At 38.2% G+C, this 72,089-nt stretch overlaps 1 protein-coding gene across 3 annotated transcripts; it reads right to left on the bottom strand.

Moving 5' to 3' along the window:
* Positions 1–26,510: 26,510 nt before the first annotated feature.
* Positions 26,511–52,077, bottom strand: CWC22 (CWC22 spliceosome associated protein homolog). 3 transcript variants are annotated; one of them, XM_035566930.2, is made up of 20 exons: positions 51,982–52,077; positions 51,469–51,562; positions 50,268–50,335; positions 49,296–49,415; positions 48,929–49,186; positions 48,226–48,354; positions 46,463–46,631; positions 46,026–46,079; positions 44,921–45,056; positions 44,625–44,831; positions 44,444–44,506; positions 43,979–44,074; positions 42,626–42,707; positions 42,223–42,283; positions 33,247–33,324; positions 32,008–32,160; positions 30,962–31,089; positions 30,049–30,150; positions 29,758–29,948; positions 26,511–27,347 (listed from the first exon to the last, which is right to left on the bottom strand). In XM_035566930.2, exons 2-20 carry the CDS (start codon positions 51,493–51,495, stop codon positions 26,761–26,763), a joined length of 2,709 nt encoding a protein of 902 aa, XP_035422823.1. In that variant the 5' UTR covers positions 51,496–51,562; positions 51,982–52,077; the 3' UTR covers positions 26,511–26,760. The 3 variants fall into 3 exon arrangements, with proteins under 3 accessions (XP_035422823.1, XP_035422828.1, XP_035422833.1); XM_035566935.1 differs by having other exon boundaries at positions 51,978–52,074; XM_035566940.1 differs by lacking the exon at positions 51,982–52,077 and adding an exon at positions 51,688–51,918.
* Between the last annotated feature and the right edge of the window lie 20,012 nt (positions 52,078–72,089).

Genomic DNA, 72,089 nt, shown 5'->3' with positions numbered 1-72,089 from the left:
GCAAATCTGCCAAGACCCCCAATGCTCAGCATGAAACAAGCTGTTGACTCCAAATTCCCCATTACAGTTCCCACAGTTATCATAACCACATGGTAAAATAAGCCTCTGATTAACTGTGTACAGCACATGGAGCAGGAAGCGGCCGCAGTGCTGCATGCAGAGATTACAAACCCCACATGTTCCTTTCGGCCACAGACTTCTGTGTCATGTCATCTAGTGCTTAAGACCAGCATGCAGGTTTTTGTGCTTGCCTTTTTTTTTTTTTTTTTTTTTTTTTTTTAAGTTCTCTAAATCAGATTAGGATAAAGCTTTCCTCTTAACAAGGTCAAAGTTTTCCTGTCCCTATCCATACCTAGATGCCCATTTTAAACATGGAGAAAAAAAAATCAATTCCTTTCTACAAAACTACTATACAGAAACTTGATCAATATTCTAATTTACAGTTAGGGAAGAAAAATGAAAAGCTTTTGAGAGCTACAGACAACACAAAATAAAGATCCTCCAAGGGCAGAGGCTTTTCAGGCTTTTAAACTGCAACAAACCACCACTAGGTTATATGAACAAATACTGGCTGATGTAACCTCAAAGAGTTAAAAATAATCATTACAGCATTCCTGTTTTGTCTCACTCTTCTTCCCCATCGTATTTGTGTAACACAATAAACTGTAATTATGAGGGGACAATTGGCACTCATCACATTTACAGAGTTAAAACACAGCATTATAAGTGTTGAAAATATAACCAAATTATGAAGTTAACTATATAATCAAATTATGATATTCATTCTGTCAACATTTATTACTGATCAGTGCAACTTTCTTTGATGTTTGCCAAAGTTCATGAAGCTTTATTTTCTGGTTTCTTAAGCTATTTTTGTACTACTCTTGACTTGTAAACTAACCCACATGCTGAGGAGAGACAGCAGAATTTGATTTGAAATGTTTTCTCAAATCTGGTTGAAAGAGAAAGAAAATGGTAGTGTGGGCGGCTGTTGTCTAGCCTTTCAAGAATATCGCTGCTCAAGAGCGTCTGCCACCTGCCTGCAGTGAAGAGGCTCCACATACAGTGGTATTAGACTTGCTCAAACTAGATCAGTAAAACTACAGCAGGCTCAAATACTTCTATGAGAAGAGCAATTTCTATAAAAAAAATAAAATGTTACTCGTTTGCAGAAAACATTAACTTTGAGCAGTTTAATACAATATAATAAGACAACAGCACCAAATGTCACTACCCATATTGTTAAAGCATTCCATGTTCTTCTATATTACCTATGGGACTGGGAGTGTCATCATCCCACTTTGACTGCCCCAAACTTTTTATCTCTAATAAGATTCTGCTGCTTCTGAAAAGAACATTCTGTCTAAAAGAACATGCTGAAGTTTTCCATGCTGGGATCTAATGAAATAAGAGCAAATACCAGCAAACAGACAAAGCATGTCAAGCCTAGCCTCTAATGCTTCTCCATACAGTAGTATGAAGTTGATTTCTCCACTGCTTCAGTCATTCCATAACATCCAGAAGCTACACCCTCTACCTAAACATTTGAAAAGCACTGATGAACAATGAAAGACTTCCCAAGATTCCTTAGGACTGAATTTAGGGATTGTCTAATTTGCTTTAAAAAAAAAAAAAAAGCATCAAATAGGCTTTTTAAATTACAAGACCACATTTCCCCTCCTCTCACAGACCAGAGATCAATCAAGACAATTGACATAAGTCATGAGAACAGCTACCTACTGGGGAAAAAAAAAAAAAACAGACAACAACAAAAAAAAACCTGCCTCATTTGGTGTAAACTGCCTCATTTTGGTGGTGGAAGCAGGGGACCACAAGAGAAGAGGTTCTCCCAAGGTTAAGGCACCTGAACGCTGCAGTGCAGAATCTGTCTGTAGCCTGGCCTCTACCACAGAGCTGCTAGCAATGCTAAGAAAGTCATTTAAATCAAGCCCTCCACCAACACTAATTGCGCACCGCTTTCCTAGGAGCAAAACTTCCTGAGAGCTCTAGTTTACAAAAGTGCCGAATGTTTGTGCTTCAATGCAAGGCAACAGAAGCACTTTCGTGAACACGCGCTACATCACTCCAAGCATTGACATACCAGCTTCCACGACTCTCCAACAGAGCATCTAACACTGCCTCAAGACCTCTCTGTGCCAAAATTCCCTGTCCATACAGGGGGAAGGCCACCCATTTACATCACGGAAGTGTTGCAAAGATTATTTATTTAATTTTACTCTTTGCAAAGCACACAACTACTACAGGCCATGCATCAGTGAAAAAAAAAAAACATCTTAAGAATAATGTTTGATTGACAAGCCACACACCAAAAGACCCAGGGAAAGCCATTTGTCAGTAATCCAGCATTGGCTATCCTGCTCACAATGCCTGGTGAGAGCCCCACAGAAAAAAGTAAAAATGATTCATGACTATACGCACCAACAGGCTCAGTTAAGGTTGTACAGACATTTCTGGTGTTTCCTTATTTTCAAATAGCTAACTTAGCAACTTCTAAGTTCTGTTAATGCTGTTTGACGTCTAAAATACAGGTATGCTCATTTCACTGATTAACAGGGGAGTGGTTCTGACTATGCAGAAGCCCCCCAGTCTACCCAGCATGAAGTTCTGGTGCACAGTGCACTAGCACTGCTGAAAAGACTGCAGAAATGGACAGAGGTAGCATCTTCTTACATAAAGCTTCGACATTGATTTATAAGGGATTTTCTTAATTAGTAACATGCATTAAAAAATCTCATTTTAAAAGAAAAATGAAGTGCATCTAGGCACTTACATGCACCTGCGATTCCAAGTCAAAGATTCACCATCCAATTATTAGCAGGTGGCCAAAGGAAGAAAAATTAAGCAATTTTTTTCTTTGTCATATGCAGTCATGCAAATATAGAGACTAGGTGGCTTATATTCTTCTGCTGTCTTATATTAGCATTTCCATTATAAAATCCCATTAGGAGGTTCCTATACGTTCTTTGGAAGTCTTGCTGACCAGGGCAGAGTACAGGCACTTTAAGAGTGTTTACTTAATATCCTCCCCAAACTCATCTTCTCTGTAATAAGTCCTGGTAATGAGTCTCTATGCTCAAAATTATTGTTTTTCCCCTGACTTTGGAAAACAAGCTCATTTTCAAAGCTCATAATTGTGGTAGAAACAAATGAACACTGCAAAAAAGTAAGCCAAGTTACATAAAAATCACATTATAGTATTTTTCTTTCTTCCCATTTTGAAGCATACCGTGGTAATGCTGCCTGTCACATCATTTGTCCTTGAACTAATTAATGTTTGAAATTGTATCAGATTGTAGGACTAAAGAGACCTGATAGTCTACAGTATTCAAATAAGATGTACTGAGAAGTGTCAAATTAAAACTCAACACCATGAACTGTTAAGCAAAGCCTCCAACCATACGCTGAACTTCTCGGTATCTGTGCAAGTACATACAGAAAGAACAACGTGGCCTACAGCCATAATCACACATGCTGTAAACTCATGAGATCATACAAGCTTGGTAATGGTGAGCAGTGTTAAAGATTCAGTAGGTGGCATCCTTTGCTGGGAGTAAGCACACCACCAGCCACCATTAAGTAAAACAACTATAAAGCACTCAGCATTACAAGACACTGGCTCTACGGTGTCAGCATTTTGGCTGCCATGCCACACCAAAGACCTCACAAATAAGAAAAATACCACGGTGCCTTAAAAAAAAAAAAAAAAAAGAAAAGTTTTAATGTTATATTACAATTCAGGCTTTACTTAATTAATTTTACCTTGCTTTCCTGACCTTCCCCTATCCTTTCCATCAGGTAGAAGATTGTTCCTTGGTACCTGCCCTAAGCAGTTACGTTGTCTTCCTTTACACACAAGGCTTACCTTAGCCTTATCAGGATCACCTTCCCTGCCACACAGCTGCAAGTGAAGGGGTGAACGTCATCATCGTATTATCACAGAGTGGGCTGGCTTTGGGATTTGTGGTTTATTTGCAAGAGGATACTCTGTGAGATGTCTCAGTATGATTCACCCAGCTGTAGGAGATGCAATCACCCTGCTTCACGTGCAGAACGAATGACTTAGTTGCAGATACGCCTCAAGTCCCTCCATTTTCAGCACTGGCATCTCTGCACCAAACAGTTCTCCAATAGAAAGCCATGAGTAATGAAACACTGTCCAACATATTCTAGAACCAGAGCATTTTACCAAAAACACAACCTATCATCCTGTCATGAGGTAAAGTAACCTGGAAGAAGGTCTCAAAAATCATGAACCAAGATGGGTATTTATGCAGATCCTGAATTTCATATCTGAATTTGCATTGCACTTGTTTGAAAATTGAAACCTGTTTACTCCCTGCTCAAGACAGAACTGCAACATTTTAAAACCTACAAAAGGTAGTTTAATGAAAAGACTTCAGGTCGTAACGTAAGGTGAAAAGGACTTTGTGTGTCTAACATTAGTACAAGCAAAGGCAAAAAAAATATTTTTTTGCTAACCTCCTCCCCTTACATTCCCATATTATAAACATTTAACACCAAAAAAATTTTGTTGCCAATAAAGAAAGCATTATAGGGTAATTTGACTGAGGAATGAAGCATTATCAATGTTTCCATAACAGCCTAACTTACTCATACCCAAATAATCATCAATAAAGTAAACAGTGCAGTTTAACTAGATGTGCGTTAGCACCACCTGTCCTTACAAGATCTGCTTGGCAGTCCCACAGCAGCAAAATAGGAAGGTGCCAATATCGATAAGCAAAGGATTGGAACTGCACTGATAGAGTTAGATTGGTTTACAAGTCTTCTATATTTACAAGCCTTGGCAGCTCAGGTTCTCTAATGAATTTTTAACATGTCAATTAATATGTTTATACAAAGCAATGTCAGCTTTAACTCATACACAAGAAAAATCACAGTTGCATGCAGAATGTACAACATACGTGTTAAGAGGCTACATTTCACTATATAGAGATATTGAAAAGAATTATTGCAGACAATCTGATGAGAATGCATCTAGAAAAGAAACAATAAAGTTGTGGAAGTTAATGGGCATGATTCATCACTCTTGGAAATATGTCAGCATCAAGAAATGTGATGTGTTGCAGGGCATTAAAAAAAGCTTTTTTTTTTTTTTTTGGGGGGGGGGGGGGGGGGAGGGCTGGTGGGTTTCTCTTTTGGGAGAGGGGAAGGCACAACCCCCCCCCAACCTCCTGTCATTAAAAAAACAACACATTATACTGAAACAAAACACCAAGTGTTTTGTTATCCCATAGTTTATAAACTTACTGTTGATGCCAAGAATTAAGCACTATTTACTTAATAACATTGACTTCCACTGTGTGCAACAGTATTAGTGCTGCAAAACAGTAGCTGGCGTTCTTTCTCCAACAACGTGGAATGCAGTCAAATGACTGCACTGTGAGACATGATTTTTGCCTTAATTCCCTGGTTTACTCTGTACATTACATAAAATCAGAAAACATGACTTAAAAATCCTTACAACACAATTTTTCAAGGTGTTTTAAATGTGTTTTTTTTTCCAAAGATTTTTCTTTAAAAACATTTTCATGTGTTAAGTAAATACAAAAGCAAACTTCCCATAGAAAGATTAAGCATGGTCTCTGGAGCTGCAGTACAAAGAGAAATTTCACCTCTGAGGAGAATCAGGGCATTTTACACTTACACAGAAAATAAAAATAGAAAATCGCCCTTCAACTAATACCCAAATTGCTTCTGTAAAGCTAGGCAAGCAGAGCTTCTGGTGAAAATCCACCAAGCAGCTAGTGGGACGTTGCGATCACACTGGAGAGTGAAGTTCCTGCAATTCCTTCAGCTCACTGTACAAATTCCCCTTTCAGTAGCTGGAATATGGTAGCACTTAGCATCTGCCTCTGCCTTCATTGCATCAGAGGCAATATAGGCTCACATCTGATAAGATATTCCCATTTGTGTCATGATGGATGACATACATTAAGTACTGACTTTCTAAAGCAAATACAAAAGTTACAGAACTATTTATCTGCTACAAGTTCATATTCAACGAATGTTATCAGGTTTAAAGCATGTAACAAAAGTGATAACAGGATTTCAGAATGCAAGCTATTCAGATTGCAAAGTCATCTCTTCTTTGTATTAACTACAGATGACTTAAGCTTCGCAATGTATTTCAGCACACTAGAGCCAAGCTTGCACTTAACTTTTGTCTCTGTTACATCCCAGCACAGACTGTCAGATGTTTCAGGATTTGAGGCTACCACAGCTGTTCCATATGTTCATTTTTAAAATAACACTAATGTCTCATTTCATAGGTTCTCAAACTCTTTCAGCAAATATTCTCAAGCCACAGTCCCTTGTGATAACCTGAAGAGCAAAGACTGCAGTGACGCTTAAGCATCTGTTATGTTTTATGCAGCAATCCTCACTGCTGTTCGAAAACTAAGGACTTCCAAGCTAATTAGCTAAGAAACCTACACTCCCCCAGAAGATTATCTTCCACAAGGCTTTTTCCTGCTTTTATACCATCTTATCCCCGAGCAAATGTAGTCAAGTAGGAAGACATCCTCTCAATTAAAACTTCATTGAAGAAATTCAAGAGAGGAAAAAGATGGGAACAGCTAAGAGCAGTTGCTCAGGAGAGGCTCCCGTTGGGGCGATCACAGCCATCGCCACCGGCACAGAGCCCAGCGCAGACAGAACAGAGCAGCAAGGGACAGCTCCCGCCACAGTGTAAGCAGGCAGGACGACAAAGTCTTCTGACACTGTCTGGTTTTTGCTAATACTTTAAAGTTTAACCAAGCATCCACTATATTATTCATCAGGGAAAAAAAAAAAAAAAAAAAAAAGAAAAAAAAAAAGCACAGGACCTAGATGACTTAATGAAGATATGTAAGAAGATTGTTTCTTTTCTGATTCCTTACCACTTTATGGATTATTTAACAAAACAACAGAAAGAAAAAGTTAGCGTCGCCAATTTCACGATTCCCAATTTCACTTCTGCCTGCCTGACAAGAATCACACCAAACCCCACTCACTGGAGAAGGTGCGAGATACAGAAAAGCCATTCAAAGAGACCGAACACCAGAAGGGTTAGGAACAAGTCCGTGGCCATGGAAGGACACCCTACCACCCAAAAAGCAAAAAAAGGAAAAAACACCTCCCTCGCCCCTCTCTCTAAGCAGTCTACCGACCTGGTGAGCTGGAAAGAGCAGCAAGATGACTTATTTGGGAAAGGAGAAGCAGCATAACCCATTCACACCCGCCTAGTGCCAGCTCCGAACTGCACAGAGAGGCAGCTCGTTCTCCTCCTCAGCAGTCCCCGTTTGGGAAGGGGAGGCCAGCAGGGCTGGGGGCTGCCACTGCCCTGAGAGCAGCAACGAGCACACCCTGCCTGCCCTCAGCTGCCCACGCTCCCCACAGGCTCTGGCCACAGCACCCAGCGTGGGCCTTAAGCTGCAGCCCAGCGACACGTCCCACCTGTCTGCTGTGAGGACGTTGCACCGCATCCAGTTACGTTTCATTCAGGCACAAAAACGTGCAGGTTCTTGACAGTAACAGAGGGCTCGTTTTGCACCTCATTTTTATACTCTGTGAAGGACATCACTGACATAGCAGCAAAGGGATGGAAACAAAACTATTTGCTATCTTCTCCCTGCATATTCAGTGGTTTGCTGCCCCTAAACTTTTGCTTTGAAGATTTAAACTTGAGTGCTCACAGCTTTAGAAGTGCCAGACTTTCCTAGCATCCAAACTTTTCTATTTACACTTCCCTTCTCAAGCTCAGCAGCAAGATTTACCCTTAAACGCCAGCAGCAGAGCTCGTTTCTTTAGGGGCCAGCACCCAACAGCAGGCACACGGGAGCGTTCACCGCGACCCGACACCGGGCACAGCCCCGCGCCCACCTCGTGCCTCGGGACGGAGCGTTCGTGCCTCGGGACGGAGCGTGCAGGACCCCGGGCTTCGCGCTGCAAGCAAACCACCGCCCCACAGGGGCTTGCGGCGAAGACACCTGGAAACTGACCACGGGCAGCGAACTCATCCAGGGCGACTCCTGGATGCAGGTTAATTCCGCCTTCACTGAAGAAATGCCCCGGTCCCAAAGGCGAAAATACTCGCCCTGCTCGAACCCCGACCCGTTTAGCGGCGCGCCCGGCATTTGCTAGCGGCGGGTTTGGGGCTGCGGGGAGCCGCGGCCACCGCCCCTCACCTGCGGCTCCGCCCGCCCCAGCCCCAGCGGTGACATTGAGCAAGGTCCCTGCCCCGCCGCGCCCGGCCCTTACCTCCGCCGCCGGCGAGAGAGATGCGGCGGGGCAGCCCCGCTCCGCCCGGGCTGAGGCGAGCTCGTCCCAACTCCACCGGACCCCGGCGGCTCGCCCGCTGCCGCCGCCCCGGCGCATGCGTCCGGCTGCCCGGCCCGGCCCCGCCGCCCCGCCTCAGCGGGCTCAGGTGCGGAGCGCCCGCGGGCGGCCGGTGGGCGGTGAGGGGAAGGGCTGGCCCCGGCCCGCGCTGAGGGAGGAGACCTGGCCCCGCGGCTCCGCTGAGGGGCGAAGCGCCCCGAGTCGGGGCTTCTCCTGTCAGAAGGGCCACGGCTGTGCCCCGGCAGCATCAGCTTTCCATAAAACCCGCGGAAACACCATGCCGCCCGCTCCTCCTGCCGCCCCTCGGCTCCTGCCCGTCAGGGCTGTGTGTTTGCTTCCTAAATTATGACAGATCTTGGGCGCCGAAAGCCCACCTGTGAGCTGTGCAAAGCGGCTAGCATGAGCAGTAACTTGTGGTTTGTAAACCGTGCAAAGCCGTGTCTTAAATACAAACATTACCTTAGAAAACATCTCTTTTACAAGTACCTAACACAAATCACAACAAATGACAGACACATGAAAATAAATACAAACTTAAGTATAAGTACTTCTATAATATCGCCTTTTATATATCCCTTCAGGAGAACGTGATCCAAGTGGCGAGGGAAATCCTCAATACTTAATGTGTTTGTTTCTCTTCAGAAAGGAAAACAAAAACATTTAACATTGATTAGAGAAAACTTGCTTGCTGTATCTTAATTTCAGCCTTTGGAGAACAGCAGTGCCACTTGATACTGTTAAGAATTGCATCATACCTTGTTTACGGTTCCATGTTCAATAAATTACTTCATAATTCAGGAAATGTTCAGAGTTTGAATTAATCATCCTGTTAAAACATGAAATCTAAGGTAAATACCCCTTCTTCTGCTCTGTTACCTACCACAAACTTCTTGCTTAGAAGAGATCTGAACACTAAGCATCACTAGGTGTTTTTGAAACGTTTGCTGGTATCTCCTACAGAGAGAAAGAGAAGCTGAGAACAGGACACATACTTTTTTCTTCTCTTTTTTTTTTTTTTTTTTTTCCTCCAGAAATTCTGAGTTTGTCTGAATCTCTAATGGCAGAACAGATGACACAGTGGGAAGAACCCAGTTCTGAAACTGGGAACACTAGACTGCTTAGAGAGGAACTGCCGGTGTACACAACCCCTTCAGTAACTCAGCTCACAAACAAAAAGATCCAGGCTTGCAGGATTTGAGGTAAATCAAACTCTAAACTGATTATCCAGCACGGATGATCCATGAAAGGAACATCCACATATGATTGTGCACCAGCAATATCCAACATTTTAATATTTGTTTATCTTTTATCTATCTTTTTGCCCTTTTCAAGACAAATTTGCTGTAATATAAAGCAAGAGTCTCCAAAATGTTTTCAGAAAGCTCCAAATATCTATCAAACTGGAAAAATCAGAAAATTTCCCTTCATATCCAACTGTTAAATCCTATTGTAAAGAACAAGGAATATTATGTTCAAGAAATATTATTTTTCTATGTAAGCAGCTGTTGTGGTTGCCATAGAGATGTTATTCAATCTGAAATTGGAAGGTGGTCTACAATGGCCATGCATCACATTTCCTGTTAAGATGAAAATGTTTAAGAACCTGTGTGAATTCTGTAACATTCTTCAGAACAAACGTACTTCCATTTAGTAGCGCTGTGATTTTTTATTTTTATTTTTTTAAATGACATTTCAGTGAATGCTAGCCATCAGCCACCTACAGAGAGATGTAATGGCAGATAGATAATTGTATATAGCTTTGAACAGTTTATGTGAAAGTGTATCTTGGATCTCTTTGAATGAACTGGTCTCTTCAGAAACACCATCATTTAACCCATAATTGTAAGGCCCTTTATAAAGCATTTTGTTTAAGCCTTTCTCCATTGCTCTGGAGTAGACTCCAGCTCCCTATCAAATGCTCTACTTTAGAAGATGGCAAAATGGTAAGGATGGAAAATTTTGAACTCCATGTGATCTGTAGTATCTAAGTGTCATGTCTAATTTTTGTCAAATGCTGAAATCATGCTGGAAGTTATGAAATGACAGAACTGTTGTACAATTAGTATTTCTTAGGAGTTGAAGAACACCAACCAGTTGTAAAAGTGTTGCGAGCAGCAAAAAGACTTTTAACACAGGAGAGCTGGTGAGAAGGTACCTGGCCTGAACCCAGAGGAGCCCCCCCAGAAGGGGGAGGCAGGTGTTTGCTCCATTCCCACTGAAGAGCTGCGTGACCCAACTGCAGAAGGAGGCCAGGGAGAAAAGGAGGGTGGGCTCCTATCTTGAGTAGCGTAAGAATGTGCAGAGAAGGAAGAGGACATGCATGAATGGAATTAGAATTGCATTTTATCATTTCAATTTATTCAGAACTTAAAATTTCTGTTCTACCAAAGCAAACTGAAAATCTGCTGTTTTTTAAAAACATTTATCATTCAGAATAGATCTGATATGACGTGAGTGTGTCACTTAAGGGACTGAATCCATACAGAATGGTGCATGCAAACAAACCCCTTAGGGATGCCTGCAACACAAATTTGGTTAGGGAACTCCCAAGAGCTGGAAAATATTTCCTGCCAAACCAAACAGCAATATTAAAGGCCAACACCAATCTGTATCAGATTAAGGGGAGAGGTCACCACCGGAAAGTTTAGAGCAACCCTTACAGGCATGACATACCCTGCAAGAGCTATAGTGCAAGAAATCCAAGTAACATTTTCTCTTTTCTCCGGAAAACAAAAAAACAACCAAAACAAAAAAACCCACCAAGACAATTGCTGAGCTCTCTACCCTAAGCCATTTTACATATATCAAAGGCCTGCTAATTATTATGAGAAAACCTTCCTTACTTGACCATTGTACTTTTTGTGAGAATTAAGGTTCAGTAAGTTTTTATTCTCATCCATTTTGCAAATAAGCTGTGCATCTAAGTATCACAGGGCATTGAAGTATGAATGTAGGCTTTATGTTATTGGTGGTCTATGCCAAATATGAAATTAGTGTCCTAATGCTCCAGATGGGGATTTGCCTCTTTGGTCATCTTATAAGACCAATGAAAGGAAGAAGAATAAACTTTTCCAAGGAACATTCCACAAGTTTCCCTCTGCAGAAATACACCCAAGTGTTTCCAATTCACCTTTTCAAGGGCCCTTTCCAATAACCTAACCAATGTTAGCCTTCGTGGGAATTGTTTCAGTAACAGAGATTTCAGAAACAGGGAGACCAGTTGTAGAAACAAAGAACACAGGTAGAGTCAGTTTGGTATTTCTTCTCTGTCAAGTACTAACTTTTCATATAATGGGAAAAGTTTCTAAGTGTTTACTTCAACATCTTCTTTTCCAGGCTAATTGGCCTAAGCTCTCCAAAGTCATTTTCTCTTGACTGTAACTGATGATGAACAGCCTTCAGTGTTTGCTTTGCACTCTCCAGTTCCAAGGCACGAGCCTTGTTGCCACATAGAGGTGAAGAAAAACTTAATGGAGAGTTTGCTCTTCACTTTCAGATTGTTGTGCTTAGCCCTGCTTATTGCTTGGTTTTGCGTGTGTTTGCCATATTAATGGTCTCAACAGCATATTCAAAATCAAGATACTGGATTGTTATTCTTATTTTTAAAACTTATTTCTTCACCAAGTTCTTCAAGATGGTGGATGGTATGTGTGCCTATGTTAAGCAACATACATGCCATTTATTGGTGTGTATGTATACTTTCCTAGGAAATAACATGATGCAAATTTGAAATAAGCATTGTCTTCCCTTATTTACTTTAGTTTTACACTTTTTAACGGTGTGAATGTTAATTACTTGTCTTTGAGCATTTAATCCAGATTTTTTACTTGTTGGAATGCAACAAATATGTTAATTTTTGTATGGTTATCATATGTCTTTAGTCATTATTTTAAAACATCTACCGCAATACTCTAGAATTTGGCAAAACCAGAAAATAAGTGCAATGATATTCTAAAGCTTCTTATTTAGACTCATCTTTAATTTAAAAAATATATATATTTTTTCCTGAAGATTTCCACCTCATTCCCGTGATCTTCAAAATTAACATTTGTTGGAGTTTTATGAAAACACAGCGAAAAACATGACCACCATCTTCCCGGCTTGGAAAAGTATGGTGAAGAAAGCCCCTCTGTTGACTGTAGCATGAACTGCTGTGCCTGAATCCATGCCTCTGTCCCTAATCACATTGAGGTCTTTCTGGTGTTTTCTCACAATGTTGCTTCAAAAGACTAAGATTTTTCCCTACTGGCATGCAGTTCCTTGTTTGTCTCCTGATTATTTGTTTTTCATTTAAGTTTTTTTTTTTGAGTTGGTTCTGGATCAAGCATTTTTTTTTTTTAAGACTTTTGGAACTTCCTTGATTTTCTTACTCACTTTAAAAAGCACAGCTCTATGCACGTCTTGAGGTAGGTTCCTCTAAGCGAAGCTGACATTTTATAACCAGATATCTTATATGGCTATTCTCTAGCTTCCCTGTTACTGCCTCTGGGGATACAATCCCAGATTTAGTCAGATCTCCATCTGCTTCTCCTGCAAAACAGACAAAGCAACTACTTAGCCACCTTGCTACTTCCTCACCAGTCTATCTTTGTTTTTTAAGTAGGGCAATGATTTAGTTTGTTGTTCTTTTCTACCATATTGATATTCATCCATATTTGATGCAGTCCTTGTTACTTGATTCTTTCTGCAACTTGCTATTAACTCTTTACTGCTCTGTCTTCTTTATTTTCCTCACAGAATTCCAAATTCCCGGTGTCTTAAAAGTATGTTTAAAGCTCCCAATTGTCCTCTTAGCTTCTCAAAGATACCCCTTTTTTCAACTTGTGTTTGCTAGCTCTAGGGACTTCAGTATCTGATGAATTTAGTTTGGTGAGGGTGCTTGCAAATTATCTGCGTTATTCAAAACTACGTGATAAATTGTTTATATGATTATACTTTAGTCCATGAATTACCTGCAAATTATTCAATCATACATAACTATGCTTTTCATACTGTGTGACAGGTCAGTTAGTTCCCATGATACTGTTTCTATTTCCTTGTTGCATGTTGAGTAAAGTTACATGGATTTAGACTGTAAGGTGTTTGGCACAAGGAATCATTTATTATCTGTCTACACAGTGCTTAGAAAATCACATTTATGAGCTATTTTTAGGGTTGTCTGCACACATTCAATATCAATAATAAATAACACACACTTCTCAGGACAGTTGTAAATGATCCTACACAGAACTTTCTGGCTTTATTTATATATTCACAATTCTTTTCAAAATCACTTGTGAACAAACATTCATGTTTTGTACTAAGTCAAAACAGTATAAAAGTTACAAATCAGCAATAAATATTTTGTTTTACTGAAATAGTCGCATCTGTACTTCATTACTTTTCCAGTTATGTGAAATGTTTTTATCTTTTTGCAGTACATTCTTTCTTTGAGAAACTGAAGTAGAAAAAAAGTGATCTAAACAAAAACGTATGACATCTTACCAAGCACTTGGAAAGCAACTAAACCCTTCCTTTCAGTCACAATCTGTTCTAAGAATGAGGGCTCACTGATACATATTAAGACTATTCAATGTTATCCTGTCCCCAGAGAATATCAGCTTCACAGATAACATGGAAACTTATTCCTCTGAATAAGTGACTTACTGTGAATGCTGGAAACCTAGAGAGTTCATAATTTAGAGAATAATTCCAATAATACACAGGAAAAATATTTGCAAAAGAGTTTCACATGCTTTAAATTCTAATTCAGTTCAGGGAATAAGATAACTCCTAGACAGGGAAGAACAATTGGGTAAAGAAAGTACACTAGTAATATAGGACTTAAGAAGTTGAAAACCAGCAGAGGGAACATCTGAAAACCTCCTGGTGAAGTATCCAGGTAGGCTAGCCAGATGGCATATTATTTGTTTTCACTACTTCATTTAACATGGAGACAAACTGTTCTTCAGCTGAAAAACAAAACCAATTAGAATATTTCTTTCCCTCAGTGTTCCTAAAGCAGCCTCCATTAAAAATCACCAGGGATTTACAGATAAGAGCTATGCAGTTTCTCTTTTAAAGTACAGGTGAAAGATCAGAGTCACCTCCTGAGCTCCCATCTGTTTTTAAAAATAATACTACCTGCACAGCATACAAGAGATTAGAAACTGTGAGAAAGACAGCAGAAGAAACTTGAGTTAGTTTGTTTTTTCTTCTGTCACAAAAAAAAAAAAAAAGATATATCATGCATGCTCATGTATTGGAAATTTTTTATTAATATAAAAATAGTGCAACGAACTATGATTCCAAGAAAATCTGAATTGAAAAAGATCATTCTTCAGCTAAAGGGCAGTCTCCTCTCTAAGAGATCTGCCACTTTACAGACAGGCAATAAGCCAAGCATATATAGCATAGCTTTGCCTCTTGTCCCCTGATGAAAAAGTACATGATACAAAATCCAGTGTAAATGCTAGTGGTTTAGATCACATGGGAAACTAGTCATCTTCTATCTTGTGCTGTGGACTGAAAAAAGTACCAAGGATAAGAGTAATCTTTTATTCTTTACATAGCCAAAGCTTTCATTGGAAGAGTTAGTCTGGCATAAAACAAGAAGAGTGATGGTGAACAACAGGCTCCTTTCTTTACAACAGCCTCAGGACCTTCTCTGAAAGATGAGAATAAAAGAAAGCAATATGAAAATGTATTACAATCCCTGATTGCAAATACCTGAATTAGTACTACTCAATATGAAATCTCAGTGCACCATCCAGAATCACAAAGTAAATAACAGTCCTTCTAATTAATCTCTGGAGAAAACTTCTCTAGTGACTTCAACATTAATAATAGGATTTGGCTCTAACTATAGGTCTGTCGGCATCTTCTACAAGCCTACCAGTGCACCCTTGGCAGCACAGGTGATACTAAACTAAACTGGTATAGCATGCCATAAAAGGTCCACACTGGAAGTTTGTGCCAGCTGTGTCTCTTATGACATACTGACACTGTCTCTGATGACATACTCTTTTAGACATACTCTTCTGTCTGAAAAATTGTGAGTATTTGACTGCTGGTTTGTTGGTTGTTTCCCCCCACACCAACAAAGGATTGCATATTGAGACTTCTTTCTCATGTAGAAACTCCTCTGTTTCCGTATTAAACCTTTTTTTAAATACAGGACAAAACCTGAACTTAACTTAAATAGCTTCCTCCACACAAAATCTGAATGCAAACCAGGCCTAAGAATATTTAAAGGACAAGCTGCAGCTGTGCTCCTCTAATTTCAGCAAAGATGTGACAAATTGTATCAATGGGGTGGATGCCTCGTAGAGCCTCTGCATGATTCATATGGTTCAGTCTGCAGGGCACAGTACTTGGACACCTGCAAGGGAATGCTTGTGCCATAAGAATGGCATGGGATGAGAAATGAGGGTGACCAAGAACAAGACTTTGATTATTTGGATTTACCATTTTCATAGATTATTTTTTTTTTGGCCTGCACATATGTATTCAGTTGAGTCCCAGAAAGTTACTTCTGCTTAACGAGTAGGAGGAATGGATATATTATGTGGACAAACAATTTTTGAAATACACAGGGATTTCATGAAGCATTGAGTCTGGGTTATGTTATTGGTTATGTTATTGGTTAAAGACTAATATTACAATTACTGAATTTTACTTGGCAGATAATACAGCAAAATAAGTTTGGGAAACCTGAATGAGTTCAGCATTTTAAGGATTAATTGTAATACACAGACTTGTAATTACATTGTATATTTAAAAGAAAAAAAAAAAGAAAGAAAAAAGCAATGCAATGTATAATTAAATAATTACCTATTAAATGCACAGCCCCACAGATTTACAAAATTATACCCTTATAACTACCTTATTTGCCACTAAGTCCCACAATAATTTTTAAATAATGAGTCTTTCCTCAGGATGTCTGTATGGGTCCTGTGCATTAAGATGTTAGGAGGAGATTAATTCTGACTAGAAATCAGAGCAATACTTCAATTCTGCATCTGATTTTCCCAGGGTTTCTAACCCAGCTGGAAAAAAAAAAAAAAAAAAAAGGTTGATAGTTTTACTTTTCTTTTTTCCCAGCACATTTTCTTTCATTCACTTACTCACTCATTCTGTAGAAAAAGACAGCAATAGATACAGCTTAATTATATGTTTAACAGATCAAAAGCTGCCTCTGTATGATTACACAGTTCAAAAAAAGAACAGTCACCAAAATAGTAGCCACCAAATCAAACTACATCAGCTGTAACCACAGAGGAGCACATCAAACCTCATGTGTATGGTACAATCTGCACTACCACGAGATCTTCCTTCTCTTTAAGAGGGAGGCTTAACATGCCCCCAAAAAAGCGCAGCTTCAGCACAGTCAGAAGAAAACACAGAATGGGCACTCTCAGCTCTCAGAAGGGAAGTGCTTGGACTACAGCTGCAAAAAAAGTCGTACCTCATTTTGTTCTGGCGAACTTCTGAGCACCGAGCTCCTCGAATAGCAGTGCCACGGCTGGAGCAGGGAGGACTCTGTGACATCCTTCCCATCCCTGCCACAGCCATTCCTGGGGTCAAGGCTTGCTACAGGGCACAGGGGCCTTAGGCACTTGTATATGACATGTGCCAGATACTGTTTCGCCTTGCAGCTAGTAAAAAGTATATCGTAGTGTTTCTATCTCATGAAGCCTCTGTGGGCTGTAGAGTAAATCTCTCTCCTGGGTGCTGTGTGAGCCAGTGTCAGGCTATAAGGAAACACAGCAGTAGTCCCAGGGATAATGATGGGGCACGGGGATCTCTGGTGGCTTTTCAAGACCTATTACAGGATTCAGAGATTTTGGTAACAGACTTACTGCTTGTGCTAGAAAGGGGGGGGAATAAATTCTCTCTGAGCTCTTGCCATGCCCATTTCATGGAAACTCTGAGGGGACACGAACTAATATTCTGCTTTCCACATAGGTAAAACTACAAAACTATAAATACAGTTTACATAATAAGGAGGTTTTATCAAAGTTGGTCATTATCTTAAGAAATAAATTGAATGGAATGTGAATGACTTCAGGGAAATGAGCTATTAACTTACAGGCTATTTTATCAGATGATTCACATGCACTCACTCTTTCCCTCTCCCCTTCATTGTAAAGGTGAAACGAATGACTAAGTTGATCAGGATACCAGCAACTGCGGCTGCGGCAGTGCTCAGCAGAAATGAAAAACAACCTTTCTTGCACAAACAGTCCAAATATATTATGAGTAGGGTTTCTGACATTTGTACAGCACAGACAACTAGGAAAGAAGCAAAATACTGTGTAGTCCCATTTCCTAGTAACAAGAAATCCGTATTTGAAACGAATGCAGAGAAGAATGAATGAATTTTTCAGCTCAGACTGAGAGGAAGACAACGTGATGCTCTACTTTGAGCTACACCTACAAAGTCCCTCTCACACAATTTTAGATCATTAGGGACAACTTTCCATACTTCTTTTCCCAACAGTCACAGGAAATAGGCTGTTTTGGAAATACATGGCAATCTAGCAACTGCACGGCACAGACAGGCTGTTTTGTCTCAGCAAATGAAATGATGTATGACACGGCTGTCTCAACTGACAGCTATCATGCCACAAAACTGCAAAACCCTCACTCATTCCTTTTGAAACTTTAAATCTAGTCAGCAGACTCAGTGTGGAGAGTGGCTTGCCACAAGAGCCTGCCTTTAGTCCGCCTCTACAGTAGAATGAGGAACACTAAATGAGCAAGTAAAAAGCAATTTTATCAAGAGCCCTTTGTGGTTGCCCACTGGCAGCTCTTGCTGCATGGGCTGGTGGCTATGGAAGTGAGGGGTGTCTGTGTGTGAACCTAACAGCATGTGCTCCCTTCCCATTGAATAATATATGTCCTTAACAAAAATACCCCCCACCCTAATCTCTTTGGAACTTTGCAACGGCAAAGCTTATAATCATTGTTCTGCCTCCTTCTATAAGAGAAAACTGTTCCCTACTGGGGGCCATGCCCCCCTCTCCGCGTGAAATCAGGCTGTATTTTGAGGAGGCTCCATACCTCTCTCTTGCAATTATGAACGTGTGTTTCCTCACACCACGTGCCATCATTCAGATTACTGACAACAAGAGAAAGTGATAGGAAACTAAAGAACCTGAATTAGTTGAAAGGAGACCACAGTGACAGCTGAAAGTCTTTGTTGACAACAGCATAATAATGAACATTAGAAGCAATTTAGTGAATTAGTCATACACATTTTTGGGTAGCAACTGTGGAAGAAAGACCAGAGTTTCACTGTGGACAGCTCAGTGAATGTCCCCGGCCAACACTCAGTGACTAGCAGCAGGCAAATACACAGACTGCCACAAAGTCAAAAAAAAAAAAAAAAAAAAAAAAAAAAAAAAAAAGGACACTGAAAATACAATGTCATTTTGAAAATTAGTGGTATGGTCCCATCAACTGGAATGCCATGTTTGATGATCCCAGAGTATGCAGCAGAATCACAAAGGCCAGAGTGAAAGAAAGGAGAAGAAATAAAACTGATAATAGGCTGTGGAATAGGCTTCCCTCTGAAGGGAAGCTGTGAAGAAGTGTTTACAGAACAGATGAATAGAAATGCACTTAGCACTGGACATCTGCAATAATGAACATTATACGGAAGAGAAAATGAGCAGTTCTTACCCTATTTCATAACAGGAGAGACACTCAATGAAAATGAAAACAACACATTTAAAACAGATTACAGCTTTTTTTTTCTCTTAATGTTGTGGATGATCCCATAATAATAGTCTGAGAGATTTGTGGCATCTTTTTCTGAAACACTGGCCGATAATGAACTAAATATTTCAGATGTAATTCAAAACAGGGTGGAGCAGAAAGTGCGTTAATATAAATAAAAGGGGCCGGCTAGTAATGGGAGATATTCTTCCTTCCCCCTTTAATTTCTTTTCATAGAAAAAGATTATAACGGTCTTAAAAGAACAAGGAGAGACTGGAGTCATTAGGAACAAGGAAGAAGATGGAGTAAAAGCCAATGCTAGGGTTCAAGTGCAAATTAAATTTGCCATTCAAAATGAGAATTTCAGACTGATGACAGCTGCCATGCAAGTAACCTTGAAAAGCTCTCCTTCAACTGATATATGGATCGTTAAAATGATTGGTCTTCACTCTATTTTGTTCATAAACTACAGTAAAACTGTAATTTTGGAAATAAAGCCTTCCTATAAATACTGTGAAATGAAGAAAGTGTTTGATTATATATGCGCCCAAAATGAGGCAGACCTCGAGCCATAGGTTTCTGCCCTGTGCACTAAAATCAGGCAGTGCTGCTTACCACATCTGCGGTCCCAGCCATGCAGACCACAGGATGCACCACCCGTCAGCCACTGCCGCTCCCCAGCAGCCTTGTCTTCACAAGCATGCTGTTCTGGTTAAGCTTAAACTTAAATAACTCCTGGAAAAGAAAGTATAATTGCATATATATATATATATATATATATATATATATACACACACACACACACACATACATATAACATCAGAATGTGACACCAAAACATACACTAACATTGCTGGTATCTGTAATCCCACCTGTTGAAATGTCTGTCATTAAGTGCCATAAAAATAAACAACTTTCCAATTTAGCAGCATTATGCTATATCATACACCACAGCAAAACCATAGCTAATGTACCACATGCACTTTGTTTTCCCCAGGTGGACTTTGCAATATTAAAAATATGAATATTTGGCACTGTTTAACACAGTATAGATGAAAAATACCATTTGGGATCTATTCAGATAGTATGGCGATTAAGCTCTTTATAAATAGCTGAAATTTATTGCAATGAACTGTCTTAATTGACACATACAACTGATCTTAAGCTCTTATGTAAAAAGAGAATGAAAACAGAAGACTTGGTATGCACCCGTGTGTATTTATGCATAGGTACAAAACTAAAAACTAAAACACATTTTTCCAGTATGTCTGCCTCTCTGTAAATAGAGCACTAAAAATGAAATGAGAGGAAAGAATCACTTTGCTAAAATGAAACAAACTGACTTGGTGTAAGCAGGGATGAATTTAGCCAGAGGAACACTGCGGCTGGGTCCTTCCCTGCAATGGGCATAGCAGCTGACTGATCCTCCTGCTTTGTCCACATAGCAATAATCATATAAACAGGCTCAGCAAGAGAGGAGGAAACGATGGGCTGTGAAGCACTTCTGGATGGCATCTCAAAGAATTGCTGTTTCAAACAGGTACAGTGATCAAAACAGGCTGATGCACCACCTTTCCTCTACAAAGAGTTATAATGAGTTTTTTTTTTTTTTTTTTCCTGTGAGGGGAAGAGAGGACAGGAAGGAGCAGAGCTGCAAAGGGGCATTTTTTTTTTTCTTTTCCAAATGCACCTTTTCAGTTTCTCATTTCAATTACTGATCAAGTAAGTCATTTGGCTCCAATTTTTTCTTAAGCACTTTTGTGTTTCACCTCTGGTGACTCACAATAGAGTGTGCAGCACCAGAAGAAGGTGCCCTGTGAACCTCAAAGAGCGGCAGTCTGCAGACCAGACGCCCAACCTCAACACCTGAACAAAGGAAGCATATTCATTAAAAGTATGTGTCCCCTTTGAGGTAGTCCTCACTTCAGTATTCTTTCCTCCCATGGAGCCACAAAAGCTGCCTGCACCCCTGCATAATGAGATATAAAATATTTAGACATCTTTCAACTGGCTATTTCTTCCCTGAGATTAATGCAACTTTCTGCCCACCATCCAAGTCCCCCGATGCTGACATGCATTCACACAGGCTAGCAGAGGAGAGCAGGGTGGAGGGACAGATAGAGCCATAGAATGGTTTGGGTTGGAAGGGACCTTAAAGTTCCAACTCCCCTGGCCACCTCCCACTAGACCACACTGCTCAAAGCCCTGTCCAACCTGGCCTTGAACACTTCCAGGAATGGGACATCCACAGCTTCTCTGGGCAACCTGTTCTAGTGCCTTACCATCCACATAGTAAAGAATATCTTCCCATTATCTAGTCTAAATCCACCCTCTTTCAGTTTAAAGCCATTCCCCCTTGCCCTATCACTACACTCCATGTCAGAGTCCCTGCCCAGCTTTCCTGTAGGCCCCCTTTAGGTACTGGAAGGCCGCAATATGGTCCCCACAGAGCCTTCTGTTCTCCAGGCTGGACAACCCCAGCTCCTTCAGCCTGCCTTCATAGGAGAGGGTGCTCCAGGCCTCTGATCATCCTTGGGGCCCTCCTCTGGACTGGTTTAACAGGTCCATGTCCTTGGCACAGTGCATCTCACTCTATGCCACACAAAAAGTTAGCCATGCCACTTGGCCAACCATAGGCCTTTTCAGCCAGCCATTGTACTTCCCTAAGGACCTCTCTTGGGTTGAACACAGATCCATCCCTGCCAAGATAAGGCAGACTGTCTTTAGAAGCTGAAACATGAGGCAGCATAGCCTCTGTCCGACCTGAGGTGGTTACGGGTGTGCTTACAGACTCTTAGCAGACCTCTGAGGTGCTGCTGTCAGAAGGCCCCATAGGAAGATCAGTTCTGGTGCCCAGAACCACACAGAAGACAACCTTACAGCTTGTTCCTTTGGGGCCACCCAAGAACCAACAAGCCAAGGCCCATCAGCATTGCGCCCACTCCCCTTTGGCAGCAGCAACCCCAGTGAGCACAGCACAGGCCTCACTCTGCCACCAGCACCCTGCCGTTGACCACCACTTCTCTAGGGAACTGGAGCCTTCCCTTCCAGCCCCTACTTCATAGAAATGGTGCAGCTTATTTTCCTCTTGAGGAAAAGTTACAGTCCCCACTTTATTTTATAAAATAGTGGAAAAAAGAGAACATACAAAGGATAGAGTTTAAAAGTAGAGTCAACATATGGCAGGTTATTTTTCTTTTTCTTAATGGACTTGTCTGTTTACAGTTTAACAAACCGGTTTGCCAACACAGTGCAAGGTTTTAATTTGTCATCCTCCTCCCCCCCTTTTTTTTTGTTAAATGAAGTTAGAAGAAAATGCTTAATGATAGTCATAAGGAGTAGAAAAGAAAAGAAAATTTCTAACTCCAGTCACAGCCAAATTATAGACTTGCTTGAGGAAAATACAGAAAACTAAATATAAAAAGCAAAGCATCTCCAAGTGACCTTGTTTTTCCAATGTATAAAGCAATATTTTGCTTATGCCACTTTTAACTTTGTAATGCATGTGTTATGTGGTTTTAATTAAAATGGTCCCTTGTTTTGCATTTTGACTCCATTCCTTAGAAAAACATTTTGACTAATAAAAAGTTTTTCAAAGAAATACTAGTTTCTCTAATTGAAAATATATTGAAGGACAAGCTTCCCTGTTCGCTGCACATTATTAGAGTAACTGGAGTCAATTGTCTCTGTTGACATAATGGATTCCTGCTTTTTTAAATTCTCCAAGAAAATTAGCCTTCTGGTTAGGCACATTTCCTTAATATTGAACTATAATTCAAAGTAGTTTAAGAATAGTCAACGAAGATGAAATAGCGTCTTTATTTTCATAAAACTGTAAAAATATAATGATAGGGAGGCTCTTAAATTGCTCCCAGAGCTTAAAAAAAACAGTCCACCCTAGCTTGCTTATTTATTAGGTGGTTGATATGTGCTAAGCTATTTTAGACTATTCCTTGCATTAAAACATTGAGAAAAGTTATGTTATTGCAGCCTTAAGTAAATTAAATAAACGCCATACTCTTAGGTTAAAAGAACGCACTTTATCTAATTAGCATTATGAGTAATTTTAAAAAATGAATGTAACTTTCAATATGTATGTGATCTGTTTGCAAACTTCAGTTAACAGGAGCAAAGCAAAAAGAAAAACATCTTTGTAGTCAAGTTCACATTCTCATGCAGTACTTTGGAGATGAACTAGGTACAATTTAAGATGGCAATACTGCTTTAAATATCAACTAAAACCACTTTAGAAACCATGACATGTTAATGACTCCTCTAAAATATTTTTAATAAGCAGTAGATATTTTTGTCACAAAAATTTATCTAACTGCTCTTATACTATTAGAATGCATTTTGCTGATTTGTGTAACAAGACTATGTAAACAGTCTGGCATAACATTTTCACTCTTCTCTGGGTGAAGAGCACTTGCAACTGAACCTTGCGGCTCGCTAAGACTGAAGTAGCTCAGCATTCAGTTTACCTGTGAGGCAGTCAGGTAGTTATCAGAACATGGCCCAGATGTACCTGAATTAGGTGACTGCTGATAGCAGAGGTCTCTATACAAAGTCATAACCAGATCCACCTGCACAAAGCCACAGCTAAACTAATTCAATCCCACATTTAAGTAACACGGAATAGAACAGTTGAGCACAACAGTTAAGAATACAACACAATCTGTACTTCTTGAAGTCTTTTGGCCAAAACTGCTGTTGAAAATACAATGTTGAACTCTAATATAGACTAGAGGCATGAGTCACTTCATCACTGTGCATGGCCTAGTTAACTAAAGAAAGAAATCCCAGAATCACTGTGGATCATTCAGCTTTGCAACAGTTGAAAGGATAAACCGAAAACAAGCAAACCCACTGGCAACTTCCCCCCAAAAAACAAAACTCTTACATCACTATGCACTTCCTGGAACACCTCATTTTGAATATTATAGAGCATATTGAGTTCTTTACCTTTGTAAAGAATGTAGTAGAATAATACCAATAATAATAACAATAAAAAGGCAGGAAGAATGATCAGGCCTATGAAGCAGTCCCACATGAGAGATTAATCAGATTAATTTTAACTTCTGGAAAAGAAATGGCAGAGAATAAAGAGCTTTAGGTCTACAAAATCACAAGTGAGATGGCAAGCAGGAAACAATTACACACTTACTCACAAAACAAATCAGAAGGAACCAAACAAAAGTGATCAGACGGAAGCAATGAGACCTACTTTTACCTGTACTGTACAGGTAAATACTGGAGGTCCTGTCACAGGATGCTGCAGAATCCTCCCTGCAAAAGCATTGTTAAGCCACTTTATGGATGAGGTTTTATTCACAGATGGACATAGAGCCTCTGGCTCAGGAAGCAGCAGCCCGCTACTAACTGGGAATGCCTTCTGTATACTGACCCGCGTCAGGACCATGGCGGGGCTGGGGACACGTGCAGCCTTGCCACAGCACGGCCATTCTTCTGAGCACCCACCTGTCACCAGGCACGTGTTGGAAACACTGCTGTGTTACTGCTTTTAGGTAACTTTAAACCACTGATAGTAGGAATGGTAAAAACAACAGCTATTGTTAATAGCTCATTCTATTAAATATCTATTAATATTTCTGGGAATTAAAACAAAAACACAATAAATTGTGTATGCAGCAAAGACCCCAGCTCAAGTCCTATCATCACTCTGTCCCTTTTTTCTCCCTTAGAGAGCCTAGTATCTTTATTAGCTATACGAAACAAAAAAAATGGAAATGTTGTTTAAGCTGTCATTTCCTGATCAGCATACCAGAAATAAAATTAATATATATTTTTAAGCAAATGAGGTTTTGTATTTTCACACTTACTGTTTTAATGCATTTCCATTTATTACAGATGTAATTAACAAGCTTTTGTAACTTGTACAGAGTATCTGAAAAAGCTATGGCTTCATAAAGATTATGCTATTAAACCCATAATATAGTAAAGGAAGTATTTGTCTAGATAAATTAAGAGTCTACAATTATTAAACCATTATGAAATACAGAATTTTGAACAACATTACTGGACAACTATCAAAGAAACAATTATCAGCATAATTGTTTTAGAAAGCATTCTCTCATGTTAACTTTCCTTGGAATTAGCACACATTTACAAAAATGCACAAGTCATTTTAAAAATGAGAAGCACAACAGGAAAAAAATAACGAAAAAACACACTACAGTTTAACTAAGAGGTACCTCTGATGCCACTAAAGCATTTATAGCTATGTGATTCAACATGATGGAAACTTTGATTTTTCTCCGCAGCATGAATTTATTTTCCATGCTAATCTTTTTGACTGGAAATGTTTTACTACATGAAAACTGGCAGAAATAAATTCTGTTAAATACAGAATAAAATAAAAAGTGTCATTTTTCTTAGAAAAAATGTTGTGACAAGCTTTACTCCAAACCAATCTATTTCCTTAGGAATTGTTCTGATTTCTGTTATTAAACAGCTCAAATGTATTTCTATGATGTTACAGATGATGAAATGATTTAGACATGAAATGTGCAAATTTTCATATACCCAGCAATTGTGTTCATTTTGCTGAGTGAAAAAATGCCGTCTTATGGCACCAGTTGTATAATATACGACTATCACTTCTGTCTTTCCTACTAACCATGTCTACACTATTTTCTATTTCAATCCAAAAGTCTTTCTGAATTTTCCTTAGCTAGTGATGAAATTTAGTCTTAATTGGATGATTTTGATTCTTTACTCAAACAATGAATGTTAGTTGCTTCAAGTGACTCCAGATAGAACAATTTTGTTATAAACTGCTGCAACTGATTTTTTTGGGCAAACTTTGCTTCCAATAAAATTTTGCACTTCAAGCCACACAGTTCAAAGTGAAAATAAGATTTGAAACACCTTTTTCTTTCTTTTTTTTTTTTTTTTTAAATATATACACTGGGAATTACTTTCCTTAAACACTTCCCTTGTAGAGCTAGAGTTGAAGTCTATATAACTTTAAATCAAATTCATAGTTGAAATCCCCCCCCCATAAGATCACAAGTATAACTAGCTCAGGATGTTACAGTATTAAAAAACACTGTGAAAAGTAACACCGAACAAGTTGACACACTTTCAAATGTGACATTTAAAACAACAATATTGGTTTTCCAATTTTTAACTCTTCAAGAAAAAAAACAATTGAAGTTCTTCATGAAAATTTTGGCCAAACTTGCTTCCTCGTTTACGAAGATGAAAGAATATATAACCCTAGAAAGCATGAAGTGTTCATGCTGATGTTTCTAATTTTTTTAAAAAATCCTCCTCATATAACATTCATATTGTAACCTTAGATTTTTACGTTCATCACACTAGCCTCAGTATTTCTGGTGTTTATTTAACCAAGGTTAAAACCCAGTATTTTTATACTATAAAAGTTAAAGTCCAAATACTTGAAACTAAGTGACAAAAACACCCATTTCACTGAGATCTTAACTGTTTTATTCACAAAATAAACAACTTCATCTTTCCAAAGGAGAAATTTAACAGAAAGACTCAATGCAATAGCTATAAAAAAGCAGTATGGAAAATTTGAAAAAGTCTGATAAAATTTACAAATGCAAACTATCACTTTGTACAGTCTTCTTTTTAAGAAAGTTCAGTCATACTTCTTAAAATACAGTTTTTAACAGCCCACAAATGCACGTTTATTTCAAATTGGTTAGGTATTATTTTCGTCTGTGTGGGGAATTCTCTCTACGTCTGTCCTCATTTTTTCTTGATTCTCTGTACTGGTCAGAATAACGGTTGTGCTTCTCTCTGTGTTTCTCTGAACCATTCCTGTATCTGTCATCTTGTTCTTCCTCTCTTGGACTTGCATTATTATAGGGTCTCTCTACAGATTTAGATCTTTCTCTTTTTCTACTCCGATGTCCATTATCTTTGCTCCAGTGTCTATAACTTTCATCATCAGATAAAGAAGCTCTTCTCTCTGCTTTCTTCAGTTTTGAATCACTGTGTTTATTTTCTAGATCCTTACTTCTTTCATGGTTCCTATCCTTTCCACTATGGTAACTGTCTCTGCCATTGGACTCATCTCTGTGATAGTATTTTGATACATCATCCCTCCTATGTGCTTCTCTTGGATTTCGGTGATTTCTTTCTGACTTGCTCTCAGTATCACTTCTATCCTCATGCTGTCTCCTTCCCATTTTCTTCTCAATGGATTTCCTCTTCCTTCCTTGTTTTTTCCTGGAAGCTTTATCAGATTCTCTATTTTTCTTTTGTGTTCTCTTTCTTTTAGCTTTGGGAGCATCTGAAATTATAACAAATCATGTGAATAAAGTTGTATTTTAATTAACTGCAATTTGTTGAACTACATAAAGAACGTTGTACACATTGTAAACTTAACAAGTTTAAAACATTAAGAGAACATGCTTAGCTAAAAACTTTAATAGTCCTAAATATATATATCTGTTACAATTTGAGTGAAATCAAAGTGTGCAACTGCTTTAAACTAGCAAAGAATACTTGATTTGCTTTCAATTAGAAGTTATATTTGTCTAATACTTTCTTTTCAAAAGCCGAGTTTTAGAATTACCTCTGAAACCACCTAGATTATGAACTAACTTCTATATTTCTGAATATACAGTAGTGCTTATCTCTGTGGAAGAGATTTTACTCCTCCTGCTTGCTCTTTATAAAGAACCACTAGATTTCACTCAACAGATGTGACAAGCCTTGTAAGTAAATAATGAACACCAAAGTTACAGCCATTTAGAGAATAACCATTACTATGGCTTATTGTATGAACTACGGTATCGTATCATTTAACTGTTCCTAATTGCCTTTTGAAAATACTGTAGCCATAAATTGATTTAATAGTACATCAAATATCTGAGTTTTAGAGCAGCTGGATAATCTGTTTGAACTAAGGCTTACTGGCACTCTGATAATGTGCAAAGATGGATCGCTTCAGTTAGATTTTGGAAGATAAAGTTTTTCTTTTCCAACAGTGTTTTTCCTATCATTTTACGTCCACCAGAATGCAGAAAAAGACTCCAGAAAATAAGTAAAAACAAATAAGCATCTTTCACTACAAATTTCATCCTCTGGTAGCCCAGTTTTGGTTGTAACGGCCTGTCCAGAGCAGTGGAAAGCCAGCCAGTGAAGTTCTACACTAAGTGTCAGTAAGGAGCAATCTCCAGTTTAGTTGCATGCTCAATTTCTAGTCAGCAGTTCTTCTGTTTTCTCATACACTGTACTGCTGAAAAACTTAAATACTGTGTAACACTTATGAAAAATTCCTTTGTATCTCTACCAAGTTATTTTAGATTTAAAAAGCTGCAAACACAGTTATAACCAGTAATGGACCTTCACTTTATAGCAAGCCTGAATGAAGCTTACCATTACAGAATACAGTTACCTCACATTATTGTTCCAACCACTGTATTTAAGTACACAAGAACGAGAAAAAAGGTGAAACCAGGCTGCTAAGGTATCAAAAGTCTTAATGAATGTGTGTTCCTGCATGGAGGAAGGACAAGTAGTAAAAGAGAAGGTCCTAAGATTACAAAAATTAAGTGTTCGTACTAGCAGACTGCAGACTCAGTTGGTTTGTCACTAAGGACTTACCTCTCTGGTTCCTATCAAGCAGCTCAGCAGAGCTGCAGCTGTCTTTGCAGGAACCATCTGGCTCTTTGCTGAACTAACGCCTTCTCTGACCCTGTTTAACTGTGCCCTCCTCTAGTGCTTTATTGTCATTAATGTGATAGCTTCATAATGACACCCAAATCAGATTTTGTACAGTAACATTGCAACAGAGGAAAGAAATGCATTTCCAAAGCACAAGCAGTTCACACTGCTTTTATTTTATTAATCTATATTTTTGTTTCTGAGGCACACAATAAATCAAATTAACTTTGAATCACCAAGCTTCTGAACTATAGAAAGTCATGCTGTGTTATCACCTGCTCATGCTACACAGGAGAGACTGTACACACTAATTCGTACTAGCATGTACTTCGCAGATTAAGCAACATTTTTGATACTTCATGTCAGACAGAACACTACACATGAGCAGGATGATACAAGATGCTAAATAGTGATTATGACACAAAACTATAAAATACTAAGTTGTAAGCAAAAGCTGATTCTTCCTTAGAGATTTCTCTCAAGACTAGAACCTTCACTGTATCAACACACAAACTCTTTTTGAGGAAGGCTAATTAGGAAATGGAGACTAAGAAGGAGAATAAAATTAAACACACTGCTAGAACTGAGCAATGGCTTGTCTGATCCATGAAGAGACACATATTTACAGAGAAGGACACAGTTCACCAGTAGGCATCCCACAGAGATATTAACAGGGAACAGTTCTAACCCCTCCTTCCTCCACTGAACTGAAATGATAGCTCTGTGTAACAGGTATCAACTGTGTAAGAAAGTCTTCAATAACACAGTGTTCCTCAAGTACTTAAGTGTCTAAAAATAGAGCATAGTTTTTCTGATTTCTAAAGTAAGTTTCCATGAGCAAAAGGTAGTATTTTGAAACACATAAATTAAAGAAATTTTACATATATTCATTTTTATTCCTACATACATTTTAAACAAAATACAGTGACACCTTCTATAGCTAGTTTATCAAAACAAGCATATGTAGCAAGAGCAGTAAATAGAAGTATAGCAACAAATAAAAGGGAAATGAATAGTTAGTGTTTAAATACCTGAGTCGCTACTGTTGCTACTGCTAGATGAGGAGTCACTGCTGCTGGATGACTCTGAGCTACTGCTGTCAGAATCAGAATCTGAAGAAGAGTCTGTTTCTGAAGATGATGAGGAATCTGATGACTCAACATCTTGTTTTTGTGTCATTATCATCTTTGGTGCATTTTTCAGATGTTCTCTTAATTCATCCCTAATTTACAAAAGAAAAAAATTAACTTTTTCCCCCTTCTCAGGGGGAGGCACAGGGAAAGAAATCAAGAATCAAATAGAAACAGAAAAACGATCCTCACGTTAGTCCTCCGAGGCCAATAGAAGTGAAGAAGTTGATAGCAAAGCGAGTGTTTCTTGGGTTATCCCGAGGCAGTAATCCTTCAAAGAAAGGCTGCAATGTTCTGTTGAAAACAAACATCTAAATCAAGCGCTATGCCAGTTTAGCACTAATTCTCATTGACATTAATAAACTGAAAAAGGAACTGCACACAACTTCATAGCACGGCAAAAGTTTTCTCTTCGTGCATTTTTCAGCACTTCCGTTATATCTGTGGCATATATTAACAAAATTCTTCTATTGGTCTAATAAAAAAATACTGTCAGGTTTTGACAACATCAAGAGCCTAATTTTGTGAAGCCCTGAAGAGACCTCTGAAATCTAGCTTGTGATAGCAATGGATATTACTTAATGACCAAGAAGGTCAAAGATCTAGGTACCTATGACAAAGTTCCATCAAACAGGGCCCTAAGTATAAACCATCTACTAAATTCTGTTAATACATAGCGGTACTTCCTGTAAGTTGGGGTTTCTTCTAGTAACGAAGATTAGCGTTCCCAGAATACAGTGTATTAAAACGTACATACTTAAAATAATGTGTTATTTATATCATATTGAAGGACAAGCAACTAATCCTCAAAAAACTAGAATTAGGTGCTTTTTTCTAAGTTTTGCCAGAAAGAGAAGTCACAGCAACTTTTATTACACTGCCATATAGCTGGCAATATGTATAAATGCACATACTTGAACCCAAGTCAATGGTAGGTAGCACTCAATTTAACAGGACTCTTGAAATGAATGAAGTTATACATGTACTTACTCTTCAATACTACAGCTACAAAACTATGGTCTTGTTTGAATTTGAAAATAGAGTTATTTTTACTTTTTCAAATTAATTAATTCAATGTGCAGTTTTGAAATAGATTTCAACTTACTCATCTTTTAATCTTGCATTTAGATTTGGAAGTCCCATATATTCACTAAGTTCCTGAAAGAATATTTTGACAAAAATCCTACTGGAGGATGTGGTGGTTTCTTCACTCAGTATTATACATTCAAGGACCTGAAAATGTTCAGAGGGAAAAAAAAAAACACGTTTTTTCTTTCATTTCTCTTAAAACCCATTGACCTCCTGAAATAACTAACAGTCTGATTTTTATTTATTTATTTTTGTTCACAAATATAAATGCTAAATTTTGGTCAAGACTTTTTCATCCCTGAAAATTCTGTTCTACAACCTGCAGAAAGTTTCTGATCACTTTTATGCTAGTAACTGTTTTAGGATTTATTTTTAGATAATTCCATGAAAGAAAAAAAGTCAAGATGTGTGAACTTCCGGAAAGTTAAAGATTTGAAACTTCAGTTCTAAACAGATGAAATATTTGAACTGACTTGTGTGTGACAACTCACAACTGACTTGTGAATGACAATTAGATTAGGTTGTGTAACAAGAATAAAAGTGCATGAAAAGACAAGTTACCTTGCAATTATTTTTTTAATGCTGTATTGTTATATAGCAGAATGTAAGATTGCCTTTATTCTTTCTAAAAGAAATCTTAAATAACAAATATGCAGCATTTTAAAATTTATTATACATTAAAACGAAAAGCTTTATATAATTATAAGGATAATTTTTATTTTTTTAGACTTATTTTCAAGAGACAGTTCTACTATTTACACTGCTGATTAGCTAAAAAAAAGTACATTTTAATCAACCAATTCCAGCTGAGCTCTGTAAAATAATAGCACGAATCAACTAATTAAGAACTGCAGGGGACAGGGATAGGTCAGGAAGAAGAGATGATCAACACAATTGTTCAACAGTATGCCTAAGAATATATTTAAATTAATTATATTATTTAAAATAGCAATAGCTCCAAAGTGCAGAAAAATAGTAAAACTGACGTTTTACCTACCATTTCAAAATACTAGGCATTAATAATTAAATAAAAAGGATATGACAATAGACTGTTCTACTTACACTCCAGGGAATTGAATCAGTGTACAGTAGATGAGCAAACATCTTGGCAACATTCCTCAACTTGTTTGTTTCCAAACGATGAATAGTATCATACTGTTCTTTGAAAATAGCTTCAAAGGATTCCATATATTCTTTTTTTAACATGCAGAAACGCTGAAACAGTATTTTACAATTTAAACAGATTAAACAAAATATTAAACATGCAAATAACCTACATATAAATTACCTGTGCAATGTAAATGTAATGGCGCTAACATTTACTGCAAGGTTTTCCTTTAAACTAATACTTAAAGGAGAAGAAAATACCTTCAAATTGATATATTTTATTGCTTTTGGCAGTTTGTCAGAGCAAGAAACTCATCTGCATTGCAGAAGTAGTAATTGATTTTGACCTGCAGCAAATTATCCAGCAATTTATTTTACTTCCATACATCCAGTATTCTCACTGGATGTAACCCCTCAAATATAACTTTTTCATGACATCATTGAATGGGTATTCAAAATTAGAGAGGCAGCAGGGAACACAGCCAGAGGTAAGACATTTTGGACATAAACATTTCAAGGAAGATGGAAACTGACAATTATATTCTACTGCTTTTGAATATGCAGATTCATATGGTTAATGCTTCGTAACAGAATGTCAGCAGAAATATTGGATAAAAAGTAGAAATGGAAAAAAACAATCCCTTTCAGCATAACTGCTTGCTCCCTTAGGACAACTATTTGAACTTAACTAGTCAGCTCTGTCAATACAAGACAGGGAAAGCTTAAACTAAGAAATAACTGCAACTATTAATTACTTACACACACACAAAAAAAAAAGCCAATGAGGAGCTAGCAGTTTACTGAAAAACAAAAACAAAAAACAGGACTGAAATTACTGTTTTGTCCTCTAAAGACAACCTGAAGCCTCTGGAAAAGAAGAGTCTCCAAAGTCAATCTTTAGCACCATGAAAAGAATTTTTCTAGTAACTCATAGTACCTTGAACTTTTAGTACCGTGCCTTGGCCTACAATTTACCTTTCTACAGTAATGAAAAAAGGCAGGCAAAAAAGCAATAACCTAAGGAGAGAATGAGTTCTTATTCTGCATTCACTATGCTTATTACAATCAAAATGTTAATTCAATCAATTAGCATAACCATTTTCAGAATAAAGACTTAGTTTTACTTATCTATTAAAATTTAAGTTTGACACAAGAACTAAAGCATACAGTATAAAATCTGAAATTAGAACTCACCCCTGCCAGTAACCCAAAGAACTTCTCATACGTTCTTTGCTGAGCACAGCAGTCAAGTATCATATTGCAGAGTTCTTTCTGATTTAAAATAAAATTTTCACTAGATAAATTCACTGTAGCAGTAAAAATATCATTACAAAGTACCAAAATATTGAAGAAATCCATACATGGATGCCAGCTTTAAAACAAGACTATCTACATAAAACTCATTGGAAACATCAGCACTTTTCTGAATTTCTTGTTTCTGAGGTTATTGGGGGCCTAAACGTGAACTTTTTGCCATTCATATTTCCTCTTCTGCTTAAGCTAAATTTTTGAGCTAACACACTGTACAATGCAATAACAAAGTCAAATCTAATTTGCAAACTGCCTTTACCACAGTGAGGAAAAGGAGTTATCACAAAAACTTTTTTTTATAAATAGCACCAATCCCCTGCATCTATAGAAAATGAAGGTAAGAAAATCCATACTGAAGTATATCACAGGAAACCCCAGAAAAAATAATACTTAAGTATGGTTAGTACGTTTGTTATCTTAATTTCAGAACTCTAGGCTTTGAAACTAGAAAGTTGCATGTATACATTCATCTTTATGAGTAGGAACTGGCAGCTCATGAATGGGAGGAGAGTTAAGCATATATACATTTATACACATCTTAAAACAACTATTTCAATTTTAAACCACAACATTTCTGTATGTAATCAGTATAATTATTCATACATATATATTTTTTTAATCACAAAGTAACCATCTGGTAGTTCAAGCAAAAGTCAGGTTTTTAAATCCTACTGCTGGCAAGAATGAGAAAAAAGCTGTAATTCTGTGAGGGGTCGGAGGAACAGACAAACAAATGAAAAAAAAAATTAAATCCAACAAGAGCGCTTTTACCATTCTGGATTTTTATTTATTTTTAAATAAGCTTTGGGGTATTTCAGGTACATTAGAAATTCAGGAAGCCTAAATTTAAGCCTCGTGAGGCTGATTTGCCTAGACTTCCTCCTTTATACGGAAGGAATGGAGAGAAGCTCTTCTAAAGGAAACTGCTTTAGGCTCCTGGTTGGAATCACCCTCTAGACGAGCATCTCCCATTCATGGCTAGGGAGGAGCAGGGGAAGCAGAGACAGATTAGCCTCTCAAAGCTTTTACATACATTCCATCTAACAGACTAACAGTCTACCTTCCATTTCCCTCCTGTCCGAGGGCACGTGGATATAAGTATCAATTACAGCAATCCACAGAAGATGCTCTCCTTCCACTGTTACCAACTATCTAAAACGACCAGCTCTGACCCCAATCTCCTCTCCCCAAAAAAAGGGCTGCCTTTTTGGAAGAAAGGTTGCCTGGCCACATTTCTCCTCTTTACCCGATATCATCACCCCAAGATTATTATCTTGGCACCCCCTGGCAGCTACCACCTCATATTCTTTTGTGTGCACCAACACCAGTAGGGAATCTGGATCAAAATCCAGAGGGAAATGTGATCGTCACCTCCAGGATCAGAGCACTTCACCAGCTGAGAACCAGTGGTCTAGGCAATAAACATACATGATTTTATTTTTATATATATATATATATATATATATATATATATACACACACACACACACATATATACACACACACACACACATAAATAGAAAACTTATTTTCCTGGCTATGTGAACTGAGCAGATTCTGATACAGCTATGAACTGGCTCAGGGCACAATTTGAAACGGTAATTAAGACAACTGAAGCAAACATTTTTTTATATAAATTAAGAGCCATGAAATATATGGCACAAACAGGACTGCAGTATCTCCCCCATTAAAACTTTATTTTAGTATTTTCTCATATGACCTACTTCATACTATAAACTAGTTTATGGCATTCCCAAACAGGTTTTAGGCTATCAGTCATTTATTTTTCATTATTAGTTCAGATAAATTTCTTTCAACTAACACTTCCATAAAAATATTACTTAACTGAGGAAAAAATAAAATGAAGTTTTGCCTGAGCTATCATAATTTCAATCATGTTATTTATTCTCTTTATATCTGAAAGCAGTTTAGTGTAACATCTACCAGACTCGATATTCTCCCACTTGTGCCATTCTTCCAAGCACACATGCTGAAAAGAAACACTTTGCCCATCACACACTGTACTCAGAACAAACAAAAAGCCAACTATGTTTAACAAGAAATAATCCCTTCTAAATACTGAGGCAGTAATGTATCAAATAGAAGCTTGCAAGTGTGTTTAAAGGCATTCCTATCAACACTGTTGCATTGCGTTAGCTTGGTATATTAAAATGCATATTAACTTTTTATATTATCCTGTTTTACAGTAATGCTGCAGTTAATCAGTTTTTAAACAATAAGCAGGGGTAAAGTGCTGATGACATTGCTAATAAAGTCAGCAAGACCTGAAAAAATAAATTACTTCTCTTCCTCATCTTAAAATGCAATTACAACGTTGGTATCCCCTGTGGTTTACAGTAATTAAATATTTTAACATTTTAATTAAATATTACAATGATTTCTAGGAGGGTATCTCGAATAACCACATGCATGAAAAATAGACTTGCCCACAGATATTCTTGCTAGTGTTATCAAAACAACTCGAGGTTAGGTCTAGAGTTACCATCTTCCAGATTAAAAATTAATAAACTTTAAAATGATTTAATTGTTTTTTGAGAGATGTGAGAAGTTCACATAGCAATTCTAGCTTCATTTATAGCTTTAAAAGGTTAGTTAACTCATTTCTTTGCTTCCAATGATAACACTTCTGATGATGTTTATGGCAAGGAGAGTCTGTGGATCTTAGCCCATCATTTGCTTTAGAGAATAGAATGAACTTGTTTCTCAGTTTTAATTTCGATATTGTGCTGTTTAAAGACTTTCATACAATGCTGAACAAATGACTATCAAGCTTAGCTCTGAAAGCAGAGCTATCCAATCACAAAGTAAATAAATACTTCAAAAATATCTAATGTTCCATACAGATGAAGTGAATGATCTTTTGTAAATATCTTCAATTCAATATTATACCATGGAAAAAAATAGCACTTCCCAAAACTGCTGAGACAGAAGATAAGGGGAAAGATCCCTCTAAATACATGGCATTTCTTTCAGTTCTCCCTAAAGAACTCCTAGTTCTTATCCAAACTGGATTATGGGTTGGATGGACCTTGGTGCAACCTAGCAGGGAAAGTATCATAATAAATTTAAAGATACTAAAGTGTAAACCAGGAAAAGACAAAAACCAGACTTGTTTTCAGTTTTACCATTTTACAGAACAAGAATAACCTGCCCAACTCTACATTCAACCAGTATCACAAAGGCTACATTCACTGTAAATAGAGCCTATGATCACACAAGGAACTTACAGAATCGCTGTAAACAAACCTAGTAAAGGATATAGGTTGGTTTACATCACCGTGAAACTGGAAGTATGTGAAATTCATGCCTTGCACTTTACACATACTTGCACTGCTTTCACTGATGCTGTTTCTCTTTTCCTATTTTAATTTCAGCTGAAGTTTATTTGACTTCTGCTTCCTACCTTCAAAGCTTTCTCTACAGTTGCATATTTTAGTATATGTAACTTACATATGCTTACTTTCTCCCCAGCATCTCTTTCCTTTCTCAGAATTAGAGGCAAGACTAGCTGCTTAGAGGCAAGACTAGCAAAGCAATGAAAGGTGTTTCAGTAGCAGGTGGTTTCTTGGCAAACAACACAGTGCTTTTGGCAGCTACTATATGGCCTCCAGGTCTGTCCTGTGTTTGGTCAGCTGACAGTCTTTCTCAAGTTTTATTGTCCCTTTATCTACCATTTTTTACCTCAGCTTGCTTCATATTTAGGGCACTCTATGATTAAAGCCGAATACAGTTATCAGAAGCCTTGCAACAAATTAGACCCACAAGATTTTATGTATGAATCACTAACCAGATTTAAGGATATATGTATATTTGTGTTACTCTAAATACGTTTCCTGCTACAAATCTGCAACACACACGAAAGGTTCTGGTCAAATACATTAAAGCCACACAGCAAGAGGTACACACGCAAAATTTAATTTTAAGTGATGCCACTGAGGAAATCTGAGCAATTCCATCTCCTTAGGTTAAATGCATGCATACATGTCTGAAAGATCCATGTCTAGTCAGAGTTCTAGCTAACGCCTGTTATAAGCAACATAAAAAAATATCAATTCCTTCTGTCTTATATACGCTCACTTTGTAGACACCAACATACACTACTATGCATACAAAGAGCAATGAGCTTCTCAGGTACTTAACGAAACTGGCTATTTTTACATCATTAGCATTTTTATTACTGCCAAAGATATGCAATTATAGAGAACTTTGTTTATTGGAAATATTTTATCAGAAGTATCACCTACCACATTTACGAAGTGCATACAGCCTATATCCAAAAAATCACAATTAAGAGATAGTTGAAAATTAGTCTTTGATTTATTTTTTTTAAATCTATTTTCTGGTTGAAGAGATCAGTAAGAGCTGAAAAAATTAAACTTATTGAGAGTTATAGACCTTAAAATAATCTCATCTTCTAATAGATTGCATGTATTCCAAAAAAGTATATTTTAAATTTTAAGTTGGGTTTCTGGGACTTCATCCCATACAGGTATGGTTTAAAAAAAGTATCTCAAGTCTGTTACTAGTTATTTCCAAGTGGTATTTTCAATAATCCATCTACATAACTAGACAATTTCTCCCTCAAAATCTCAGCTCCTTTGGGTGATCCAAAAGCCTAGTAAGAGTAACCCCTATTCAGATCATAAAAAAATACCAGGTCAGACAAAGCGTCTAATTCATTCACACCTACTAAACGCTGTTTAGAAACTGTTTTCGTTTCTAAATATGTAACTTATATGATTAACTGGAACGAAAGAAAGTGAACTGGTTCCACTAAGAAGGGGCTTTCCAATTTTTAACTCAAGATCCAGATTCTGCAGTTTATCTTCAAGGATTATATTGATGTCAACAGTACTGTATGCTACACACAAAGCCACTGAACGAGCAAGACCTTGCCTATTAAGATTTTATATTCTAACTATAATGTTTAGAAGCTGTTTTTTTTTTTTTTTGCTGTTATTGTTTTCTCAGGCTCCTATGCATGTAAAAAATGGATCAAAATACTATGCAATTTATAAGAACTTCAATTAGTGTAAAATGGTCAGACTAACCTAACATTACCCTTCACATTTCTGATTTTTTTTTAATATAAAAAGTAATTAAAGTTTTTCTTTTTTTTTTTTTTTTTTTAGTTTTACTGTTCTTCATCCTACTACAATACCTTGAAACTAAGAGAGCTACTAATGCCTTGAGCCAGGCAGATGCCTAGATGAGTGGTTCAAGAATAAGATTGCTTTGATTTTGATGAAACTTGCAGATTTAAGGCAATGTATTTAAAAAGAATTAGTTAAATTTCATTAGAAGCCTGAACTAAATGATATGATCAAGTCCAAGCTGATATAGTTAGTATATGGTTCATACAATTAGGTATATTCATGTATGGAAGTGTAAGTCTATTAACAACACTGATATTAACAACAAAAGAAGCAGGGAAATACTATGTTATACTGCACTTATGCATTAACAGAACTCCAATTAAACATATAAAACTCAATCTCATTTACTGTTTGGGTATGTACTATTTTTAAAACAGAAGTTCTGAAAATTTACATTGATTCAGCATCTAGGGCTCACAAAAAAAAGTCTTCCTACAAAAGACAGAAGAACCACTTGAGGATGATCGTGTTTTACAGACAGTAGCAAGTCTGAAGTAATCACGGTGCAGTTGCCAAACCTACCTGTTGCAATGCCTTGTTGTGAGAAAGGAAACCAATGCATCTAAGAAATCATCTACTTGACCAGAAGACAGTTATGAGCATTAGACCATCCCACTCCATACCAGCTTCCTGGACTACATTTTCAGTGGATGTCAAGTCAAAATTAGTACTCCTGTTATCTTCAAACACTAAATGCAGAAATAGCACAACAGAGACACTCACAACCCCTTCCACCCCAAAGTAGGACTGATTTGAGGAAGTGTGACACCATTCCATAAAAATGGAAACGTGTCAAAAGCATGCGTAATTCTTTCAAGAAGGCTGTGCCTAGAACAAGTTTTCTCCTTTCAAGTAAAAAATAAGTGAATAAATAAAAATCTTGTGACACATTATTTTTGATAGCTGTATTGAAGATAAGATATTCTTACAGATGAAGCTAATTTAATTTAGTGAAGTTCCAAACTTTGCTGTACACCAATGTAGTTCACATCACAACCAATGAAAAGAACAAACAAAAGCCAAACCTATTTCAGCCAAACTTCTAAAGAGCAAGAACAAGGTGGTGTTTTTTTTTTTTCCCCGCCCCTGTGGGCTGAGCAACAAGGGAAGAACACTTTATACTCTCAGCTTGAACAATGCTTAAATCCTTTTCGAAATTAAGTATTCTGTATGCAGTAAGATCTTTCAGAAAGAGATCTGCATTCCTCATACACTAAAGAAGGAATGATTCTCTAAGTTAAGTACTTTTTTTCTGTCTAGATCTGTACTACCATGAAGATTCTCAAATCCTTTTAACTAAAACCACCAGAAACTGAAACATACTCCTCCAAGAGCAGAGGCAACAAAAATCTGTTAAGGGAAAGCAAACTGAAAAGCCTATTTCTGACATTTTAAACAGGCTTGGTTTTTGCTTTCGTTGTAGTTCAGAAGCCAGAAAACTGGTAATATCATATTCCTCTACTAGTTTTAATTTATTTAAATTTTCTTCTTTGGCAATGCATTACATTAATGCAGTTTTAACACAGATAATAACAGTACTTTTTAAGAACAGAAGTAGCACTCTGTGCCAAGACCAAACATATGCTTAAGAAGTAACTGAAACGCTTGTTTAGAACAGCTTGTCACAGGCTCTAGAAGAGACTACAACAACAAAGCTCTTCAACTTCTGATCTGCAGGTGTCAGTTGGTCCTTTAGCACTTAAGAAAAGCAAACCTCTTTAATTAAATTTACTGTAAAGAATATCAGTTTCATTGTGTTTTCTTCCTTACAAGGCAAATAAAAAAAGAAAAAATAAAATTCTGAATATTTGATGTGCTAAATACTTCAGTGTTACTGCTAAATGGTGAGGAGCAGAACATACCAAAATGCATCAAATCAACAACAAAAAAAACCTAAAACCCTCTGTTAAAGACCAAAAAAAAAGAAAAACTGCCTGTAAACTTGCAATACAAAATTGTAGAAAGAAAAGGTGTTTTAGATAAAGAATAATAGACACTGAGGCATAGAAACTTTGCATCCAAAAAAGGAGCATAAAAAAAAGATGAGGTTTAGGTGAGTAGTCTGTGGAAGGAGAATATAAAGCCGAAGACTAAGAATTAACTGCATGCAAATCAGACAGGAAATAGAAGACTGATGTTTCTGTTTAACAGTATCATTTATTTCTGAAAAAGCAGCATTTCAGTTCATAGCAAAAATGAAAAGTGTCTCCATCTCAAGTCAGAGAAAAACAGCTTACTAAATAAAAACAAAAAAAACTGCTGACATTCTCATCAGTCTGCTGCAGTACACTGCAGTGCCAAGGAGTACTCTGTTGTTCTTGTATTTTAAATTTTGATTAGCAGGGGAAATACCAAGTTTCTCAAAGCTCAAACTTCTGTCTTTATTTTTATAATGCACTTCATACAATTATGTAATATAAAAAGATTCACATTCAGTAAATTAGTACCCTATATATTAGTCCTACACGGAAAGTAACACCTTAATTGCATTTGTGCATTTTGGGATATTATTATTTTCAGCAAGTAAGGCATTCACAGAAATTAAAAACAAGTATGCTGGCAGCAAATATTAAGTCAAGTCTCAAAAACACCTAGTTTTCCCAAATTAAGTGGTGAAAAAAAAAGTCTGTTGTACGTACCTAAGATTCTGACTTATGTTGTGGTGTTGGTTTTTTGTCTGTTGTTTTTGTTGTTGTTTTCCTTTTAAATACATTTACTTTGTAGATCTTGATCACAGAATAGTTGGTAGTTGATAGACTGCAGTGGTACTTTAAACACCAACATTTGAGAAGTATTTTGCTAAGCAATTACTCAATAAGCAGTGTTACTCAATTTATATCTTCATTGTATGTAGTTTGTATATTCTAGATTGTTCTCTCTGTAGCTGAACTGATTTGCTGCAAATCAGGATTTCTTTCCTCTACTTAGAATCGTTCAGGTTATGGCTTCATGGGAAGCCATAATCCTATGCATGCTTAGTATTGCATTTAGGTAGTCTTGAAATACTCCATGCACAGAATTAAAGAATCAGGTAAGAAAATACACAGCAGTCACCTGAATTCTTAATTTGCTTTCATGTAAGTTATTTACTAACTGATGAACAATTTCCTTTACTTGAAAACATACCAATTGATCTTAAAAAGTGTCTGCAAACAATTTCTGTCTAAGAAGACTGCAATAAATCATCCATACCCAAGTTGTTTTAAATCAATACGCACTATTATTCAGACAGACTATGGAAGCAAAACCACAATTCATTCTTTTAGTACTAGCCTATATTTCTAGCCCCACTGACAAAAGTTCACAGCTGCCTTCAAGTATTATCTCCAACTCCATTCTCTTTCAGGGACAGAATGCTGAGAATATCTGCCATGCTACAGCACTTTTGTTAGAGGTTAACTCTTCCAACAGTCCAACCAACAGACATTTTCAAATAGGCCTTAAACATCTGAACTGCTTGACAGAAAGTAGAAACTGTGTAAAAAAAGCATTTTAAGAAACAAGTATCAGCCTATTTGCTCTCAAGGTTTAAAGACATTATGAGAAGCAACTGTAAGGAGACTGCCTGTTCATCCACTCTCTTTAGCGACTAGGTCCCAGGACAAGGAAGGATTCCATATACTACCACAGAACTACTTCGTAATCATGTTAATAACAAAAAAGAATAAGAAGCAAGGCTTACAGTTTGACTTTCGGGAAAGTCCATCTTCAGCAATTTGTGAGCACATTCTTCAAAGTCTAAGCTATAATAAGACAAAAAAAAAAATTTCTCCTTATCTGTGCAATATAAGTACACTAAAAACCACTGACTTTTGTTCACTCAAACAATTCTGATTACAGCAATATTCATAGAAAAGTCCCAGTGCACTAATTTCATAAACACTTAAAACAAAATGTATTTATCTTAGGATGATAACTCGTAATTCGTCTACCCATTTATCAAACAATAGTCTGCTTTACACTATTAGATCAGGCTCTATATTGAACTTAAATCCTGTTTTAGCATATAATTTAAAGAAAAAAGAATATTCAACTTCAACCATGTCAAAAGAAACGCACTCGTGTATAAATTATATAATATTTACCTTGACTGAATAGCAAGATAAATTGTACGACGGAAGGAGACCAGGTTAATTTCTGTTTTGTCATGGACTGTAACTTTCTGGCCTGGGAATGAAAAGCAGTTTGAAATAGCAAAACATCAAGGCAGGTGTAAGTAATCTCTTATAACACATCTGTTTTTATTAGGTCTGTAACATGCTATGCAATACTTCTTATACAAATATTTAAGACTAACTAGCAACTTTGTGTGTGTATATATACATATATATATATATTTTTTTCTTTTACAGGGGGAAAAATAAAAAAAGTGTGTCTGATTATTGACTAACAGGTAAATATTTAGAGATACAATTTTAAGAGTTTAATTCCTTTGAAATCCTAAAACCTGATTTAGCAATTGCACTACTGGGTTTAACATTCTTTGCTTACGTTATTAACAAGGTATTTTCTGAATAATGTAACTATACAATGGTTTATATAGGTCCTCCTGTATTTAACAAGAGAATTTTTTATTTACACTATGTGTAGAATGCATTCTGCAAAGTCGTATTTTCTCCTGAATCAAGAGCAGAAAAATCTATTATTCCAAACCACAACCATTCCAGAAACACCTTCATTCACTATTCCTTCAGTCTTTAAAGTTTAGCAATAGCATAAACATCCTGTGAATTCTCATACTCTTCCCTTCCTTGACCCCTCCTGTCAACCAGAAGTTCCGTGGAAGTTCTGCTCTGCTGTAAAATACTCTGCTGAAGTGGTGAGGAAATTCATTCTCGGTATTCTGCAAGAACAGCACTTTGCTTGCTTTTCAGTTACAGACTCTGCACTAACATTTCAGTTATGTTGTAGTATATACAACATTATCTGAAAACACATGAATAGAGTACTTCTGGTGCAGATCAAGGGGGCTGAACAGAACTGAGATATAAACAAAAGATGTAAATACAGTTTTAAGAAAAGCCAGTCTGATTTCAAAAGCAAGATAATAAGATATAACATGAGACATGACCATAAGGTGTTTTTTTTTTTGTTAGTTGTTAAGTTAGCATTTTCATGTAAGTTATTTTTAACATTTTAGGTCTGCAAGGATCTTCTTGAATGAAATTGATAAGGTCAAGAACAATCAAGCAAAGATCTCTCTCATTTTGTCTATGCTGAATGCTTCCTTTTAAATGGAAGAAATATTGGATGGAATGGAATACTACTTGCTAGTATTAAATACTTAGATCTAGGAATAAGTTTGGATTAAAACCTCCCTCAATATTGCAACATTCTTAATTTTGGAAAGCGTGCAACAGAAGTTAAGGTCTCGTTTCCTGTTTCATCTACAAAAAAAACACAACAATAGGTCTCTAAGTTTCCAGTCACACACTTACCATCTTCATCCTCCTCTTCATCTTCCTCTTCTTCTTCCTCACTACTTCCAGCTTCTTGATCTGGTTCAGATTCACTGTCACCTTCATCAAGAATTTCTGGAAGAACAGTATCCCAGATTAAAGGAACGTAGAATCACAGTAGTTTCATCAAAGAACACCTGATCCAACACCTAAGAGTGAAGGAGTGTCTCAGGCAGAGAAGGTATGTCACAACTGAATGATACATAGCTGCAGAAACAACGCTGAAGAAGATAGCAGGAATACACTGGAAAGGTGTATCATGAACTAAAAGGCAGTTATTCGGGACACAAATACCACCTGCTGTTAAATAATAAAATTGGTAACAGCTGAATAATTAAATGCCATATAAACATATATAAATATATATGGACATAAATATGCACACATTATACATGTAAAATACATAATACATCTGTTATATATAGCATGTGTATACACACCTACCTTTCTTGAGCATTTTGTATTTCTCTTCATTCTCCATAAAGTTCGGATCCATCTTGAAAACATCTTTAAAATAAAAGAGAATCTTTAAAGTACATCAATGAAGAACAACACTGCATATTAAATCTTCAGTTTGTATTCCCCAAGAATACAAACACAGAAGTATTTCTCATTTCTAACTTACTAAGAATATCCTCTGGGTTGTATTCATCCTCTAATGGCAACATATGAGTAAACTGATCCTCCTCTTCCACTAGATCTAATCCCTCTGGAATGATTGGATGATCCTTGAAGCCATCTTTCCGTACAGCAAACATGACTTCTATCATGTACTGAACACGCATGTCAATTTTAGACTCATGCAGGATGTGTCGAAGACGGTCAAAGATCGCTTTCAAAATAGACAGAAACGTTAATATGAAAAAGGACTTTTTAATGCAAACAAAAACAAACCCTAATGTTATGGCTAATTATACTTACCATTAATACCTCTAGGAGAAACTTCGGTTAATTTGAGCCCACTCTCCTTAAGAAACCCAATTGCTACTTCAATACTGTCATCAGTAGGCCTTTCAAGAAGCAAGGTGAGCATTTCCAAACATAAAACCTCATGAGCCTTTAAAAAGAATATCAGTAAAGAACATGAATTTACAATGTTCCGTTATTAGTAGAGTGATTTACTTGTCTGAGAAGTCTAGCCTTTGAGGATGTCACGTGACTCTTGTTTAATCATGCATACACAAGGCAACACACAGGACAAAGCTAATTAAGATGTAGTCAACATTTCAAATACAATTTTACTACCTGTATATACACCATCTTCATAGTCAATATGACTATACTACCAAAGTGTGGCTACACTCTGGTGAGCAAGCAATGAAAAATATTTTGCCCCTAAGAAAAAACAGAACGCATTTCCAACAAGCAAATAAAATAACACATTACTAAAACCACCTGGATGTAAAATACTAGTTTTGGAATGAATGGTGTCTATAATCAAACCAGTCTTCCAGGGTCATGTATATAAGCAAATGGCATATATGAGATTGTTTCTTTCAGTCTTTTAGAAAACCACTAGGAATATACATCATTTTATTAAAGAAGAAACTAACGTTTCAAACTGGGGTATCCCATTTAACTGGGGTAGAAATCCTGGGATTTATAACACAGAAGATAGTGGCATACAGATAGATTCAAATTTGATTTAAATGCAACTGAGTCTAATTCTGCCTACAAAGATGCTTAAGTCTGCATGAGATTACAGTGTCGTGAGAAAACTCTGTTTAAGATCTGTGGGACAGAGCCCCAGACTCAGCCTTTGATAAAAAGCCAACTATTGGAATACTAGCCTAAACACATACATGAAGTTTTGGGAAGCTCTGAAGCATAAGTACAACGGCAAGTGAAAACTTCATAGCCAAATTACCAGATAGAACGTCTTTTCTAAAAAGGTTCTAAGCACTTACAGCAAACACTGTAACCTTTAGAATAGAGAAAGCATCTTCACTTGGGCTACCATAGTCTTGAAGCTAGAAAAATAAATACAAAAATAGCCACATAAAGTATGGATCAAATAGTAACATACCACATTCTGATTCATCAGATGTGCAACAAACTTTGAAGATGTTAAACAGAGTTGCTGCAAAAGAAATAAAGCAGGAAATTATAACGCGTCTTATACAGAAGAAAAACTTACAACTCAGACACTCTTACTAAAGATTTGTGCATATCAGTCAAATTAAATCATGAAAATAACTATTTTGGTATGTTCTACAATTAGGACTACATACTTTCAAATAAAAAAAACACCACAGTTCCAACTTAGAATAGGTTGTCAAGCTTTCATGATACTCTAATACTACTATACTTAATGTACTCATGTTAAGTCAAATATAATGATGGGTCCCAATCCACAGGTCTCAGCTGTGTTCCTTTCAAGTACATCATTTGAATGTACACGGTACAAGTTCAACACAGCAGAACTACATGTTTCAGCATGCTGCTTCTTGACATTTTACATACCTTATCATTTCTGCGATATCCTTTGCGAAAATTTAGTATCAATCTCTTGAGAATCAATTCACCAATATTTGGAAACTTGGAATTGATAATTGCCACAAGAGCTGCATAAACATGGGTAAAAATTGGAGAGGCACCCTGAGCTTGCAAAATCGATCTAGACAGCAACCCCCTGTAAAAATACATAAATGTTTTATTACAAGAAAAATCTTAAACTTAATGTTTTTAATGCAGTATGTATCATAAAATAGGATTGCATTGTTACAACAGTTTGAAAATAACAGTCTGGTATCTTTCTATCAGTTGTTTATTGTGCAACAAATGGAGTTTTCCAAAATCAAGTTGCCCAAACATGACTGAACTCAGAAACTCTTAAACTAGCACCGTATCTTTCAAATATTATGCCTATTAGAGCTATTTTTTAAAGTGATAAGCACTTAAAAAGTCTCTATCTTGTAACCTGCAATTATCCTATTTTTAACCACACTGCAGGCTCTTCTTAAGCTTTTAAATTTGTATGACTGTGCTGTTTCTTCCCCAGCCCCCTCAGTGGAAATAGCAAAAATCTCTTTGTGACAGAAAAAAACATCTGCTCTGCAACTATTTACAAAGAAGAATTATGATCCAAAATACTGAATAACCTAAACAAGCAAAACTAGCTAGGAAATCAAAATTATATTTTCATAAAAGATCCTTGAAAGATCCACTTAGGAATAATAAAATTGAATGCTTAGTAAAGCCAGAATAGGCAAAGTAATACTTTTCAATGCTTTTCTCAGATGAACCTGCATTCTTCAACATTGTAACTATGTTTTGGAACACAACTGAAACAAGACCATCTTTTTAGAACCTAAATGAATAGAAGCAGAGGGCTCATAAGTTACTACATCATCCTAAATAGATATCAATAGAGAAGTCTGAAAAGAATCTTCTGAGACCTCTCAGATTTACTTTTTCTAGTGCTGTAGTACATTGAAATTCTATGTTGTTGCATTAGTTCATTACAAAAGGGAGACAAGAAAAAAAAAACCTCCAAACACGAATCTTTAAAGTACATACTTGAAAAACAACTGTCTTGTCTATGGTCAATTGAAATCTGACTGTGTCTTTCAAAAGAAACTCTACACTGATCTAAAGCCAAACTGCATCAGCTTATTCCTACTTAAATCAGAGGTCATCAGTTGAAAAGAATCACTTCATACTGGTGTACAGGAACAGAATATTTTGTTTTGAAACTTAGATGCTCTCGGATGCCAGTGAAACTAGCCTAGTTCAGACCGCTTTTACTTATACAGTTGCCATGACTTAGTACTGATCTCAAAGAGCACAATAATCTTTTCTCCACGCTACAATGGCAAAGATAAAGGTGGAAAACAATCTAGTCAGACAGCTGTAATAGAAAGTGTATTTTCAGACAATATTTAGCTCCAGATAAAAATCTAGGAATACTGAAGTAAATAGACACAGACACCTGTAAGTTTCAAACCATTCACAAAAAATGAGCAGGTAAAACTACTATGAAAAGGAAACCTATCATGTGTTGTACTCTCTTATTCCTCCAAGCATACGGTACTTCCTCCACCTCCCCCACTCCCAGACCCTTTTCCCAAGGAGGGAGCTCCTCTACATTGGACGATACAGACTAAGGTGAATTTTAAAATCAGACTAGTATCCATTTACTAAACACATAGAGCGATGCACAAGTGAACAATATACCTATTAACAGAAAAGCAAAAGAGATGTTTTAAAATATTTTAATCACTTACCTTCCCCGAACAATATTTTCCTGAAGGAGCTCATGAATGATATTTTCTATATTAGAAACGTTCACTTTATTGACAAGACCATTGATCGACTTCTTCAAGGCTTCCCAACTCATCCTCTGATATGCCAAGCTATTACAAAGGTATCACAAACAATTAATGTGTAAGTTTGAGGCAGCGTTGTTGTATAGTGTTATATAAAAGCGTGAAGGCAAGCTGCACTAAATAACATAGAAAACATTCACTGCATAAATGTGAAAAACAGTTCACAGTTAAACATTTAACTATCAGGAACCTACAAAACCAACATGATATACCAAAATGTAGTTCTCCACAGATGTGGTGTTAACACAGTATGTTTGGTTTTCTAACGTATTACAAAAAAATCCCTGTTTATGCTCTGTATCCCACTTTTCCATTTACAGCAGAAATGGATATAGTCATAATCTGAGGTTTTTTTTTTTTTTGTTATGGTTTGCTTTTTTTTTTTGGCTTGTTTGACTGGTTGGTGTTACGTTCTGTTTTCCCAAGAGACAAGAAGGACGAAGACTACAAGCAGACAGATCTCATCCGTTTTTCTGAGAAAACTGTACCTTCAAAAGAATCATTACAGCCCACAAAAGGTATCCCATTTTCACCAACATTTCCTAAAATCCTTTACCATTTTGCTTTTAGAAAGAATCTTAATACATTACCATCAACTCACCTATTTTTATCAGTGATTTGTTCTTGCATCATCCTGAGCTTGGCAGGTGGAATATACGCACCACCTGTGCGAGTAAGGATTGGATCCACTTCTTCTTTCTTCTTCTTTGAAGTGGTCTCATCATGAGCAAGCGAGCTCTGAACTGCTGATCTCTCTGGACTTCTACGATCAGGGGAAGAGAGTCTTCTCTGCTTCCTTCGATCAGATTCTCTTTCCTCCCACTTCTCATAATGTCTGTCTCTCCCTCTTTCTGTCCTTCTAAGGAGACAAAATAAAAGGCAATGAAAAGGTTTGTGAGAATTTTTCACCTTTTATTCTATAAAATCAGTACCTCCATACTCATTAAAAAACAGGGCTTGGTATTCACCTTCCTTCTGAAGTTCTGTCATCATAGTAGTCCCTTCTTGAATATTCCTGATCATATCTGCTGTCATCAGAGTATCTTCTTCTTCTTCTGGGAGATGGAGACCTGTCACGTTCTATATGCCTATTCACAACCCAAGAAACAAAATTCTCAGTAAAAGGCTGTGCTATTAATATCTACTCGAAAACAATCTGTTACATATATGCCAACAAGTCCACCTCTGCACTCTGGGTCTTAATACATGCATCACTCAAATAGAAGATGCTCCCTTTATAATAACATGTTGACAGCCAGTGAATAATTTTATAAGTTTCACATATTTATATTTTTTTTTAATCAAGAGAAGCACTGTAAAAGGAAGCACCTCCTACAACTTAGAAGTACGTGCCAAATGGTAATAGCATCAAATACCAAAGACAAATGCTGCACACGGTATTTCTTAAGATGTATGCGTTCATTTCATCTACTTTTACTGGCATTGCGTGAAACAGAAAAGACACTATTAAAAATGACATTCTGTTTGGTACAAGATGTTTTATATCAATTAAAACATGAAATTAAAGTAAATTGCTAGTAGTTCATCTCCTGCCTCAGTAGACTGCACTTCAAATGATATTTCTCCATCTCCTCCTTCATAATCTTGTTCTAAAGCAACAGTTGTAGTATCAGCAATGAGTCCAAAAAAGAAGCTGGCATCTAATTTCCATTTTTTAGACCCTTGAGATTTTAACTAAATGAGTAAAGAACTTTTAAGTAAATAGTTATAATAACAAGTCTATTTAATTACTGTTTTCTTGGCATGCAAGTATTTTATTAAACCTGCAGTTATTTTTCACTGCTCAGCTATGGTAATAAATAAAAAGATAATAAATAAAATAAAAAGATAAAAAGCACAGTTTTTTGTTTGTTTTTGGACTTCTCTTTATGGGAGGTATATAAATGAAAAAATAGGTTATATAAATCAGTCATTTCTACCTGTCCTCTGGAGACAGACTTCTGTGGCGTGAACTGTATTCCTCTTTCCTTTCATGACTGGAACCGTGCTTTAAAGAAAACAGGAAAAAATTCAAGCCCTGATGTTATAATATAATATAATCAATATGTATTTTGACATGAAGGCATACCATGGCTTTAGTCTCCTACTCTCTTACAAGAAGCGAAGGTCATCGAATAAAGCTTACAGCAGTCAGGCTCATGACAAGGAGAGCTAGTTCTAAATAATGCCTACTTAAGCAGCAGAACCCCCTGCTACAGGATGACCCAGATTTTAAGTTTGGACATGGGTTCATGGCTCTCAAACTAAACACAGAAAAAAAATAATCACATGGATTCCAAAGAAACTACCTGGCTCAGGAAACTGCAAATATGTGGAGACTGGGAGTGCACTTGTGAAGAGTTTAGAAGCAGGGCAGCCATGAAAGTACTTTCTCAAGGCATCTGTTGTTCAGACTAGAGACTAGGGTAGACTGACCTTCAGTCTCCCTTTGTTCCTTTACTGCTTTCTTCCTCCATGCATCACTGTACAATTTGTCGAATCATATCCAATACTATTAACAGAATTCTACCACTTTTTTGGTGTCTTTTCCCTCTTCTGAGAGTCCTCTTTATTACATATTTTTTGTTAACCTCCTCCTTTTCTCTAACCATAATTTGTTTTCTTACTAAATCATTCCCAACTTCACAACCAACGTATATAATATATATTTAACACATGGGAAGAGTCAGGTCTTTTTTGGACTACCCATTCTCATAAGTTCTACAGTATTTGCCTTTGCCCTAACAACAGACAAGTGAATGTTCACAGGAGTAAAACAATGCTATGGATGCTGCTGGAACTGGGAGTTCTCATGTCTCCTTGCAAAAGCCAGCTATGTTTGCTGAAGTCACCCGCAGCTCTTGGCCAGGCTTCCTGCCACAGCCAGCAGCCTCCTTTCTAGTCAATTTCCAAACAACATGCCTGGCCTAACTGGCTTATTTGAAAGATGAGGGCGCACTACTATAACTATATGACTGGAAAGATACAAGAAGATATCAACCTATCCCTCAAGCATCCCTATCAAAAGCCACATCAGTCAGAAAGGTCAAGATAAACGTAAGAGCAAGGAGGCCTATGCAGGGTTCTAACCACCAGTAACAGAATAACCAACCCCCATAATTTAGGCCTAAGAGCACTTACATTTATTTGTGTCACCCGGCTCTTCATCTCGACTTCTATTTTATGAAGTTCTGAACACGCAGCAAAGTGGATCAGTGCATCAAAAACATTTCATCTACAACACACAAAAGACAATCATTTTTTCTACCGTGTAAGATAGAGGAACCTGAGTTTTGAATTTGTTGTTTTCATATGCTCGAATATTAAACCCAAACAAACAGCCCCACCACAGGTACACACCAACCCCCTCCTAGGGCTGCACAGCACAGGCTCAAGGACGTGCAGGGCACACAACGGCAGCTAGACTTCGCCAGCGCCCCGCCACAGCCGGCCCGGGCCCGGCCACACGGCCCCGAGCCGTCTCGGCGCTGCGCCACTGCCCGCGGCCTGACACGGAGGCCGCGACCACCCCACCCCAGCGGCTGGGAGACCCGGCGGGGGCTGCCCCGCTCCTGGGGCTGTGCGCGGGGCAGGGCCTCCCCGGTCCCCCCCCGGTAACTCCAAGCCGCCCGCAGCGCCTCGGCCCGCACCTACCACCCGCCGCCGCGGCAGTTCCGCCGGAACGCGACGCACAATGAGGGCGCCGGGCTCGGCACCGCCCCGCTCAGCCGGCGCCATGTTCCGGGCAGCGCTGCGCGACGGGAACGGTAGTTCTGTGGGCATGTGGCGCGGCCGCCATCTTGAGGGCCGGGCCGCTGGGCTGGCTGCGAGCAGGGCAGAGGGTGGCTGAGGGAATTAGCGCCGTCTTCGTCCGTGCTTTTGTTGTTCAGGCTGTTATTTTGAATAAAAAATGGTTGTAGGGACTGTTGCAGGAAAAAAAAAAAAAAAAAAGCAATAACAAAATGGGAAGTAAACTGATACAGCACTTCCTGAGTTCATTTGTCCATAGTAGGCCTGTTGCTCCTATCAGCCCATCTGGGACTCAGAAATGCTGATGTGAATGTGTCACAGGAAAAAAAAAAAAAAAAAGAAAACATAGAGTCATAGAATCATTAAGGTTGGAAAGACCTCCAACATCATCATGTCCAATGATCACCCTACTACCAATGTCACCCACCAAGCCATGTTTAGTGTAGGCACCACATCCAACCTTTCCTTGAACAACCCCAGGGACGGTGTGACTCCACCACCTCCCTGGGCAACCTGTTCCAATGCCTGACTGCTCTTTCTGAGAAGAAATGTCTCCTAATTACCAAGCTGAACCTCCCCTGGTGCAAATGAAGGCCATTCCCTCTAGTCCTATCGCTAGTTATCTGTGAGAAGAGACTGACCCCCAGCGCCACACACCTTCCTTTCAGGGAGCTGTAGAGAGCAATAAGGTCTCCCCTGAGCCTCCTCTTCTCCAGACTAAACAACCTCACTTCCCTCAGCCTCTCCTTACAGGACTTGTGTTCCAGGCCCTTCACCAGCTTCGTAGCCCTTCTCTTGATACGCTCCAGAGCCTTGATGTCCTTCATGTACCCAGGGGCCCAAAGCTGAAAACAGTACTCGAGGTGCGGCCTCACCAGAGCTGAGTACAAGGGGACAATCACCTCCCTGGTCCTGCTGGTGGCTACACTATTCCTGATACAAGCCAGGATGCCATTGGCCTTCTTGGCCACCTGGGCACACAGCTGGCTCATGTTCAGGCGAGCGTCAACCAACACCCCCAGATCCTTTTCCTCTGCACAGTTTCCAGTCACTCTGCCCCAAGCCTATAGCATTTTCTGGGGTTGTTGTGGCCAAAGTGCAGGACCCGGCCCTTTGCCATGTTGAACCTCATCCCATTGGCCTCTGCCCATTGATCCAACCTGTCCAGGTCCCTTTGCAGGGCCTTCCTACCCTCTGGCAGATCGACATTTCCCCCCAACTTGGTATTGTCTGCAAACTTCCTGAGGGTTCACTCAATTCCCTCATCCAAATCATCAATAAAGATATTAAAAAGGATAGGCTCCAATACTGATGCCTGTGGAACAAGGGTCAAACAAATTTCCAAGGTTCCTGTCTGAACAAATGAAGTACAAATAAAATAAATAAATAAAATAAAATTTAATTAAAAAAAAAAAAACACTTCCCCTAAGGGGAAGAGAATTGGTCCAAAGTGTTCCAGCATCACTGTAAAATGTGTGACAGTGTGATACATACATCCTTTCAACAAAACCTGTATCTGCAGCATGCATGTCTGTCACTTCAATAGGAGCTGCGGCTGAAACATCACCTGAAATATGTCAAGGACATGCACTACGTAATACGTTATACCATTTTGAGTGCTTTTGAGTGCTGTTCATTAGAGGGGTTTTTTGGCTGCTGAAAGTTTGAAGTAGCAGAGCATCACTGATTAATGGGGAGTCTGGCTCATTATAGGCCCAAGTTTGTTTGGACTGAAAAAGTAATTAAAGGTATAGGGGTGAAAAATAGGAAAATGCTATGTAAGGTCTTAAAATGCTTACAGTTCATTTTCAGCTCTTGTGAGATAATGAAAACAAACTCTTAGAGGACACAGCAAATCAGGGTCAGAAAGGCATTAATTCAGCAGAGCCAGATGGTTTCTGCAGGGACATCTGGAAGTGAGCAGCATGCCGGGAGCCAGCAGGGCAGGAGCTCTGTGGCAGCGCTGCCTACCTGCAGCCTGCCAGTTGTGGTGTGTGCGCCCCTCTGTGTGCACACCTGGTGGGGTGCAGTGTTTTGTAAGGTGGAGACAGTGGCAATGAGGTGGGAGTCGTGTTGGGAAAGCACATGATTTCCTCTTTCAAACAAAATGAAGAAACATATCAACAACAGAGTAATTCTGGTAATCATTTGTGTACTTTGGCCTCATGGTTACAGCCAAGAATAGTGATGGTACTGTCTGCTAGCGCATTGCTCCATCTGAAATTTATTTGACCATGATATCTGTAGACCAGTCTACAAGAGCTGCAGATATTTGCATGCAATATCCCTGTGATGTGTTGGGGGAAGCATGTCATTCTACGTCTTATTCGCATTCCCCTTTTCCTCCTGTTAGAATTGTGCCCATGTTCACACACTGTAGTTGAGGCTGCAAGACAAAGGATGCTTCACTCTCTTGTGTCTGGGTAGTTGTTAAGAATGTGTCCTCCCCTGTGCTGCAGAGTCCTTGTTCTGTCCCAGACACTCAGGGGCAGCTCAGGGCTTCATTTCCGCTTTGTTACGTGATGCTGGAAAGTCTTACGCACCAGACAGCGACAGGATGGGTAAACAGCATGCATGGGGAAAGAAAGTAGAGGTGCATTATTTCCTGAAACATTTGGAAAATGTTATTGAAATGGTGCAGAAAGCCAGTTAATTCAAAGTGCTCCAAAGTACCAAATAAACACTGAAATCAAAATGGTGTACTAAAGAGAAATGAAGGTTTCATTAAAAAAAAAAAAAAAATCACTTTAATAGATAGTTATTGGAAGTTTGACATCATAATATTTATAGTTTAGGTAACAAATTCAAAGCTCCCTACTTTTTCTGGAAAGCATACTTCTCTTTATCTTTTTGCTAGTTTCTAAAAATAACTTACCCTCAGGAATTTCATAATTTTTTCATGTTCACGAGGAATCATGCTTACATCTGATTGCTGGAATAGCTAACTTTTTCTTTTTTTCCTTTTTTTTTTTCCTTTTTTTTTTTTTAAATGACCTTTCAGGACATTCATTTGCTTCTTTCATTATTCAGCAGCCATATTCTTCTGTTAACACTTGATGTATACACGTGTAATTCAGTACTTGTCTTATTGTGGGAATGGTGCAAGGCATCTGCTTTTCAGGAACGGGACATTGATTAAGAAAAGATAGTTACTGAAAAGATGGGGACATTTGTTGCTCTTAATAACAAAGCATACTTAATTTGTGCATGCTCTGTTATATTTGTCATTGCTTAAGTACATGCGTACAGACCACTGGATAAGACTATTAAAAATTAATTGTGCTTACATATTTAACACTTCACATTTTATTCGTTCTCATTAATATGGAAATACAGTATTTATTTTGTGAGAATTCTCTTGAGACAAAGCTATTTGTACTAAAACAAAATGCTTTTTAAATCCCAGTGATGAAAGCAACCTCCTCACTGTGCCCTGAGGATTGCTTTGCAAAATCAGGACTGCAACATGCTCTGCATCCAACAGGAGTGTTCTCCTGCTTGAAGTATGGTGTGGAGCTGGTGAGTTTGCAGAGCTGGGGCCTAATAGTTGCGAATTTGTGAACAGCATGGGCTTCACATGACAACTTTGACTGGAGCCTTATTGCTTAATTGCATGTGGTTTTGTTTTGTTTTGTTTTTTTTACGTTTGTCTTGCGTATTTTCTAAAAAATAAATAATATGTTTAGTTATATAACTAGCAAATGTGACCATAATTATGATTCACTTTAAATAAGGCTTGATTCTACTACCAGGTTCTGTCATGTCAGATGATTACCACTGATATTAGGACATATCACATAAACAAATGTTCTGAAATGCTGTAATTTGGAAGAACCATTCATGCCTGGTATTTATGGTCACACAGTATACAAACATAACACACGCTCAATTAAAAAATATGAAGCTGGTACCTTTTGATTCAAATATAGGAAAATGTTTCAGTCATGCCAACTTTCATGTAGTTGCACCCTATAGTTAAAAGACAAGTAAAAGGCCAATAGCAGGAATGAAGGCTACTTTTTAAATAGGTATTACGTTAAGGAAATGAGAATTTCAATTTTAGACGTAATTAACTGCAACTTAATTATCTGAAACCAGCAGTGTGGCGTACCATATCTCACAGTATTGCTAGAAGAAGTCTGCTTTACCAGCAGCCATCCCTCAAAAATTACCTAAGTCCTTATTCAAGTCCAATTTTAAAACTGTCTGCTAATACAGCTATAATATGCAATTACAGCTGAAAGCAGGAAAGACGCATTCATGACTAGGCCCTGGGCTCATTTCAAAGACAGATTCCAAGACGTTTTGATGAAAACATGAATCCGTAGCAAATGCTATATTGTCATACACATAGAGCTGATAATTCCCATTTCTTAATTATCAAAATTGTGAAGTAACTCAGGAAAGAAAACTGATCAGATAATGAATTGCCAGGTATAATTTCAGTCACAAAATCTACCTATACCAGTGAGGCACCTGTTGGGCCAGACTTAGAAACTTTATGACCAGCATTGAGGAGCTTATCAGACATCTGATTCATACAGGTAAAGTATATGATGTGGAACACCTGATATTCTGCTTTCATTTTAACAGGTATTACAGGCTTAAGACCTCAGCATTCAACACACAAAATCATGACACAGTGAGTGGGGGGACGCTCATTAAATAATACTTAGACTGGTCAAAGTCTAGTTAATTTACTGCAGCAGTTTAAGACTTAGCCACCAAAGTGTAAGCTGTCTGTCCTGCCAAAGACTACTAACCCACAGAAGAGTCAGGGAAAGGGAACATCAGGCCATGCCCGAGATGGCTCAGCATGTATACAGCATTTTAACTCGAACCACTTTAATTTAAACAGTGTTTGCTCTCAAACACTTGAAGAACTTGAACACTTTAATGCACTTGAAGAACACTTGAACACTTTAATGCACTCAAGTCCATGGGCCCCGATGGGATGCATTGATATGTACTGAGGGAGCTGGCAGAGGTGATCGCCAAACCACTCTCTATCATCTTTGAAAGGTCTTGGAGAACAGGAGAGGTGCCTGAAGACTGGAGGATAGCCAATGTCACTCTGGTCTTCAAGAAGGGCAAGAAGGAGGATCCGGGAAACTACAGGCCAGTCAGTCTCACCTCTGTCCCTGGAAAGGTGTTGGAACAGCTTTTTCTGGATACCATCTCCAAGCAATTGGAAGAGAAGAAGGTCATGAGGAGTAGTCAGCATGGATTCACCAAGGGGAAATCATGTTCGACCAACCTCGTTGCCTTCTATGATGGCATCGCCAGCTGGGTAGATGAGGGGAGAGCAGTGAATGTCATCTACCTTGACTTTAGCAAGGCTTTTGATACTGTCTCCCACGACATCCTGCTAGCAAAGCTGAGAAAGTGTGGGATAGAGGAGTGGACAGTAAGGTGGGTTGAGAACTGGCTGACTGGCCGAGCTCAGAGGGTGGTGATCGGCAGCGCAGAGTCCGGCTGGAAAGCTGTGACTAGCGGTGTTCCCCCAGGGGTCAGTGCTGGGTCCGGTCTTGTTCAACATTTTCATTGATGACCTTGATGAGGAAATAGCGACCACCCTCAGCAAGTACGCTGATGATACAAAGCTGGGAGGAGTGGCCAACAAGCCAGAAGGCTGTGCTGCCATTCAGCGAGACCTGGACCTGCTGGAGAGATGGGCAGGAAGAAACCAAATGAAGTTTAACAAGAGCAAGTGTACAGTCCTGCACCTGGGAAGGAACAACTGCATGTATCAGTACAGGCTGGGGGATGACCTGCTGGAGAAGAGCTCTGAGGAGAAGGACCTGGGGGTCCTGGTGGATGACAGGTTGGCCATGAGCCAGCAGTGTGCCCTGGTGGCCAAGAAGGCCAAGGGGATCCTGGCGTGCATAAAAAGGACAGTGGCCAGCAGGTCAAGGGAGGTGATCCTCCCCCTCTACTCTGCCCTGGTCAGGCCTCACCTGGAGTACTGTGTCCAGTTCTGGGCTCCCCGGTACAAAAAAGACAGGGATCTTCTGGAAAGAGTCCAACGGAGGGCCACAAAGATGATACGGGGCCTGGAGCATCTTCCCTGTGAGGAAAGGCTGAGAGACCTGGGTCTGTTCAGCCTTGAGAAGAGAAGACTGAGAGGGGATCTTACCAGTGTTTACAAATACCTTAAGTGTGGGAGACAGAGGGATTTGGCCAACCTCTTTTCAGTGGTTTGTGGGGACAGGACAAGGGGCAATGGCCACAAAATGGAGGACAGGATGTTCCGCACCAACATGCGAAAGAACTTCTTCACAGTGAGGGTGATGGAGCACTGGAACAGGCTGCCCAGGGAGGTTGTCGAGTCTCCTTTTCTGGAGATATTCAAGGCCCGTCTGGATGCCTACCTGGGCAGCCTGCTCCAGGGAACCTGCTTTGGTAGGGGGTTTGGACCCGATGATCTCTTGAGGTCCCTTCCAACCCCTACAATTCTGTGATTCTATGAAGTGTTTACAAAGTGAATGCAAACCTGTTTGCATTTTTTTCTCCCAAAGGCCAGTATCTTTAAACTATGCATCATACCGGGTATAAGCATTCTGCACTGCAGAGGGAATAGCTGCTTTTACTTACTGTCATAAAAGTCAACTCTCTCATTTACTTTGTAATTCTAAGAAGAAGAATTAATAAAGTAAGAAAACCCTAATAAAAACAAACACAGGGATAAGATATTTTAAAAATAATAACTGGAAAAGTACGTGTGTTTTTCTGCTTACAGCTAACTATTAATCAAAGAATTTGATTTCTTTGGCTTTTAAATTGATTCGCAACTGTGGTGCCTACACAGTAGAGTGAGAACACAGTGTTATCTGGGTGGTTATACAGACTCTGACAATATGAATTGTTAAACACTTTCACTAGATACACCATGAACTCACTGCAAATACAACATCACCTGCTGGCAGGGACTAGTACCCGTGAGCTCTCTGTGATTTCCCATTCTGCTGGGAAAGGAATCTTTTTTCCTGACTCACACTGTGTAAACAGGTGCCATCAAATAAAAAGGCATATGGCATCAACGTGACAGCACCATCTCGCAAGAAGGGCTTCCTGTGGCTGATGGCACGTGCCATCACTCAGGCTGTCCCTCTGAATGTGCTGAGAGAGAGCAAACAGTGAGACCTGAGCATCCCCGTCAGAGGGAGTCTGAGGACAAGATCAGGAAATAAACAGTCTGCTTTGAGGTGCAACCACTGGGAGACAAATAATTACCCCTGAGAAATGAGCTTATGTTTTGGAAGCAGCTGAATGACATAGGGAGACTACATCCTCCCATGAATTTATACTATTCAGTTTCTCTGCTTAAATGTGGAAAGCAGAGCAGGGGCCAGAAGGGTGGAATTCATTGAACAAGAAAGGGAAAGGACAGGTTAATACTGAATAGCTGCAATGAATTGAGGTTTCCCTTTTTCCTTTCCCATGCTGATGCTCTTACTATCAGATTACAGAACGAAGCCACCCTCTGCTCATTGCTTTTCTGGCCTTCTCATCTTGCAGTCCCTTTTCTGTAGTGTGACACCCTTGAATTCTTCATCAGGATGAGTGGAGAACACCTTCAGTTTTATAGAGGGTCTCGTCTTTCAGTTTGGGGACATGCTTTAGGAGACGTAGGTTTCAATTCTAGGAAGGTGAAACGACATGCATCTCCCAAGCCTGCACTTCCCCAATTAAGGCTTGAAAGAGCAGACAGCAACACAGGTTGAATACCACAGACCAGCTTTTTCAAAGCTCCTACACTCAAGATCCCAAATATATAGAGCTTGAGGTAGAGTCGAGGCCTTGGTTTCTGACTTCTAGAAAGGAGTAGGAGTTCAGGTACCTCCTCTTGCTTGGTGTCTTTCACAGCTTCTTGCTCAGCATGTGGGCCTCCTCAATTGCTTGGAAAGCATTCAGTTTTCTGTGGTGGTGGTCGATGAAGCCATGTACCTAACTGTAGCAACCCTGATTGCCCTGCTGGAGCCAAGCAGCTAGTCCTTAAGTGCACAAGGTGGATAGGATCTCTTATCTCTATCTCAATCTAAATCAAATTGCAATCCTTGCAATTGGAATGGAGCATGGTTATGGAAAGTCTGCCAATTTAAACAAACAAACAAACAAACAAACAAGAACTGATAACCTAGTGACACTATATACCTTAAAAAACAAAACAAAAAAACACCCAAAACACTCAAGAAAAACTCGTGAACATTGCTGTGTAAACATATACTGGAAGAAACTGCATGAGCATGCTTTATCTAGAGCTCTTTGGAGACTTACCGTATGTGTTTATATGCATTTCTGAGATACCTCAGGGCATGTCTGCTGCACAGTGCAAGTGCAGTGCAGATGTGCAAGCTAAAGGTAATTCTAAATGAACTAGGTCTGGTACCAGAAAGCATACAGCCACTCTAAGGGGAAATCTGCTCTGTTATACCTTGTTTCATCAGGTTAACACAGCACTATAGATTGGCTAACATGATCACATTGCTTCTGCTATCTGAATTAACTCATGTCAATTAGCTTTACGTATATCAACATAGAATGCTTCTTTTTTTTTAGTATATGCCCCAAATGATATCTTAGACCTTAGAAGAAAATAACACTCAATTCATACAAAATTAACTTGAGAAATTGTACCTTCAGGTAAAGCAAATTTAAAATATAGATTTCTACATGCAGAAAATACAGAAACCAGTGACAATTCAACTGGGACTAATAGCAATTAAGCCAAACATAATTATATCTTTGAAACTTGCACAAAGGGAGAAAGGATAATGTTCTCAACACATTCATATTCAGCAGCTTAATGTTGTGCATGAATACGCCATTAGTAAGCCACAGGAAAAATAGTCACGTTGTTTTCCCTTAGCAGTTTTTGTTACTGTGCTTGAAATAATACAAGTTAAAAATCATCTGCATGCTGCATTCCCTGGACTGGCTCCTCACCTAGTGTGAGCAGTCACAGCTCCACCAGCTCCTTTTTTTTTTTTTTTTTTTACAAGCAAACAATAGAGGTTTGCATGTAGATGCTCACTGAAAGGACCCAATACTACTGGAAAAGCAAATTTAGCAGCCCCAGTACCTTACCCCAGTAGCTGATTCTTAGTACAAACACCATTTGCAGTTAACACTGCTTCATTAATTAATCACTGAATGATGAATTGGAGACTGGTTTCCCTACCTGCTTTATTTGGAATAAGAAATCTACACACAAGTAGTTCCCATTAAAGCTAATCAGTGTGACCTTTTAGCATGCTGTAGAATTACAATTTTGTGCAAGGCTCAGATGGCAATTCCAGGCAGCTGCCACAGTGCACCAGCTGTAGGATGTTACTCCACACCTCAGTGACACAAGAAATCGCATCCTCGGAGCTTTCAGTACAAGGACAGATAAGTTAGCTGGGCCTAGCCAGCCAAGGAGGTCTGAGACAACAAACCTGGATTTGTTCTCAAGCAGAGCAGGATATGGCCATGCAATACCTTCTGCTACCAACTTTTTGTTATTATTCTTTGTGGCAGCAGCAATGCCTGCTACAGGATGTTAAGAATCAACAGGTGGGATAGAGAGAGAAAGAAAGAAGCTCTAACATCACGTATACAAATCTGTTTCAGAGAGATCTAACTAATGCTCTGAAGTCCTGTCACCATTACTTTTTAATAAGTGCTAGAAGTTCGGGAATTTATGATAGTAACTGAATAATGTACCTCATTTTAGTACCACAAATGAGTGATATTCACAAGGCTCCACCACAAATTTTATTTTGTCCATGAAGGCACCAGCAGACTCCCAGCTTGTTTTGAAGGCTCATCAAGCAGAGCTATCCCCAGGGGCTCAGTGGGTAGGGATGAGCAGACTGAGAACTTCCACACAGTTTTCCGCCGTGTGAAAAACACATCACGCATATTTTCTATTATTTTTAATGTCGGTCTCTCAGCTGTTTCTCACAGTAGTAAAAAATGTACCCAGCTCCTGTTTAAAGCAGGGTCTTAGTCTGTACACTAGGATTTCTTTTCTTTTAATTTTGTGACAATGATGTCTTGTAACGGATTTTTGGGACTGTAAACAACTCCTATCCCTTCAGGCACCTCCTACTCTTAAATTAATATATACACAAACATATTCAGAAAATGAACAAGCAGGAAATGCAAATTTGCCTTTTTTTTTTTTTTTTGGTCATTTGTGTTGCTAATGTTTGTCCGTTTGCTTGTTTTTTAAAGTCATTCCTACTAAGTGGTGGGGACTGAAGGCAGAGGTAGTACTGTAGGCACAGCTCACCGTGCCCCATGTCACCTGGTGTTTTCATGTCCTTATTTCACCTCATATCTACGTACCTCAGAGGAACACTGGGGCTTTTCTGCAGTGATGGGAGTTCATCAAACCAAGGTGGCACACTACAGCCAACCCCTGAAGCTAGAATAGATCTGCATGAAATGTTGAGGCTCTACCATCAATTCAACTGTGCAATCATTTGGCAGCTTTAGCTTATTTAGCAACTAAAATCCGTTTTTAGCAACTAAAACCCTTTCAATTGTGTTTTTATTCCATTGTGCTGATGTTTTTTAAACCTTTATGAAGTATTTTTCTATCTCCTGTAAGAAAAAAAAATATATCTCTACAGCTCTCCAGAGCTGTGGCAGCAGAGCACCTCGGTGGGGCCACCATGCGCGGTGCCAGGTGGTGGCTTTGTGCCCAGAAACTGCAGCAGGGTGTAAGGAGCACGTGTTTCTTCTGCCCTGCCTGCCTCGAACAGGCAACCATGTTGTGGGGTGGGCTGGGTGGTGGTTGGGGGGCTCCATCTGCATTATTTGATAAGCATCCAAAGCTTCTCCTACTTAACTCTTGATATATACTTCTACTCAAGTTTTACTCTTTGAATAGAATATGACTGCAAAGATATCAGAAACAAAAATCCTCTATTCATATCGTAAATTCCACCTACATTTTATCCCGTGTTAAGGACCAATGTGTTAATTGTTGTATGCTTCTAAAAATGTGGCTAGGTGGACAGGCCATTCAACTGTGCTTTTTCAAGCTTTTCCCCATAGTTTATCTTTCTCAATAGTTAACCTAAAAGAAAAGGAAAAAAATATATATATATATCCCCTCTTCTTTCTTTCGCTTTCCTGTTGTACTTTATCTGATTATTTCATGAAGCAGAAGCAGCCACACAAGCCTTTAACTAAAGGACAAGTTAGCACAACAGTTTCTCAGCTGCTGAATTGGCATTTGGGTGTTGCATTCATCTTTCACCCCCTCAGCAATGGAGAGGGAGAGATCCTGTCTGAGTGCTTGCAAAGAATCTCATGTGAGACTGAAGCATAAATACTTCAGTGCAGATGGTGTCATCGTAATGTACTGGGAAGGACCTGGCCATATACAGTTTACCTTATGGTTAATGGGCCTGAAACATTAAAAGCATGTATTAATTAATTCTTCCGAATTTCTTCATTGTCTTGATAAATCTTTTGGTTCTAATGCCATCACAGAACATCCAGTGCTTGGCAGGATACTGAGCACCCCTTGGAGCTCAGGGATCTTGGGGCTTATTCAGCTATGGGAATTCATCTCAACGGAGATTAAAAAATTTAGAAGGTTGTTTGAAAATATGTTATCTTCTGAGTTTAAACACAGTAACAATGCTGGGAAGAATCCCTGCAGAATTTCACAGAGAACTTTATTATAAGCAGAACAGTTATCTAATAAAAAAAATAATAATAAAAGATTATAGTAAAAAGAAAAATAGCAATGAAATTCTAAACTTAGGCATCTTTGTATTAAAATATTTAATTCCTTTGTAAAAGCTAACTAGTGCTAAGTATTAGGATTTGTGCAAAATGTGATACAAATGTTTTTTTAGACTTTATTTATAATAAAGAGCATCTCTTCACTATGTGAAATCAACATTTGTTTTCAGGGTGGCAGTGATCCAAGGGAGACCAAAATAAAGGAGGATAGCAAAAACAGAAACAAAACCAACCAAAAAATAACAACAAAACCCAAAGTCAAACCGCCAAATCCAACAAACAAGCAGACATTGCAGCAAAACATAGACCTTGAATGAAGACAGTCAGAAAGGCTTTAACAGTCAGGCAGCAAGTATAGCGAGAACTGACTTCATTGGAAAGTGGCAACTTTATGGACAATGCATTTGTGGGTATTCTTAGTATCAGAATATGTGGCCCACTTCAAAACATTAATGAACATTTTCCAGATAGGTGCTATAAGTTTTCCGCTAAATTAAAATATTTAGTAGGCATCTCATTACCATTGAAAATCACCTATAAATTTAATATGGTTGAATTGTGAGCTGCCTCCTTTAACCAAAGACTAATTTAATTGAAATCAAAGTTTTTTGAGAGAAAAATTGTATTGAAAAGAGTAAAGCAGCTTGCAACACATCTAGAAATATAACCATCTTCCCTGACTTGTGATTCTTGCTGGTCCAAATCCTTGCAGAACCTTCGGGCTGTCTCTGGGGCAGAACTGAGAAATATAGACAATGTAATCCCTGGACACTTTGACAAATCTTTTCCAAATATATAACTTCATCTAAAGTGAGAGTTAGTGGTCATTTCTAGTTAATTAGTTTGTACTGGAAAGGCAGTCTCCAAAGTAGTTTTCTCTTTCCCAATATAAATAGCCTCCTCTCTCAAAAGGATTCACAAAACATTTCAGGGAGTATTCTTTCAGAAACTTTGAATCCTCTTCTCAAATTTTCATTTAAATATTTTTAATCTTAGTTCATATCATATCAACAGTTCCTTAATACCACCCAGATGACCGTCTTTTTTCTTCCTATATCAAAACTTCTTTAGGTGGTATGTAATGAACAGACAGCACTTTAATCTAGAAAAGAAGATATTTCGGTCAGTAAATAGAGTTGCCGTAAATAAATAAAAACAATGACTTTGGAATGGCAGTGACAGTATGTATGTAACTCAGTATGATTTTAAATAAAATTTAGTGGACTTGGCATGTTTAAAAATATTATTTAAAAACAATTTCACAGTAATTGGCAAAATTGTGTTCAAAATAATGAAAACAAATGCCAAAATGTCGATGCTCCTTTGATAGTTTTAGCAGTTGTAGTGTTTTTGCACACTGCGTATTCCATAGCAAGAGCTCTTGTCCTTACCTAAAGAAAGATATAAGATCTGTTAACATTTTTTCCCTTTAAATTACTATGATATATTGTCTAAATTTTTACTTAGAACAGTGTTATCCAAAAGAAGACATCATAACAAGCCCCTTTAGAAGTATGTTCATCATGTCACAAAATGTTACATTTTTTAATTACCTTTCCTTGGCACTACAGCAGACCTTCAAATTAATAGCTATTGCAAACTATAGGCAAGCAGTAGGTGCCTGACTTAATTAACTCTGACTCTGTGTGATGTGATTTGTATCTCAGCATTGCTTGTGCTAAAAATGGGCACTGGTTTTCCTATGGCATATGGCTCTGTTTCTCCAAAGGGCTGTGATATAGCTGCTTTAGGATCTAGAATACTGTGTTGTTATTTGATGATTTAGTTTCATTATGGCCTGCAAATTAGAAGATCTATGAGAACCAGGACAAATATGCAGAACAGGGAATAATGCAAATCTGAATGCATTGTTGTTTTCATGAAGGCCTTTCACAAATAACAAACTGATTTATTTTTTTTTTAATAGGAATACCAGAATAGATTTGCTGTATGGCCTAAATACATACAGACTGTATGATGACATGGGCAGGATCTTCAGAAGGGCAGAATCCCTGAGCACTCAAGGGAGACACTTCTGATTTTCCCCTGCAGGATTAAATTCTAACCCCAACCCCTTCTGCCTCCCCGTTACCTTCACTCTACACTGTGGTTGTACACAGTTTCTCTCAGCTGCTTATGGCAGGAAATTCAGCTGCTCACCTGCTGCTAAGGTATACTTCTTTGCTGACCTTCTTTGGCTAAAGTATCTACTTTATGAAACTTCTGGGGATTCCATAACTGCAGCTAAACATTGGCAAAAAACTGCTTCACAAGAGTCCTTCTCAGGGTCCTTTTGTACAGACAGATTTCATCCTTGCTATGGGGAGTATCACATAACATAACGGTACTGCTTTCCTTCAAAAGCACAAGACAACCACAGAGTGCTTACAAAACCCCTGTCTGGATGCATGCGGAGCTCAGTCAGTTCTACTCCCCAGTTAGCAGGAGGCATTCCAGCACATGGGAACATACTTTATTTATTTATTTATTTATTTTACAAATATGTAAAAACAGAAAATTGAGATTCTGTTTGTTTTTTTCAAAATGTGCAGTTGTGAAGGTCCATCCTTTCTTATCATGGTGAAAAGACTTCTACATTTTCAGGCATAAAATGAGGCACTAAAGCATATGCAAAAATGGTAGCTTCTGTAACATTTTGCTGCAGAATATGTGGTCAGGTCCATATCAGAAAATGTCACGTAGAACAGCTAACAAGCAATTAAGCAATAATTATATCAATACCTAGAGTCACGCTATGTTTTAATACCCGATATATATATATATATATATATATATATAAATGATTTCTCCTAACATGTTAAATTTGAAGGGAGGCAGAAAACTCATCTTACAGTTATTAGCTGTACTTTCTATTTTGAGTTGAGTCCTTACAATCTTTGCAAAGTACAAATGTTCATATCTCCTATGAAAAAGGTTTCCAAATAAGCCTTTGGCAATATTTCTGAACAAAGAGGGGCCACTGTAGAAATAAACTGGCTTTGTGTCTCAAATCTCCATGGGGTTTAAGAGGCAAAATGACTTCAGCAGAGAAAGTAGGTTAAAGCAAGGACAGACAGCCTCCTCAATTAGTGTAACTGAAAATAAGCACAAATACTCACCCCATTCAATGCACCTAAGATTCAGTAGTTCTAAAAAAAAAAAAGAGCATAGGTCAAAAGAATAAAATTATTCAGCTCTACAAACACATTTTCCTTAATTCTTACCTGGAGAAGGAGTCCTGCAAACATCTACTGTGACTCAGCTTTAAACTGAGTTTACTTTGCAGATGTCTTTTAAAAAAATCTTATTTGATATGATCTTAAAATTTGAAGGTGGTCTGGTTTTGAACATTTTGAACCTTTCTGAAGGTGGTCTGGTTTTGTTAGTTTTTGTTTGTTTTTGTTGTTGTTTTTTTTTTTAAAGCATTTGATCATTGTTATTTTGCTTGTATAATAATTAATAGGTTAAATAATGTCTTGTTAATCAGTTGTTTTTAGAATTTCTTCTTTCAGGCACAGATATTCTAGGAAATGAAATGTATTCCTATTTTTTCCTACTGTTCCCTAAACAAGAAACGTTCCTATTTCCTACCACACCACTTGTTAGCAATATGGATTTTTCTTTCCTACTTTCTATCTACAGCTATAATAAGCTGTTACTTGTAGAAATCCTTTCATAAGTTCCCTAATACATTGTTCCACTGCATCCCAGCTTCACTTATGAATTACCTTTAATGTTTCAGTTTTGAAACTGAGGAGTTTTCATAGCTAAAAAACATGCTGATAACGCTTCTATCAGTTCTGTGTCATTCTCTACAGTATCACTGTGTATCGCTGTTGGAAACTAAATTCTGAGAACAGAAGTCTCTTGCTTTTCTTGGCTTTTCTCTATTCTGTTTTTGAGGAAACAGTGCCTCCAAGAGCTCCTATTTAGGGAGGGGCAGTTTAAGACAATTAAGTCAATTAGCTTTTCACTGTTATATTAATCTCTAAAAAAAAGTCTTCTCAGCATTGCTACTAGAGATGTTGGTTTGAAGGACAGGTGGAAGACAGTTTATTTTGTTTCCTTATTTTATGCCCACTAATAAAAAGTTAGCTAAATGACTGAATTCTTCCAGTATTTCCCATATGGGGACCTCTACTGAAGCAAACGGCTTTGCTGGCATCTTGAAGGAATGAAGGACGCGCCGTCTGCTGGAGCTGCAGAACATTTCTTTACAAGCTTCTTCATTGCCGGGCTGGTTTTGTCATTTGCCAGTTGACATCAGGACAGCTGGTGGCAGTCCAGGAGACAGCAGGAAGCAATGGTTGTTTGTTTGTTTGTGGATAAGCAGAGAAGAAAGATGGCATGAAGTGATAAAGAACAGAGAGAGAGTAATCAAGGAACAGCTTAGCCATAAAAATACATTTAACAAGCCTATTAGCCATTTTTCCTAAAATACATAAGCACACATGCAAATAATCATGAGTAGTCTCTAAATCTCACAGAGGCAGAATTAATAACCTGAAGTGATATAATACTTTAGTTTTTTTTAAGTATGAAGAGTCATCACAACTTTTTAGAAGTAATACACAAAAGTTGGTGAGCAGCACCACAACTGCTGAAAAACTGAGGAATCATCATCATATCATCTGACAAATTTGTCATCCTCAAGGGTGGCTTTTTAAAAGCAGAGTTTTGAAATTAAAAAATGATAGTTTGTCAATGAGCCTTTACATTCAAAGAGAACATGAGGGAGAGGGGAAGGTTAAGACAGAGAGGGCATGAGAACAGAAAAGGATGCCACTTGGAAAAAAAAAAATCCTTTGACTAACCTTCATATTCGGTGCAGTATTTAATTTAAGGTATTATTAGTACTACAGAGAACAAGCAGTCACGAGTAAAAAGGAAAGAAAATAAAAGGATGGAGAAATCACCATGGCTAGCTACATACAAAATGCAGGAATCAGCAAAGCCAAGCAAAAATGGAAACTGCGATGCATACTGATGGGAAATCTAAGGATTTCTTTTCCTTCTTGATGGATGCTGGATGGTCAGCTTCTTGATGGAGAAAGAAGTAGTTGCATGCGTTTGTTCAAAGATATCGTTTTACATTTGTATTGCAATACAGTGCTCCATATTTAGCACTAGTTTTAGGGGGGTTGTGGAAATTTAATCACTGGTTTCAGTCTGCAAGCTAGTTTTGTAAGTGTATTTAATTACACTCAAAAGCTGCCCACGGATTACCTACCACATACTGCCAGGACAATTTGAACTGCAGATCTTCCTGGAAAAGATGATACCCAGTCCAATCTGATGGCTGGATAGTATATTGTATTATCTAAGGAAAAGTAACAATTGTTATGGTTCATTAAAAGGTGCTACATGATAGTTATGCTACAATTTTTTGAGTGAAAGGAAAGTTGAGTCTTCAGAGCAGAGAAACTTCCCACTATTCGTTTTGTTGTGCTCCAGAAAATGAGGATTTCTCGATAAATTGAACACTACTAAAGAACTACTTGACTGACATCAACAGCTAAATTTATGTCCGTAATGGTAACAATCCTCCAGTTCCACACATGTTGACTGGTTATCCTCAGAAGATCACTTCAAATGCGTATAAACACATGAAAAAAAAAAAGGCAAAAAATATATTCCTATCAATGAACTCCATGCCCATGACAAGTAACTCAAAATAATTTCAAACGAGGGGTAACAGCATCTGCCTTGCACAGCAGCTCCCTTATGTGGCAGTGACAAATTAAATCCACAAAATGGAAAGGAAGAGCTCCCTGCCATTGCAGACAGTCTCCCCACCAGTCCTCTGTACCATAGTCACTAACATGGGCTTTGCAGCATGGTGTGATCTGGAAATTCGTTCCTTTTAGCACTAACCCCTTTAAACACGAAACTTGACCAAGTGTATTAATAAGTATGCTATCTGGTTTCCTGATAGAGCAAATAGTTGTGCTCATCTTTAAATTTCTTGCCCTTGACAACAGTAGTCAACATTTACCATCTTGAGTTGGTTTCACCAAAATGTGATCCCACACAGCAAGTCACTTGCTGAAAAAATTCACAAGCATCTCTCTAGTATTACTCCTTCTTGAAACTAAAGTATTCCAGTTTTTTATTTTTTATTTGGGGGGAAGAGGTCTTTTTACCTTTTCCTTTTCCTTCTGTTAGGAATAATTAAAGTAATTTCCCTGTCTCTAGAAGTAATTTCTCCTGGTCAATTGCAAAAAGCAGACACTACTTTTTCTCCCTCTTGATTTGATTTCTATGTGACAGTAAACTTGCCAAATACAAAATGCTGTGGAAGAAAAGGAGATGATGGCTGGGTTTATGACTGTTGTGGAATGAATATTACAAAATATGGGAGAAAGATGACCTCTGCTTAGAAGACTGCCTCCTCATTAACAGATGGCTGTAGTTCAATGATTCCACTGTGGTGCAAAGAAGGAATCAAATTAGATGTTGTGTGAAGCTGTCATTGCAGTGTGTGTTTCTCTGCATAGTTCCCGCTTAAAGCGTGTTGTTCCTTTTATACAGTCCCTCAGATTGCTGTGTCTCATCCTTTCCTCATCAAAGTACTGTCAGCACTTTTATAGTATAAAAAGGACATAGAGATAATGTTACATTACATTCTCTTCAAACAGTAATGATTTGTACACTTGCAGCATTTCTTTTTTTTCTGGGAGTTGTAAAAGAAGATGCATTGAGTAGCATGAGTAGCATCTTAAAACTGAACAACACCAGAAATATTTAAAGCTGGACCAAAGCAGCTCTGGAGGGATGGTGGAGATTTCAGAGAGTCAGTTCTTCTCAAGTGCTATCTGAATTATATTTCAGTCTTCCTAGACGCTCGTTAAGCAGCTATGCATAAATGATCTGCAAATGTTTCACGTTGCATTTACTAGCCATGTTTGTTTTTTGCCATCATCTATGTAAGAGGTTGTCACAAAGGGATAAAGCTTGATCAGCATATGGAATCTGCATTTTTCTTTCACAAAGAAATTATATAATTTAGTTTTTATCTCAAATTTCAAAGACTTCAGACATTTTCACAATAGGAAATAGGACGACAAATCAAATTCTCAAAATGTTGCATTTCATTTTCAAGGTTATACAATATTTCAGACATTTTTTCAAATTAAAAAAGCAAATCATTGCTGTGAAAGAAGATGAGCACATTCTTATGAAAACAAAGTTCAACGAGAGAGAAAAATGACTATTTGGATAATTCAGTTTTTTGAACTCAATGAAAAAAAATTGAAATCATGGGTATAAATGTCTAGGTCTATATATAGTATGTCTGTCAGATCCATCTCTGTCTAAATACTGTCCACTTTTTTTTTTCAGAATTAAAGAAGATTTGTGCTCACAACTATTTCTTCCTCAGTTATCCTTCTTTCCCTTACCTCATTAGCATAGGACTGTCCATCATGGGCCTTTGGCTCTGGATGAACACAAGGGAGGAACGCTCAACCAGTGATGTTTCATCTCACACAGAGGTCGCACCTGATCTTGGCTACATCAGCATGAACTGGAGAAACTCAGCTGAGGTCAATGGGCTTACTTGGGCCTGAATTCAATCATTACTCTGGTGCAAGTGCAATGGAGGCCAGCCCATAGGCCCGGTCTTGCCATTGACATACAAAAGGCAGTCATGGGGGTCCTCCGTTGTTGGCCGGCCATCTTGGAGGCACCTGGTGCACACGGTTCTTGGCATGGCTGTGCAGAATGGGTGTGCAACAAGGCCAGGGTGTGCTGGGTACTGCGCCGCGTGTTGCTACATGGCCAGGGTGTTCGGCAGAGGTCGGTATTGTTACGCAGCCCTGCAAGAATTGAAAGAAAATGAAGCTTGAATACCCCTCTTCCAGCCCCCATCATATGCCTCTGACAACCACACAGGCAGCTGGCACCCTGTTGGGGTAATCTCCGAGTCTGGCAGGGGTGCTCTCAAGTATTGCCAAGTCCCTTCAATAATCAATATGATACTTTTTGTATCTTTTGTATTTCTGGAATGGCTGTTGAGCCCTTTTGTTCTGTTTCAGTCTCTGGCATCTGTGGGCACTGGCACCAAAGCTGACCCAGTGGGATGCCTGGAAGGCACTGCTGTGCCAGATTAGGGAAGGGCCACATCAGTTCGGATAAACTGATGCTTCCCAGCACCCACCCTGGCACAGCCACATCGTCGAGGCAGGCTATGGACACACACTGCAGCCCTCTTTCTGTCTTCTTCCTCTGTCTTACCTCCTACCGCGAACAGGAAATTAAGAACAAAA

This window comes from Cygnus atratus, chromosome 6 (genome assembly GCF_013377495.2).
Source record: "Cygnus atratus isolate AKBS03 ecotype Queensland, Australia chromosome 6, CAtr_DNAZoo_HiC_assembly, whole genome shotgun sequence".
Lineage (NCBI taxonomy): Eukaryota > Metazoa > Chordata > Aves > Anseriformes > Anatidae > Cygnus > Cygnus atratus.
The sequence above is the reverse complement of the archived record's forward strand: the minus strand, read 5'-3'. Positions and strand labels throughout refer to the sequence as shown.

Bases quoted from the DNA above. Each gene is read 5' to 3' on its own strand.
- CWC22 (XM_035566930.2), bottom strand. From the start codon at position 51,495: ATGAAGAGCCGGGTGACACAAATAAAT. The intron at 49,187-49,295 runs GTGAATACCAAG...TTGTCTCCTTAG, and splicing joins GACAGAACTTCAGAAGGAAG to AAGGACAGAAAGAGGGAGAG. The intron at 29,949-30,048 runs GTGAGGATCGTT...TTTGTAAATTAG, and splicing joins ATTGGCCTCGGAGGACTAAC to GGATGAATTAAGAGAACATC.